Source organism: Aptenodytes patagonicus, chromosome 6 (genome assembly GCF_965638725.1).
Source record: "Aptenodytes patagonicus chromosome 6, bAptPat1.pri.cur, whole genome shotgun sequence".
Taxonomy (NCBI): Eukaryota; Metazoa; Chordata; class Aves; order Sphenisciformes; family Spheniscidae; genus Aptenodytes; species Aptenodytes patagonicus.
This window is the reverse complement of record NC_134954.1, coordinates 32,013,481-32,073,891: the sequence shown is the minus strand read 5'-3', so window position 1 is coordinate 32,073,891 and position 60,411 is coordinate 32,013,481. Positions and strand designations below refer to the sequence as shown.

At 52.4% G+C, this 60,411-nt stretch overlaps 1 protein-coding gene across 13 annotated transcripts; it reads left to right on the top strand.

The window, feature by feature from the left end:
- The first annotated feature begins 29,367 nt into the window (after nucleotides 1-29,367).
- PCBP3 (poly(rC) binding protein 3) lies at nucleotides 29,368-60,095 on the top strand. 13 transcript variants are annotated; one of them, XM_076340717.1, is made up of 13 exons: nucleotides 29,368-29,512; nucleotides 29,809-29,832; nucleotides 30,832-30,864; nucleotides 31,598-31,714; nucleotides 32,114-32,245; nucleotides 32,561-32,689; nucleotides 35,444-35,518; nucleotides 38,860-38,901; nucleotides 43,154-43,229; nucleotides 44,001-44,060; nucleotides 46,984-47,036; nucleotides 50,031-50,200; nucleotides 59,756-60,095. In XM_076340717.1, exons 1-13 carry the CDS (start codon nucleotides 29,444-29,446, stop codon nucleotides 59,799-59,801), a joined length of 1,026 nt encoding a protein of 341 aa, XP_076196832.1. In that variant the 5' UTR covers nucleotides 29,368-29,443; the 3' UTR covers nucleotides 59,802-60,095. The 13 variants fall into 13 exon arrangements, with proteins under 13 accessions (XP_076196832.1, XP_076196831.1, XP_076196829.1 ...); XM_076340716.1 differs by having other exon boundaries at nucleotides 43,151-43,229; XM_076340714.1 differs by lacking the exon at nucleotides 59,756-60,095 and adding an exon at nucleotides 51,972-52,277 and having other exon boundaries at nucleotides 35,444-35,587; nucleotides 43,151-43,229.
- Nucleotides 60,096-60,411: the final 316 nt, after the last annotated feature.

The following is a 60,411-nucleotide window of genomic DNA, read 5'->3' as shown; positions in this document are numbered from 1 at the left end:
CATTGGCATCATGTCCACCAGCCTGGTGGGCGCATGTGGTGGGGAAACCCAGGGTCAACCAGAGGAGGAGAAGGAGGGTCCACATGCAAGGGCAACCAGCCGGCATCTCCCAGGAAGGGGTTAATCCTGGAGCTCCAGATCTGGTATCCTATTGCTAGCTGCTTTGGGTAAAAGCTTTTTTGGCTCTGTTTCAAGGGCATCACTGGAGGATGACTCATGCATCCCTGCCACCAAGGAGTAAACCCTCTTGTCCAGACTTTCCCAGTGCAAGGTGATGGTTTCCTGAAAATCCAAGTGCCCTGGAGGGCCCCAGTCTGCTGGCCCAGGGTTTGGGAAAAGCTGCTTCCCAGCAGTGCTAGGACTGGATTGTCCTTAGGGAATTGGGGGGGTGGCAGCATCTCCGGCATGGGTGCTGAAGCGCCTGTGCCAGTCTCCCTGGGATGGGCACTTGCTGTGGCAGGTGCAGGGTGAGCGACCAGCACCAGCACAGCCTGCCCACACTTGGCTCGGGGTGGGAAGGGATCAGGGTCTTAAAAGCCACTAAATGATAATAACTTAAGCAACGCATTTGGAAACATAAGTGACGTGCTGCTGCAAGTGGAGGTAGCAAATGCTCTGCTTATTCCCGATGTTAGCGGCTGAGCTGCTGCTTGTGGAGGGGTTTCTCATCCGTGACATGCAGCTTTGCTATGTGCGTGGTTTGGAGCTCCCCCCAACGTGTTCGTAGTGAACACTGCATGAACACAGGACTCATGGAAACACCGAACCACAGCTGACATGGGGCTGGGGGTGCTGCTGCGGGTCTCTGCCTTGAAACCTTGAAACCTTCCCCCTTGTGCAAACACACCATGACATGGGCTTTGCCCCCCAGGTCCCCATGACATGATTGCACGTCTCTGGTTGCAACATCTTTGCTCCATCACCCTTGTGAGGATTTTGGAGGGGTTTGTCACTGGGCAGCCAACTGCCTTGCATTGCATCGGGGCGCATTGTTCGGAGGATTTTTTCACCCCGGCGCAGCCTGACTCTCAACCCTTTTGTCTGCAGGGCAAGAGCCGCCTGACCAGCTGCACCGTCACCTTCCCAACGCTGCCGGATGTGCCTCCGAGTCACACTGCACAGGAGACCGGCCCGGGGGGTAAGGAGGCAGGAACGGCCCCACAGCAGGTCCAGGGCTTCCCAGGGGACTCCAGGCATGACGGTGGCATGTCCCTCCCCAGCACAGGTCACGCTGGCTGGTGGCAAGGCCAGGCCAGACTGGCTCCGTGCTGCTGAGGGGTGGTGTGTGGCCGCTCCATCCCCTCTTACCAAGGTGATGTTAGGAAGCTGGATGGTCTATGGTGAGGTCCCCGCTGCCCGTTGTGCTCCTGAAATGATAAAAATGAGGACTTTTGGTGACGGCAGTGGATGAGGGCATCCAGGTTTCAGTGCCTGAAGCGAACATCTCCTCTTTTTTCTGTGTTTTGGGAAAGCCCACAGGAGAGCCCCTCCTGGCGTGCAGGCAAAAAATGGAGGGCTCAGAAAAAGTTTTGAGCTTTCAGGGTGAAATTATTTCGTGCCAGGCAGCCGAATCCATCTCTGGAGTGACCCTGCTCAGGGCAGGAGCTGGACCAGAGACCTCCAGAGCCTCAGGCTCACAGCCTGACTCGCTCTGTGTCTCTGGCCTTCCTTCTAATATGGAAATGATTCACTATTTAAAGGCTTTTATTTGACTGATAACATGAAGGCAATGTTTTGGGGAGCTGTAGAGAGGAGACCCCAGGGTATCTATAAAACGAAGCCCTTCCCTGTGATGGTGCGGCTCCATGGGGCAGGCGAGCCTCTCTGCTGTGGTTGCCTGTGGCCACTCCATGAAATGCACCTCGGGAATCTTGGGAAGCTGCAAAGCCCGAAGCCAGCGGGCAAAATCCATACGTTTCTGACATCTCATAGCTTTGGGGGAGATTCTCCTGATCTGGCTATGTTGGATGCCTTGTGTCAGGGGAGAAGGATGCATTGGGGATGCCCAGGGTGGGCTCCCTGAGCTTGCGCAGGGCAAGGGATCTTGCAGGACACACGAGGCCGTGATGGGGAGGACAGTGAGTACTTGGCATGGTGCAGAGAAGCAGCCCTGTAGCATCATTGGGGTTTTAGTGTCTGCTGAAAGATCTACATAGGGGGACCTCTTCAGGCACCTCGCTGGTCTGGACACCTCTGTCACTCAGTTTCCCCACCTGGAAAATGTGTTACCCCTCCAGGGGACTTTGGACACCAGCACATGGCAGGGGATGTGAGGGACCTGAAGTTGCCTGTTTTTACTGCATAGCTTGGGTGGCTGTGGTCCCCAGGGACACACACCGATAGCTCACCCTCTCTCTCCCGGGACATTTCCTTGCTTGTGGGCTCTGTGATGGGGGTCTGGCTCCCCAGGCAAGCGGCAGAAGTGATGCTGTGCCATGCTGATGTGTGTTACACCTCAGCTAGGGTTTCACCAGGCTCTGCTGGCCATCCATGCTGTCATGGTTTAATCTCAGACAGCAACTGAGCACCACGCAGCCGCTCGCTCACTCCCCCCCAGTGGGATGGGGGAGAGAATCAGAAGGGTAAAAGTGAGAAAAACTCGTGGGTTGAGATAAAGACAGTTTAATAGGTAAAGCAAAAGCCACGCATGCAAGCAAAGCAAAACAAGGAATTCATTCACTACTTCCCATCGGCAGGCAGGTGTTCAGCCATCTCCAGGAAAGCAGGGCTCCATCACGCGTAACGGTTACTTGGAAAGACAAACGCCATCACTCCAAACGTCCCCCCCTTCCTTCTTCTTCCCCCAGCTTTATATACTGAGCATGATGTCACATGGTATGGAATATCCCTTTGGCCAGTTTGGGTCAGCTGTCCTGGCTGTGCCCCCTCCCAGCTTCCCGTGCACCTCCAGCCCTCTCAGCCGGTAGAGCATGGGAAGCTGAAAAGTCCCTGACTAGTGTAAACACTACCTAGCAACAACCAAAACATCGGTGTGTTATCAACATTGTTCTCACCCTAAATCCAAAACACAGCACTGTACCAGCTACTAGGAAAGAAATTAACTCTATCCCTGCCGAAACCAGGACACATGCGCCTCCATCAGAGGACCAGGGTGCAAACCATGCCCAGATGCCACATGTCACGGCCTGTATGGTCTTGTCCTTGCCCTGGGTTGCAGCCTCCTCCTTTCAAGCGTTTATGAGAGCTAACATGCCTGTCGTCGACAGCTCTCCCTGCTGTGGCTAGAAAACACCCCAGAGTTTTGTGAGTAGAGCTGACAATATCTGGCAAGACATTTCTCCCTTGCAAGCACGCAGGAGTAGTTTTGCCAGCCTTTAAGCAAGGGAAGAGGGGCAATGATAAAGAAAGGATGGAAAGAAAACCAAACAACCCAGAAGACTGGAGGATGGCACCAAATTTGCTGACCTCCTCGCTCTCGGTTGCCTCTGGAGCAGAAAGAAAATGAATTGGAGGGGTTGGCTGTTCGCGAATGGCCCTGGGAGCAGGACCGGGCTGTGCAGACCCTGGAGTCTCCTTGGGCTGACCTCTGCTCTGGGGTCTTCTGGGCAGAAACACCCTTCTGAAAGGCATGGGGTGGGCTTGGCCATGGGTGATGTCCTGGAGAGCTGCTGGTGGCATCTGCTGCTGGGGCTTGGCTTCAGCTCGAATGCTTTGACATCAGCGTGTTACATCACTCCTAATCATTTTAGTGATGTCTAGGTTTTGGAGAGAGCATGTTTGGCTCTCCAAATCCCATCCTGAGGACCTAAACTAGCCCATTCCAATGGACCTAATCCCTGTCCTTCCCCAAAGGTGAGGAAGGACCAGGGATTCCACTGCGGATGGTCCATCTCATCCCGGTGGCTACTCCTAAGGCTTCCTAAGCCCACCAAGGACTTCTCATGTGCCTGAGCCCTTCGTGGCCGGGGAGTGCTCTGGAAGTTTTAAAAACTCACCAGATGTGTTTTTCCCCAAGGAGACACCAGCTGCCGTGTCTCCCTGGGTAGGGCACTTATGGCTTAGCTTGCTGTGACCTAAATGAAATGTCTGCTTGTCAGAAAACCAGGTCTCCACCGGGTATGCAGGAGCACGGCACTGCCGCCTCCACCCTCAGGGATGCTGGGGTCTTTCCGGGAATGCCGGCTGCTGCTGGCGTTTGCCGGAAGAGAGAAGAAAAGGCGAAACGCCGATCTTCCCCCCCTCGCCAACCGATTTGTCCTCTAGGAGATTAGTCCTCTTCCCTGGCTTACGGGGGGATTTGTGGCCACTCCATCTGCTCGAGCCCCGCAGGTCAGCGGGTGCTGGGGAGGAGTGGCCAGAGCCCAACTGCTGTCCCTGCTCCTGGGCATCCCGGGCAAAGCCACCCTTGGGTTTGCACCCCAGGTTGGGCATTTCTGGCTATATATGTCAGAAAGGAGCAAAAACGTGGTGAAAATCCTGCTTGCGATGTGGTTTAGACCCGAGGGTGTTTGTCGATGGAGCTGATGAAAACTGTGCGGAGCAATGGCAAGTTTTTTAAGCTGTTGTTGGCTGGTAGAAAGCCAACATGGTAGATGCTTGAGGACCTCCCCTTTCACCCAGGATGGTCCCAAGGAGATGATTGCCCTGCAAAACCCCCTTGGCCTTTGGGAAAGCAGGTGGGCGGGTGGGGAGGAAAGCATCTCGGCGCAGGCTTCCCAGGTGAACCCACGACATGCCTGCCAGGGCTTTGGGGGTAAATGGGAGGAGGCTTGCTGGCTCACAAGCGCTTTTAGAGCCAGGTTTTCTGGAGAGGAAAACTGGGAGGTGATAGGGGCGATACCGGGCTCGCCCCTCTCCCGCTCCGTCGCTCCCGTCTCATCACCAGGTGCCATTTGAAGGTGGTGGGTAGCAAAGAGGCTGGAGGTAGGTTAGGGAAGAGCTGATGACAAGTGGGCTTACAGACACTGGATTTATAGGGACTGACTGAACTAGGTTTGTCGAAGTGGCAGGGGGGGCTGCCGGGTGATGCTGGGGGCCGAGGCTTTGCTGAGTGCAGTCCTGCTCCCAGGCTGTGGGGACTGTGGGACATGGGAGCCTTTGCCCATGCCCAGATCGCAGCCAAGAGTAGGTCTGGCATGCTGCTGAACCCAGGAACGTGCTCTCCCCATGCCACTGCCTTTTTGGCAGGCGTGGGGCCGCATGGGACCCCGCTGGACACCCCCCCAGGGATGCTGCTGGTGGGGCAGCTCTCAGAAAGCACCCGTTTCTTTTCTAACATGGCAGAAGATCACACAGAGGGGTTTGTCGAAGTGGCAGGGGGGGCTGCCGGGTGATGCCAGGGGCCGAGGCTTTGCTGAGTGCAGTCCTGCTCCCAGGCTGTGGGGACTGCGGGACACGGGAGCCTTTGCCCCCCATCCCGCTCACCCACAGCTGCAGAGCCTGTGGCGGGACCAGTTTTGGCCCCCTGTCTCCATTCTCCTTCCCTTGCTGTTTCACCAGGAATACCGATGGAGGCTGCCAGGTGACAGCTCAGAAATCTTTTAACTTTACCTTGTCTCCCCAAATGGACAATGTCTCTGCTCATTAGGTACCCGCCCAGGGGGCAGATGTCAGTTCCGCTCATGGCTTTTCTCAGCTCATCTCTGCCAAGACTCTTGACGGCTTCAGAGTGCTCAGGTCCCATCACGTCATGCTGGCTCCTGCCCACGGGGCTGCCTGCTCTGCCTGTCCAGCGGACGTGCCGTCCTGGCAGCAGCTCACCTATGGCCCCCCCACCTTGGGCTCACCACCTCCCCCTATTGAGGAGTGGAGTTTTGAAGGATGTTTTGTTAAAAGGCTGGAAAATAACAGGCACCGGTGGCACCCACATGGCATGTTGTGTGTGTGTGTGTGCAGAGCTGGAATCGGTTTTCCTTGCCCAGGCAGTGCCTGGGAGGAGAAGCCATTGCTGAAGCCTGCCGTTTGAGGCTGATGCGTCCCGACAGCTTGTTCACTGGGACATTAAAATCATTGCCTTTTGTCTGCATAAAACACTCAGTAAGGCGGATGATGAGAACACAGGTCAGGGGAGGATCGTTCTCTCCCCTATGCGATGAATGGTGGCACTGAAAACCCCAAGCAGCAGAACAAAGCGGATCCCAGCAGTGCAGGGGCTGCTGCATCCTGGCTGAATGTAAGCGGGGTCCCCTCAGACACAAAGGGCACCGGCAGCCTGGGGGGACAATGCAGACAGAGCCATCATGCTGAGGTTCCCGTCTATAAGGTGTACTATAGTTCAGGGATTTGGTGATACGGTGGGAGAACATCCCCATCCCCATCCCCATCCCATCCCATTCGGTGCATCCCTCACCAGCTGCACAGCATGTTTTCCCAAAGAGCTTAAGTTTTCCCTGGGGGGTTGCAGCAAAGCAAGAGGACATCTGCAGGCTCTCCCTGCTCTCTGCAGACCTTGGACCCTACGCAGGTGCCCCATGGTCCCAAACACAGGGCCAAGCAAGATGCCCTGTGGGCACAAACAGCCAAGTACTCGCAGGTGAGGGGAAGCTGAAGTCCAGCTTGTCTGTCTGAGCTTGCAGGAGAGGCAGGCTGGGTTTTGGAGCAGGCTTTTTTTTCTTTGGGGTGGGTGGTGGTATGTAGTAGGGGATACGGGAGGACCTGCTGGTATTTGGGGTGGTGGGATAGGGCAGCATGCCAGAGTCCTGAGGGGGGCTGCTTCTGCATCTCTAGCCCAGAGTAGGTGCAGAGATGGGGAGATTCTGGACAGGGCTGCTAAAAATCTGGTTTTGCCTGAGAGACCCTTTAAAAATGATTCCCAGTGTGATCTGGTGGGTTGGGCTGGGCAGCAGGGCAGCATGTGAGCTGGGGTGCTCTCAACACCCACCAGTGCCAGCGGCAGCCCTCATGCCTAGGTGCCACTTTGGATGCCCGCAGATGTCCTCAAGAGCAGTGCTTACCAGCTTGCTCAGCCTGAGTGAAAGTGGAGGAGTTGTCACAGCCTTGCGGGACCGGGCACAGGACCTGCTCATACATGGTAGTACCCATCAGCTCACCTCCGAGGCTGGGCACAAGTGGGGAGCCGCACACAGTTTGTTCACCTTTGCATCCTATTGATGTCATGTGGTCAAACCATCTTCAGAGAAGGTTTGGCCACATCTCCATGATTCCTCCTTACCCACTCAAGAAGAGATGTGAAATTTCGAGCCCGCTGGAACAAGGTGGCTGAGTCCTCCAGCATGCACGGGTGGTGTCAAGCTGAGGATGCTGCCGAACCCCTAGGGAGTGCTGTCCTGCGTGGGGTCCATGCTGCTCGGGGTGCTTGGTGCCTCCCTGGGATGAGTTAAGGATGTTGAAATGTCATAGTCTACATAGGTTGACTTTTGGGGGGACTGGCTACATCAGTGCATTGGAATTCATTGCATCCTCAGGTGCTTTTATTTGGGAGCAATAGGTGTGATTTTGCTGGGATCTGGACACCTCTGCCTCTCTGCTGTTCACAAATGGCTCCTTCAGCATCCTGGGTGACCCCTCGTGAACATTGCTGGCCAAATTTGCTAATGGGACCTAGTCCGTGAGAGCAAGCGAGTGAGCTGGCCGTGCAGGGATGGAGCCATGCTCTCCACTGCCATGGATCAGGAGATAGAAAGCTTTTGGCGTGGTAAGCTTGCTGGTGTCTTTCTTGTGGCACCAATGTGTGTTTCACTAGAGAGGAACAACCAGGAAAAAAATAATTGATTCCTCTCTTGTACTGCCAGAGCAGACACAAGATGCAGGGGCTTTAGCTGTGCTGGAGAGAGGATTTGGGAGATGATGGCAAGGATGATAGTGTACCAGCAGACCAAAAAGTTGCTTGTCCATAAGCTTGTGGTGCTGCCTTTTAAGACAACTCCTGACTGCCTTGCATTGGTCACTGATGAGCAAGACCCCACTGTTGTGTGATGTGGGGACACAGGCAGCTGCCACAGCCAGCGCCTCTTCGGCAGTGGTGGTGCCGCTGGACGGCTGCGCCTGGCAGAAGTCTTCTGGAAACAGCCCTGCAGGAAGTGTTGGGAGATGCTTAAAATGGCTGTGGTCAAGACATGTTTTGCATTGCTGAGGTTTCTGCTTGGAGGCAGCTTTTGGATTACTTGAGGTGCACTCGTACCCATGCTGGAACTGAGGTTTGCCCCCAGCATGGCACCAGTCCTCTGGGAAATGCAGGCATGTCCACACCTGGAGATGACCTGCACCTTAATCGCAGAAAACATGAGTTAGGTGACTAGACAAGTGTGTGGTTTGACTGACCTGCTCCTGTGTATCTTGGGGCTGCAAGACATAGAAATAGCAGTTTTTGAGACTGGTTTACAATTCTACCTGCACCAAACATTTAGAGGAAAAAGCTGTGCTGCAAGCAGGAGTTTCTGTGCGTGGGTGTGCACATGGGGCACAGTGCAAGACCACGGGGTTATGATTGGGATCTTACCGTGCAGCATGTTAGTGTAAGAGCGGAAGGGTTGTAACATAACAAGAAGCAGAGCTGCTGGGAGATGGACCAATATTTGATTAAGAAAACTGCTGACAAATTCTTTAATGACGCATTTCCTGAGTGCTAAGCCTTGTCTTGGGATAAACTCAAACCTATGACCTGAAAGACAAATAAAAGTTTCTTTCCTCATGAATTCACGGGCTGCATTGCTGTGGGTCACTGCTCTGTGCCTGCGTGGGCAGCGGGGAGGCAGGATGCACCCGTGGGGCTGGGACGGAGGGTCTTGCGCCTGCACCAGCACTGGGGAGCAGGATGAGGAGTTTCCTTGCAACCCCTTGTCCTTCCAGCATCCTGAATCCTTGTCTGAGCCTCCTCGTTCACATGTATTTTGATGAAGCTGGTGCCATGGTCAGGGGTTTTCCTTCTTTTTCTCAATAGTGGAATCAGTGACCAGAAGTTTGTGCTAATCAGCATAAAAAGATTACCAAGGATTCCTCTGCTTGGAGCTGTTTTACCCATGTGCTTCCCCATCCCTCGAGTTGCCCTCAGCCATGGCAGCGGTGCTGGGAGGATGCTCTTGTGGGTTCTTGGGTGGGGGGCTGACCAGGCACCCCGGGGTGCTGAGATGTCGTGCTGCCTTCCAGGTCCTCCCCTGCCGCCTCCACGGCTGACCCCCAGCCCTCTGCCCCACGGCCTCCCCAACCTGCCCCCGCTGCTCCTCCAACGGTGAGTCACAGTTTGGGTTTTCCATCCTTTCCAATTTTTTTTGGCAATTTGTTTGGGACCTGTCCTGCTTGCTGGTGACACCATCTGGGGATGCAGTCGCTACCTTGGAGGACATGGCTGCCGTTCAGAGAGGCATATAAGATGTTGTGGGGGAAAAAACATTAATTCTGAGGATAGTTGGTTACTGAGAGGGGCTGTGCAGTCTCCATCCTGGGAGGTTTTCAAGCCCCAAAGGCATAAAGCCCTGGGCAACCTGGTCTGATCTTAGTGCTGACACTGCTGTGAGCAGCAGGCGGGACCGAAGACTGACCTCGGGGGTCCCATGGGCTCCCCTCCCACCGATGGGCTCCTTCCCACAGCAGCGGCACTAGCCCCTCGTGCCCAGGTCACTGGGGACGAGCACGGTGGCTGCTGAGTCACCAGGAAGAGGAAGGTTTCCCCTTATAACACACAAGCTGCCCTAGCACATCAAGAGTAGCACCAAGTCGGAGCAATGCGTGGGGCATGCAGCTCGCCCATCCCACTGCCCAAAGAATATTTTGGGTGATGGAGAGGTTTTTCTGCCCTCTGGCACTAGGCTTATTAACAGCTCAGGCTGCTCGATTGATTTTATTGACGAGTAATGCATGCCCCAGTTAACTTATTGGGAGCAGCAGCAAAAATAAAGCAATAAAAATAACCCTGCGCCCATGTCACAGAAACGTGCTGGATTATTTCCATTGCTGTGGTGGTGTGATTTCTGGATGAAGGAGACCCCTGGCTCACGCTCTCACCATGGAGGCAGTTCCCACAGCCAGACCTCTGGGCTGTGATCACCTGGGGGGTTTTGCTGGGGTCGTGTCCCAGGGACCCCCTCCTCCACAGCCTGGCTCTTTGGATGACTTCCCTTCGTCAGTAGATGCTGGGGCAAGACCTACCCAAACCTGCTCTGAACGTAGAGAAAAGTATAGACAGGGCTTTGCTGCCTGCCTCATAAACAACCTGGAGGTGATGCTCCTGATCGTTTGGTCCCCCCCAACCCAAACCATGTTTTATTTCTCTCTGAAATTTGCTTTTCCTGGACGGAGCAGCCGTTGGCTGTCCTTCCTCTGCACTGTGCCTAACCTCTGCCGTGTCCTGATCTGCAGGCTCGTGTCACGGACCCCCAGTTTCCGCCCTGCGCTCAGCATGTCCTTTTCTGGTGCAACCAGACCTTCCGAGGGATTGCTCTGGAGCTCAAGGCCAGCCTGCAGGGTAAGGTAAGGCAAGCTCAGTCCCTTTCCAAATCCTGGGGGGTCTTTGCAGCTGCACCACAGTCTCCCTTAGGCTATAAAGCGCCTGCAGGGAGAACGTGGTTGGGCTCTGCAGACAGAGGTACTGCTGCACCGCAGGGACCCAGCTCCGCGTGAGGGGCAATGCTGTGGCATGGGCAAAAAGGGGAAGGGGGTTTTGCTCCCTGCACAGTGCAATCCTGCTAACAGGGCTTCTATGAGAGGTGTGCTTTGCTGCTGGGGCCTCTCTCTGTGGAGGGGCTGGCATGGTCCTGTGTCCGTGCAGGTCTCCCGTCCTGCCACATCTGCCCTCCTTGCACTCGGCCTCCCACTTTCCGCCACGTTGGTCACAGGGGTCCATTAAAACCAGCTAAAGAGCTAAGCTGGGAAGCGCATAGATGGGGTCATTTTCATCAGCCACTCTGCTTTTGTTGCTAAAATAGATCTGCTTTGGCCTGGGGCCATCGTGTTGTCCCAGGCATTGACTATTGCAAATGGACGGGGGGGCAACATTTTCCATTAGCAAAGAGGAGGACACGCGTCTCCGAGTGAGAAGACAGCTCCATAAAGCAGAAATGTTGTAGCGACAGACAATACCACCTCTCTTCTCTCCCTTTCCTTTTAAAACTGTCTCCAATCCTTGTTTTCTGCACCTAAAACCCTGGGAGAGACCGGCCAGAGCAACACCCTATACCTGCGACAAGATGGTGCGTTTTGGATAAGGGGATGGAGGGTTTCTCAGAAGAGCTGCAGGTGACCCAGTAAGGGGCGGCAAGGGTAGAACTTGCCCAAAAACCTGTGAGGAGGCTTGTCCAAGCTCAGTGGCAACGTGGTGGGTACCAATTGTGCCTGGTCTTGAGCGCGCATCATCTGAGGTCTCTGCTGTCACCATCTGTGGCTCCTGTGTGCTATGGGCAGCCTCTTACAAGCACATCTATACAGGGGTTTCTGGGGGGCTGGAGGGTGGCTTTGGCTTTCCTGCTGGTAGCTTGGAGGCCACGAGCTGAAGGAAGGATGCACTTGAGAGTGCATCCCGGGAGGGCTCTGACTCTTCCCCACTTGCTGGCATCCACCTGAGCACAGCAGGTCTTGGGGAAGGGCTCCCCATAGATAACTCTGGGAAAACCGGGGCATGGCCTTGCTGGGGGCACTGAGTGTCCAGCCTGGGACCAAGTCCCCAGACTGTCCTCCCACAAGCGCTCATAACCCCAATCTGTCCAGCAAGTGTGTTTTATTCTCTGGCTTTAGTGAAGACACTTTTCTGCAATAAGTGGTTATTAAAGCATCATTTGGATGAACATCATGACATCCTGTAGCTCCCACCTCCCTCCAGGAAGGTCTCTGACCTCATTTTTCTGCCTTCCCACGCTCCCTGTCCAACATCCCATCCCTTCTCCCAGGCCTGTGCCCTGGCCCCTCTCCCACATCCGCAAGCAGGAAAGGAGCCTGGTGCCCAGCTCTTTGCAAGCCAGCAGCTTCTGGCTCAAAATGCAAAGCAAGGTGTGGTTTTCATTTTAAATGCTAAGCCCCCTTCAGGGCTGTGTCTTGGACCTCTTGCCTCATGGGGTTTCATCCTTTGAACTCAGAGCTGATCCTGTGTGTGTAGTACCATGACTATTTTATAGAAAAACTACAGATGCAGGGGACACCTGGAAGAGGACTTTGGTTTTGGAGACCTCTTGGCACTGGGAAGCTGCTGGTGCTCCATCTTGCATCCAGGCAATGCCATGAGTGGTCACTGCTGATGCTGGGGGCTGGAGATGCTGTGGGGCAAGCAAGGTGCTCGGGTGGGAAGTGTCCATGCCGGTAAGGGGAAAAGCTGGCCACGATGTGAGATGAGGCTGTGGGGTGGTGAGGGGGACGTGCTCGCCAGCGGCAAACGATTTCCCAGTTTGACCCTTCTGCTTAATCTGAACTTGAAGGTGAACGAGCAAAGCTATTGGCATCAATCCGGGATGTGGCTGATGAGCACTGTGCCCTGCGGAGAGCTCGGCTCCCAGCATTGGGTCCCTTTCTCACCATTTTTTTCCTGCCTCCCCTTCACGCCTTTCCAAAGCAATCAGTCAGAGCAGGGCCTGGCACAGCACCCCGCGCCACCGACCTTGCTGGGGGCCAGGGGGACACCATATAGGCACCTGCAGAGAGCTGCCCCACTGTCTGATGGGCTTCTCCCAGCCTCGGCTGCCTCTCTGCCACCGGTAAGCCTGGCATCTACCTGCCATCAGCTCGGGGGTGTGGGGAGGCACATGCTAAAGGCAAAGGCGTTGGTACCAATAAAACCCATGCTGTGTGCCAGGAGGCATGTTTCTCATAGGTAATGAAGTTGTCTGCCAAGCCACATGCCGATTCTCCTGACTCAAGGGGTCTGATGTCTTAACAAGCAGCGATGTGTTGATGGTGTTTAATTTGGACTCGGCTTGCAGAGCAAAATGTAACTTGAAGCATCTCCACGCTGCTCTTTCTTAAGTCTTTACATAAAATGCCATATGAACTGGCAAATTGTATTTCTTTGACCCATTGGGAAACAAAACCTGAGCATAGGTTGGAAACCTAGAACTTGCCTTGGCTAATACGTAGAAAGTTCTTTTTTGGGGAAAGAAAGATGATGCGCCTTCCCTCAACATCTCCCGTGCTTTAGCCACAGATTTTCTGCAGCTGAAAATAACAAACCATTTTAATCTAAGTATTGCTTGTTCTGATCTTTTAATCCAGCTTGCTTTCTATCGACAGAGCAGCCTAAAATTATTTCTCTGCCTGCCTCTCCATTATATAATTATTCAGAAAATTACTCAGGAGCCAGATTTAGCTGGGCATTGCTGGGGAAGGAGGAGGGGGCTGTGAACAGGGAGCTGTGGGCCTTGAAGGTGAGGGGGTTTCTTCTCTCCCTTTGCATGTTGGCCATTGCAAAATACAGGAGGGGAAAGCAGCAAGCTGAGCACTTTTGGCTGTGTACGTAGTTTGCATTTAAGTATGGCAAGTTTCTTCCTCAGCTTGTATTTGTTGGAATAAAATGTCCCATTGTCTGGCTGGTGGCTAGAGAAGTGTGACCCTCCAAGTCAGAGAGGGTTTCAGGTGAAACCCTGCACTTCTCTACACTGTTTGGGGCATTTTATGGCTGTACTTCAGTCTTTGATAACAGTGTGGTGAGACAGTCCAGCCTCAGAAAGGACCTGGAAATAGGGACTGTGCTCCTGATGCCTCCCATCCCTGTTCAGAGCCATGTGCGGGGGAACAGCCATGGCGAAGAACCAGCAGCCAGGCTGAGTGCCGGGTTGAGACGTGGTGGTGATGCCAAGAAGGCATGGAGGTGGCCAGAGCTGTGCTTTCTCACTAAAGCCCAAGCTCACCTGAGGAGTGTTAGGTGTTACCCTTAGATAAGAAGGGCTCGAGCCCCTGGATGATGGGATGGCTGGGGACAGCTACTCTGCAGAAGTAACATCACTGAAATTCAAGGGCAGATGCCAGAGGTAGATTCACCTGGGGCTTTCCATTGGTAGGGGTGATGAACAGGCGTATCGCTAGCACAAAATGTCACAGCCGAGGGATTTGCCAGGTGGAGACTCAGGTTGCCAGAAAATGCAGCTTCCGACTGGCGTGACCTATGGGCTTGAGCTTTGATGGGAAAAACAAGAGGATGTCTTGGGCTCCAAAAATTCCTTTTTCTTTCCCCAAACTGAGTGTTCTGACACTGATGGGCTGGTACCTGTGGTTACCGAGGCAAGGCCAGGAGCTGCTTGGCCTGTGGACCATGGCTGGCTGGGATGTGGTGGCTCAGAGCTGCTGTCCCCTGGGAAATACACAGCTGGGGCAAGGAGTGACCCCCAGCATCAAAGTCAGACACTGGGAGCTGTGGCTTGTCTTGCCTTGCTCCACGGGGCCTCAGGAACCCTTCTGGGGCAGAACATCCCCAGAATTGTGCTGCGTTTTAGGTTTGGCGAGTGTCTGTGGGGGGACACTTTGAAATGCCCTTTGAGCCTGGCGTGGCCATGCGGTGGTAGGAGCAGGCGATGCCCACCCAGAGCACTTGGTCCTTCTTCCAAGAAATCTGTTTCAGTGGACCCTCTGCCTCCAAAGGAGGAGACTTGTCATCTCTTGGAGCAGTTGGTTGGTGCAACCACTGTGCATTAGCCGGGAGGGCAGCAGAGGATGGGATCAGCTTGCAGGGGATCAGGAGCAATGTGGGGGCATGAGATAATCTTTTTTTAGTGATGGAGCAGTTGTAACACATCCCCTTCCTCCAAGGCTCAGGGAGCCAGCTGAGCTCTGGGGTCTGCAGTCAGGGCTTCAGCCTGGTCCTTCCCTCCGCTGCTGCCTGCCTCTGAGATGGATGGTTTAGCACAGCCCATCACCAGCATCCAAATGTGTGTTGCTGTATGCCCTCCTCTCTCTCCTGGAGGCTCTGTCCCCGGAGCGGGTAGGCAGGCATCGCTCTACTGGTACCCTGGTAAAACATCTCCAAATTTCCCCATGCACACAGGCAGCGCCTCAGTGCTTGTCTCGTACCCGAGCTTCTTTCTCCTTCATGTTGAAAGCATTGGCTGGTTCGCCCTCATCGCCTCGAGGCAACCTGATTTGCTCAGTGGCCTTTAAAAAAATAAAAAAAAAATCAAAGCCCACTGAAATGACAAGAACATCAGCAGTGGGTGCATCCCCCTTTCCAGCAAACTGAGGATTTGGGAGAAAATGGGTCACGTGCTCTTCATCCTGTGCCACGTGGTGGCTCTCCCAGGGCCAATGAGGTTCGGAGCCCTCTGCGCTGTACGGTGAAAAAAAATCACTGTGATTTTTTTTCCCCCGTAGCATTTTCATCCTTTCCAAACGTGAAAAGACTGGCCATCTGTCCGGACCCCCCTCACGCTAAATCGGCGCTGAAGCAGCTCTTTGGGGAAGGTAAGAAGATTTAAAAGATTGTGTTGGTGGAAGACCACCTGCTGCGTGCAACTTTTCCTACCGATGAAAATCAGGGAAGAATCATGAAATGAGCTGGGTCTGGGGTTCCAGTATGGGTTAAAAGAGCTTTGGATGCTTAAGAGCCGTCTTAAGTGAAACTCTTGTAGAGGAAATTTAAGTCTGTGTCGGAGGGAGGTGGGATTATGGGAGAAATAGGTGCGCGAGCAAGGGGCTTAGCTTAAGTTAATGGCTGCTCCTCAAGGCTGTCCTATAAAATATTTGCAAAAATATTTTTGCAAATTGTTCTGCAAAATATTTGCAAAATTGTCGTTCTCTGTTATAGTGTGTGCTTTATTTTGATAAAATTCAGTTTTACCTGCGTCTTGTGGCTAATGCCAAAGATCGTATCCCTGGGTAGGGAAGCGTCCATCTCTGCGTTAACCAGAATATTCAGCCATTCCTAATTTGTGTGATTTACAGTGCAGGCTTTGGACAGTGTCGTTTATGTATGCGCTCAGAGTGGGAATAGCACAAATCAAATTGCCTTAAAGAAATTGATACTAAAATAACATAGATGTTAATCGCGTCTTAGTCTGGAAACATAATAAAACCTGCAACTCTATTTGATTTAATTTTTACCTTTCGGTTTTATTTCCATTAATTTTTTTCCTTGCGCCGAGGATATTTGATTTGGAGAGAGGAATAACTTTTATTATGAGGCTCGCTTTGTTTTCTTTTCAGTTTGCCTTCAGATAACCATTTTACTCAGGGTGGCTAAATTCTTTCTGATACCGTCACGTTTCTGTTGCATTTATTTGGTTACCCTATTGCTTTATAAGTAGAAAAGTGAAATATTAGTTGCAAAGGTTATAGAGGACTTAAATGCTGTTGAAATCAATCCCAAAATATCATCTCCTTATTATAAGGGGAAAATGTTCTTGGACATATTTTTCTTGTAATCTGAGTTTTCTGGGATAATGTAATTTTAATGTGAACCATAGTAGAAAATCTTATTTTATTAGTCAGAAGTCACGTCCAGCTTAAAAATAAACCAGAAACAGTGGATCAAGGGCATTGTGTTTAAGTTTCCATAAAATGATTGACCTTTGTTTTGACAGATGCAAAGACAGATGCTAGCCTGCATTTTGATACAGAAACCAAACCCTGAAAAATGGCAGTTTTTCCTAATAGCTAGTGTTTTGCTTTTAATACAGAATTCCAAAACAAGTCAGTAATATTTCTGAAGGTCTTAATCTCAGACTTTCCCCCTCTTTTATGGATTAATTTATATAAACATATTTTGTATTCTCAGACACAAAAGCAAATTTGAAATTCTTTCTTCCTGAGAAATAACTGTAAAAAATGCTCTTTTAATCTTGCTGAATTAAGAGGACATTTCTTTCTGAAGAAAATTGATCATTTTGGGGTCAGGAAAAAAAGGCTACTGGGGAAAAAAGGGAAAAAAACCTCTTTAAGTCGTTTCAACATTATTTTAATGTTCATATTACAATAGGTGCAAATTCTGCCTTCAAAATGCATTAGAGAAGCTGTGGGATTTTAGTGCGTAGGATCAGAAAATACAAATGCTGTCAGAATCGGTGGCATGGGTTGTGCAGAGCCAACTGAGCAAACCGCCTCCGCAGTGGCCAGCACTGATTTGAGGTGGAAGCGGAGGGGCCCTGGGCGCCTGCACGGGGAGATGCTCGCCACCTTGCAGGATGCTCTTCTGGGTAGCTACCAATGATGCTTTTACCTTCCGTGGTTTGGTGGTCCCAGGACCACTTTTCTCAGGTGATGATTATTTTTTTTCCTCCAAGTCGCACACCTACTTGGGAAAAGGGCATTTGCTGTGTGGCAAGGGGAGCAGGCACCTTGCCGACGGCATGCTGCTGGCCAGCGTAGCTCCCTGCGGCAGGGGGGCTCATGCCCGGTGCACCAGGATGAGCCCATCCTACCGGCGGCGGAGCACTTGCAGCCCTGGCTCCGATCTGTAGCAAAGCAATGTGTCTGCTTTTGGCGAAGCAGAGGATGCTTTCCCGGCCCCAGGACATGCTGTGCGGGGTAGCACCTCTGGCATGGAGCCCCTGTTCCTGCAGCGCAAGGGTGGGCGGCAGCCTGCATGGCTTGAATTTGCCTCTGCAGGCCTCTGCAGCTGCTTTTTGGCCAGCTGAAATGGAAAGTGAATTTAACTGCTACCCTGATGGGTGAGGGCTGTCCCCATCCCTTCAGCGAGTTTCTTTCAGCCTCTCACTGGTCCTGGTGCTGCGATTAGCATACACACACACACATACCTGGTTTAGTTTCTTTATTTTATTGAGACTTTGCTAAATGAGCTGGTAGAGGGCAGCGGGTGCCAGTGCAGGGCACCCCGCTGACACCAGACCTGCTCCACCTCACAGATGCACCATCCGCCAGAGCTGCCGTGGTGCCACCCGTGGCAGAGGCAGGTCAGGGTGTCAGTGGTGCATCCTGCCCTGGATTTCAACAGAGACCCGCAGCCCCACAGGGATGGGACCACTGCAGCGGTCATGCCTTCGCAGCCAGCGCCAGGTTTGGGGATGGGGTGGTTGTGGCCCCTTCCCCTGCAGCCCCCATTCCCAGCCGAGCAAATTCACCAATTCCCTCGCCGGTGTGTTTTGCTCAGTGTTTAGACTCGAGGTTACAGGGGACCTACCATGGGGAGAAGGAGAGAGGAGAATGCAGCTCTCCTTGATTTTAATCAGGGTTGAGGTTTAGCTGAAGTGAAAACAGATCGGGAGTGACAGTTTTGGAGCCTGCTGTCAGGGTCTGAGCGCAGCATGGCGGCGATCCACCCCCGGCTGCCGAAGGCCCCCATCCTCCTCCTCGCCATCCAAACCCAGGGAGAACTGCCACCACTGAGCACAGGATGGGGGCCATGCAGCCCGGCTCCACCGCCGGCATGGCTGCCAGCTGGCTTTGTCACATGCCACCCCTGCATCCTCCTTCCTTCCGGTGCTTTTGGCTGGGGGCAGCGTCAGGCAGGACATGGCCTTGTGGTGGCCACCAAATGTGTACGCACCCCCCGCCTTCTCCAGCCCTGTGCAAATGGATGCTTGAAAAAGGAAGGATGGGGTTAGTGCTGCATCCCGACCGATCCGCTCGGTCCTGACTGAGTGATGCCAAGTTGCTTCTCTAGGGCAGGGAGAGACCCTAAGGATCTCCCTTCCCATGTCTCCCATCAGTCTCCCATTCCCAAAGAGCATCTATGGCCAGGGTGAAAGTCATGGGTTTAGGCTTGTGGAGAAATGGCACAGGCAGAGCACTGGATCCAGCCCTGAGCCCAGAGGATCTAGGCTTTATGGAGCCAGGCTGGTCATGGCTCCCCCGTCAGTCTCACTTGGTCCCCATGCATTTTCCTAAATGTGGAGGGGACCAGCAGAATGATGCTGTACCCAGTCTGTCCCTTATGTCCCCAGCCTGGGGGGCAGGAATGGGAAGACCTGCCTGTTCCCCCATCCGTGGATCAGGAGGGGCTAGGACCTACCCCAGGTGCTTTGAGAAATTCAGCAACATTCACGAGAGTAGCCCCCAACCCCCCCGTCTTTCATCCTGCACAGCCTGGCATTGGGCTGCCATCTACTTTTTTTAAAAAAAATAGATCAGCAGCTAAATCAGTTGTTTTTTGTAGAGATTGAGCATGGTCAAAATAACATGCTCCTTGCCCGTCTTGACCTGGTACCTCCTGTTTGCCCCCATGTGCTCCAGGTCAGTCCATCTGTCTGTCCACCAGCGCCTGGACAAGACCCCTCCAAGGGCAGCCCATGCACTGCAAGCCTCGTCCCTGTTTCCAGGGATTAGAGATAGAAATGGAGATGGGATGAGATGAGGCAGTAGATTGCTTCGCTCTCGGGATGAAGGGATTTGTGGACTGCCCCCAGATCAGTAGATTGAAAATGGAGGGAAATTATTGGGATGATGCTGCCTGCAGGATTAAAGCCAGGGCAGCCAGCAGGCTCTGGAGGAGGGGAATGAGGGGGGTTGTGGATGGGGGAGCCACAGGATGCCTGCTGCTCCAAGCTGTGGGGAGATGCTCCTGGTTGCATCCTCATCTGTTTTGGAGGACACACTGGAAGCGGATGCCTCCCGGCCCCAGCTCTCCAGGTTGCCTGAAAGGGCATGCAGCATGATGGACCAAGGTGGAGAGAGGGATAAGGGGCCAGGAGGCCACATCCCTGGTGGTTGGATCAAGAAAAATAGTGGTGGTGGGGGTTTGGTTCCTGCTCTGCAGGTGTTGCAGCCACGCAAGCATCCGTGCAGCAGTGGTGTAGAAACAGGACGGGCAAAAGTCTTGTGCTGGTTAGGTCCATTCAGCCCTTTTAGGTGAGGACTGAGTTACCTCCTCTAGGTTACGGTTAGGGCTGTGCAGTCTCTGGCACGGCAGCGGGATAAACATGCCCATTGCTTTCTGCTTTCCCAAGGCTCTGGAGATGCTCTCCTCTCAGCTGCACCCCCAGTTAAAAGGATGCCAGGAGTGTGCCTTAGAGCTCTTTGCAGAGCTGTGCCCTCTCATTTCCAGGCTGCTGGAGGACAAGCCACACAGCTTCCTGTGGTCTCTCCTTCTTTATGAGCAGCCGGCATGGACCTATGGCCACGAGCATCCTTTTTTGGGTGTCCTTTGGCCTTCCCCTGGCAAATGGCATGTAAAAACTGGCACATAGGGGACTGCTGATTGTCTTACCCCTCGATCTCTGGAGGGGTGCGTTTCCAACGCTGGCTGTGCTGGCATCCTTTGGGCAAGACGTGGGTCCTTCAGAGCTGGTCCATGGCCCCAGAAGAGCATCCCTGGGGCATCTGTCGAGGCATGCCCCAGTGCGAGGTGGTATCTCCTGGCTCCCATTCCTTAGCCTCTGGCAAGGGGAAAAAAGGTTAAACTGGGTGCATCCCTGAAGCATGACTGACCCTGGGCTTAGTTCAGTGTCAAGGTTATAAGTGCAGTTGTCCAACAGAGATGAGCTTTATTTGCAAATACGCAAATGTTTGTAAGATTTAAACAATGATGACTGGCAGAATGACATTGTCACCAACAGCACGTGGCTGTGGGGAAGCTCTTTTCCAGTACCTGACCTGGATCTTCTTCGCTGCAGTTTAAGCCCCTCACTCAAGACTGTTGCCCTGTCTCCCTCCACCCCGCTGTCCTGCAGAGCCTTGGTTCCTCCAGCCCTTCCCTGTGGGCCATGTTTGCTGGCCCCAGGGATCTGGGGTTGCTCTCTGCTGGCTGGATCTCCTGTGAAGACCCACCTCATCATTCTTGGTTTCCTTCTGCAGATCCTGAGCTTGCAAGTTGAGTTGTTGCTCCCAGCCCTTTTCAGGTGGATGGGGAGCTCTTCCTCTGTTTCTGTGCACTTAATTGCACACAGCCAAGCTCAGTGCTTTGCCTTGCTGAACTGTGTCTTATTCCCTCCCCTTTGCCAAGCTCGCTTTGGCTTCTTGCCCTGATCTCCAGTATATTGGCTTCCCCCACTTGGGTAGTCACCTGGCAGTTTAACAGGAGAGCCACTGATAAATGTTTTGGCAGGGTTTAGAGCATTTTCCAGCCATCTTCAAATGGTTTCTTCTGCCCCAGGCTTCCCCGGCTCTTTCAGGACAATGCCACGTAGGACAGTATGAACAGCATTGTTACTGCCACCCCGGTACTACCAGTTAGGGCATATCCCCCCTCTATGAAGACTCATCTCAGGGGGTGTTTATTGCTGGTGCTTGCAGACATGCTGGATGAGCTGCCCTGACTCCCTTCATATCACACGAGTTTCTCCATTCTCCAGTGGCTTGGTCCAGCCACCCTCTGCGGCACTGCTGGTGGTGTTACCCATGTCCCACCACACATTCAGGGGTGCAGATGTGGAGCATGGCACTGAAGTAGTTATCTTCCTGGCCTCCACAGTGTAAGGCGGTGCCGTTTCATCTAATTTGGGAAAGCTTTGGGATTTTTTTCTGTCTCTCGGTTGCTGCTGCAGAATTCGCCCCACTCTGCAGTGCTGAGCCCCGCGGCAGGGTCCAGGCTGGGGGTGCAATGCAGTGCTGCTGGCTCTGCCTTCCTGAGACAACCAGGGCACCTGCACTGAGCGGAGACTGAGCCAACACTTGGTCCTCACTGGTCCATTAGCAGCTCCTCTGGGGCCTTCGCTCCAGCCTCACCAAAAAGTTGGCTTGGGCATGGAAGAACAGCCAGTATTTCAGGAAAAACTGTAATGGATCATTTTTATCTGTTCTTTAATCTGCTGGCAGACCAAAAAGCTGTGATGGAGGAGACTGAGTGACCTTCCTTATCCCAGGAAATGTTATTTTCTCAGCGCACAGGGTCTTGAGTCCACCCAGCACTTGCTAAAGGCTCACAGACATCTGAGGATGCTCTTGGTCACTGAGTTTTAATGGACCCAACTGAGTAGTGCAAAGAGCATTGGCTCTCGTCACCTAATGGGTCAAAATCTCCAATCTACTTAAGCAGTTTGACATTCACTGAAAATACTATTTTTACTGGCAAATTGTTCCAAAAGTAACTAACAGGGTGACTTAGAAGTGGCTGAATTAAAGTGCATTGTTCCCACCCATCCACTCACCCCAGCCTTCCAAAAGCAGCTTTAATTCACTACAAAATTAAACAAATTCAATGAAGACCCATTGTTATTCCAAGCAGGGTTATCTCAGCTTGTCGAGACGGTGGTTTAACAGGTTCAAGTCACTGATTTTGCTCAGGGTCCCACAATCAATGAGCCCTGAAACCAGCCCAGACAGGATTTTCTGGGTTGCACAAGGGCATCTAATAGCCCGCTCCTGCTAAATTGAATTTCCCTCACTGTGTGTCCAACCTCTGCTTGCAACACAGCAGCAGCTCGTGTGAATGAATGGAAATTCTGCATCCTATAGATCTCTGCAGGTATATATCTCAGGTACAGCTACCTAAATTTTCCCTAAACTGGTAACTAACATAAGCCTCCAGGTTTTATGTCCTGCAGATGTATCAGGGCAAGAGGTAGGTGCTATCAACCTGCTGGCCTGTGGCATGGGATGAAGTTATTGGGTGCAAGACATCACTTCATCTTGGGGTGATTGGTAGGGAAAAGCTGCAGCTTCATTCGCTAGCCTTCAAGCAAAAGATTGTGATAATGGCACTGCCATTGCGACAAAACCAGTTGTTCTCCTTGGACCAGGCTTGCTGTAGAGACGGTGGAGACAAAAAACATCTGATGTGCGGGGCCCAATTCTGATTTCACACGTGATTGCACATCCGTGCACCAGCCATGCCAGGGTTGCACTTCTGTGGGTGGCTGCTGCTGTTCTTGGTTAACTGTTGAGGTGCAGGAGGCTGCGATAAACCACATGGTGCTCAGCGGATGAGCAGGGACTCTTACTGGACATCCCTCCCTCGGTTTCCAGTGTCCACAGGCTGGAGTCAGGGGTTTGTTCTACTCTTCGTTGTAGAGACTTGCCAGCTTTCCTTGCCTTCTGGGAAAAGTCTGTACTGGAGGTATGTGAAGCTGCGTTTCCATTCCTCTTGGTGTATCCATCAGGTCAGAAATTGCTCTGAAATGCGTGAAACCCCATTGAAAACCTACAAATGTAAGGTGGATTCAGCAGAGGTAAATGAGGCTGGTACAGTCGACACCCAAAGCAGGATGCACAGCCTGATATCGGCTTGTGGGTGCACCAGATGAAGTAGAAACCCAGGAAAGCAGCAGGGAATTTCCTGGAGGGGAGAGCAGGCTTAGCACAGCTTTGGGCTGGTCTGAGAGCAGAGGTGTGCATTTGGTTGGGATGTGGCTGAGCCTACCGCAGTGTGACAGGGCTGGAGCTATGGGTCGTCATACCAGTTGCTCCTGAACTCTAGCTAATGCCAATATCTAGAGCCAATATCTCTCCCTGGAGGGCCACCCAGTGTGGAAAACCAACCCTGCTCTCTAGAGGGCAAAGGATCTGGGGAGAAAGCCATGCTGACATGAAGAGTGATAGGAAATGATTGTTTAGAAATAGAGAAGAGCTCCCAAGAGTTGCAGCCAGCAAAGAGGTTGGTGTGAGAAGCAGCAGTTAGACCACCTGAAGCACGGAGGTAGCAAACAAGGCAGCAGGAGAGGTTGCTCTGATGGCCCTGGGACTGAATTTGTGGGCAGAGAAGCCAGCAGAGCAGAAAGGGAACAGAGGGAGCAGAGGGTCCATAGGAAGGCACATTTTCATCCCTGCAATAGTAATTGGGGTAATTGCTGTAGAGGTGAGTGAGACTGGAAGAGCCCCGTGATGCACACGAGCAAGGAGGAGAAGGCGGGTTATAATTGCTCGTCAGCAGCCAACAAGTGACACCCTGGGCCATGAGCAGAGACATCTCACCCAGAGGAGAGCAGGGAAATTGAGCAGCTGACTGAGGACAAAACCTCCAGAGATGCCTGCTGTGAGGGCAAGAGCAGGGACATTTGTCTCCCGTCATGCTTGGAAAGATCAAGGGCAAGTGAGAAGCAGGGATATACTGCTGGCTGATGTACCAAGGTAGCATGGGGCATATTTTTTTTCTTTTTTGGCTAGAGTTATCTAAAATATTTCCACTGAAGCTGGAGAGTAAGCGGAGGAAACGTCAACCAAAATGACTACAGTCTGTGGAAAATGGCAGCAGCTGGAAATGCAGCTTTATTGCAAAATGGCATTTGGTGTCACTCATGTAGATGGTGCTACTGTCCTCTCACAGCTTCATCTTCTGACAGCCAAAGCCTGCCGGTGGCTGATGTATTTCCATTTGGAGCCTGGGTTTAAGGGAATGCTTGGCTTTGATTTTCTGCCATAGCATTTTTTCTCCTTCCACCCCCATCCTGACCTGGCCAGACTGGGTTGTTGTCATAATCCTGAGCAGGCTGCATCGCGGTGCTTCCCAGCCGCTAAAATGCAATACTGAAAATCACCGGATTAGGTCTTAATGGCAGGATCAAGCCGCCGGGAGATGAGTGGGGAGAAAGCTCCTGCTTACGCAGTTGGACAGGCAGTGCTCCTCGGGAAAGCAAGCTAGAAAGCGTAAAATGTCGGAGAAGCAGCTTCTTACCTGTCTTCCCCTGCTTTTCTTTACATTTAGCACATCTTTCATTTTCCAAGGGTCAGAAAATGCTGGCCTGAATTTTGTGAAGAAGGGGGTATTGAGAGGTCAGAGGTGTTTAAACATTTCCTCCCTCGCAGTGGAAAATGTCTTGAGTGATGGACTTTCTAGCCAAGATATTAATTCCCAACGTGAAAGTCTGCCAACCACATTAGAAATCTGGGCCATGCCATAGCATACTGCGGTGTGCTGAAGGACACTGAAGCTTTGTGGTCGTCTTTAACACTTGGCTTTCTGCTGGTGGAGCTCCTGAAGCACCAAAGAGCCCGGGAGGCACATTGCATGTTTTTCAGGGTGGCATTGCCATTGAGCAACTGCCCAGATGCTCCAGGGTAGGGTCTCAGGGGTGGTACTCTGGGCAGTGGCACAGCATCCCCGTACAAACAGGTGCCCCAGCCACCCTGCACTTTACCTGCATGGGTTGGCAAGGGCTCTTGGTCAACAGGGCTCCAACGTGTTGGAGTTTATCAACCTGCCATAACCAAACCTGTCAAGAATGTGTGATTTTCTGGAGGCCGTGTGATAAGCAAGGCGGGTGATGGAGACTTTCTTCACTGAGTTTGCTTGGCAGTGCCTGTGAACTTTCCATCCAAACCCTTCAGGGAGGGAGTGGGTTATGCCTGTGGGATGTTTTTGCACCGAGTTGTCCCCCCTGTTTTCAGACAGTTGAACAAAGCATTGCTGTCCCCCAAAACAAATACCTAGATAAAGCAATGAAATTTGATCTCCCTAACGCTGATGAGAATATTCCATGAGAAGATCTACCAAATAAAGTCTACCTTGGGTGTCTGTCTTCTGGCAGGACCATCTGTCCCAGAGGCACTAAGGTGACTTTAGTGTAGATAAGAGAGACCCTTGCTTTGGAGTTGGGGTCTGCAATGTTAGTGCCAAGACAAGAAGAACAGTTTTGTGATGGAGCTCATTTATGAGAGCCTCAACCACCTTCTCCAAAACTCAGGCTGCTGCTGCCGCACCCCGGGGCAGTGGGGGCTGTCTCGAGGGAGCTGCCCCCCAGTACCGGCAGCAGATGCCTTGGCTCTCTGCTGGGCATTTGCAGAGGAGGTGTAGGCAGTGTTTGCTGGAGCTGCGCTGCAGGACTCGCTCACGCATGGCTAACGTGCCTGGGGAGCCCAAGTGGATGTATGGGAGATGGAAGAGGAGGAGGAGGAGGGCTGGCATCAGCAAGCGTGGAGCCAGCAATGTCTCCTGGCCCCTGCAGGGACACTGGCTCTGCCCGAGCTCAGCCGAGCCTCCTGCTATTGCCTGTACGGAGGGGGCTGCAGGCATCCCAGCATCCGCTTTTCCAGCTCCCATTTGGAAACCAGGCTGGAGAACAAAGTCCTGCCCAGAGCTCATCTCCCTCGCCCTATTCTGCTTCACATGCCATCTCCTGTCTGGGAGATGATCATGGTATTAAATTGATTTCATACATGGTGTTCAGAATTCCCCTAATTAGAAGGTTTTGCTCAAATTTTGGGAGAGTGTCAGTATTTGTGAGGTATCAGCAAGCATAAAGGCAAGAACGCCAGCTTAGGCAATTGCTCCAACCTCCAAAAAACTGGAAAGGAGAAAAATAGGAGTGTGTATATTTGCACGTGGGGAACAGGAGTCTTTCTGCTATTCTAGGTTTCCATTTTCCTTCCTCTTCTCCTTCTTCTCCTTGGTCACTGGTGCCTAAGCTGCTTTTTCAGACACGGAATTCCTGATAGATTAAGGTAATTTCCCGGAATTTAATATATTTAATCTCAAAACTAAGGGAGAGGGAAGAACCGAATTGCTCTGAGTACTGACGATGCCTCCACTGAGCACTCTCCCAAAAGGCAGCTGCATTTAAAAGGTCTATTTACTCTGCAATGGGATCATCCTTTGGAAAGACATTACCCAGCTGTTTTGGGGCAGATCAGCACCAGGCACCGTGCTCCCCTCGCTGAGGTGCAAAGACGTTTGGCTGCTCCCCGTGATGGCTGTGCGTGGGAGGATACTGCTCCGGTCCTCCGCCTGTGGTTGCCCAGGCATGATGCTCGGCAGAGCCTTGCTTGCCTTGCTCTGCAGCTTCCATTTCGGGGCCAAACTTGACACTTCTGTCTCCTAATGCTGCATCTTTGACCTCTGCGGGGCTGCACCTGCTTTGCACTGGGTCGGAGTTGGGCTCTGGATCTACTCTATCCGTTGGACTGGATGTAATGGTGTCCTCAGGGCTTTCAAGTAGATGGACAAAGAAGCCATTTCAAAGCTGCTGTGAACTAGGCAGAATACGACGATGAAGAGGAAGGGTCCGAGATGAGTCTCTCTCCAGGCAGGGAATGCTCCAAAATGCTCAAAATGGTGTTTGGAGGATGATTTTTCCCAGCCCTTTGTCCGTGAAGAATGAGGGCTGTGAGGGGAAGCACGCGCCCAGGGTAAATGCCTCGGCTCTATTGTTCCCATCATTTCCATTGAGTTTATGAACCCCCATATAAAAGACTTACCTTTTACTAGTATGATTAAGAAAAGGCCAATGTAGCTTTCCCGCTCACTGGAGCATGAAGCGTGTTTAATTTAATAATGCTGATAAATCTTAAAGCCAAGAGCATTTGGCTAACACATGACCCACTTTTTCAATCAATTGGAAACATTTACATAACGGCCTGATGCAGGGTTCCTCCTGTGAGGGATGTGGAGCAGGGAATGGCAGACACCCCTGCGGTAAGCACTGCCACTGTAGGACATTTGGTGAAAGCAAAACGGCGAATTTGGCCGGTCCTTAGCGGGCAAGTTGTGACCCACCTCACTGGGACTGTCAGCTCTCCCACTACCGCAAGGATGTGCCCGGGTTTAGAGCACCTCAGCCCCCCAGCTGGGCTTTTGGGGTCCATCACCCTGGTGGCAAAGCCCAGACTGCTCCAGGGTCCCACCCTCACCCGCCAGCTCCCAGCCATGGGGCTGGCACCCTGGGCTGTAGCTTCCCGGGCCACTGCAGTTGGGCAGCTTACAAAAGAAAGCTCTGGGAGTGGTGTGCGGGGCGGGACAGCTTTGTGAGTACTGCCTCTGCAAGTCACGAAAGCCACTGCCTGAGGATATGCCTTGACCATCAGCTGTGAACAGCCTCTACCTTCCTCTGGCTCTGCTGTCAGAGGATGTTCATCAGCTGGGAAGGGGAGCTGCGCCTTTGTATTGGCATGCACCAGCCTCGTGGGTGGCTGCAGTGGTGTTATGGCTTTGTTTCTTTCCCTGCAGCAGGGCTAGATTGCTCCTGGGACAAGACATCCTTGGGGGTGGCTGTCCTCCTGTGCGACGGGGGCACCTCTTCCATGCAGGCACTTTATCTCCTGTCACATCAGGAGCACCAGCAACGCTGACCTCCACAAATCAGCAAGTTCATCCTTTTCAGCATTGCTTCCCATGCACAGAAATCAGCACGGGGTTAACCAACACAAACAGTTATTTATTTTTCTTTATTGTTTGCCTGCAGTGGGCTCAGTCTTGAAAGAGAGTGTTCCCGATCTTGCACATTGTGCTATTGTGTGTCAGCCTGTTCCCATTACTCTGGTCCCCAACGTCGTCACCTTCTTCCTTTGAAATATTCTCCTCCTCCACACCCTTAACAGTGCCTTTTGGCTCGACATCTTCAACACATTTCATTTCTTATCCTTCTTGTGAGGATTTTACTTTTTTTCATCTGTAACGTCCAGCGGCCTCAAGATCAGCATTTGCAAGTAGGTTACAAGCAACCTCATTCCCAGTGAGCCAGTCTCCTGTTAGCTCAGTGGGAACGCCATCTCCCTGCTAACCACATAGGTTTTATCCATTTTGGGTTTCATAAGAACCTCATGGAGGAGGAAGTTTTACATCAAACCCATCTCCCAGACATGATTTGTGCCTTGCTGCCTGTTTATTCATCCCGACTGCCTCTTTGCATTAAAGTAATACTTGAGAACTGGTTTACCTCCCATTTTTTGGTCATATAAGTCCCTATCTGAGGAAGGGAAAATGCCAGATACTCATGACCAGGATGAAAAATCTCCCATTTGATATATACTGAGGGATTAAATAACAAGGGGGAGAATTGCTGCAAATCTCTCGGCATTGCACGTAGAAGGATGCTGGCACCTCCCTGTGAAACAGGACCGATCTCCCCATGCAGTAGGCTGCAGAGACATTTCACATGCCTGGTCTGCACACAGAGATGCTACTAAGAAGGCATCAGGAAAGAAAAGGAAGGATTTGTTGCCATTCTGAGATTTTTCCCCCTGCCTTCAGAATATCAGTGGCATTTTTCCCTCTAGAGGGCAGAGGAGGAAAGAGAGAGAATGGGAAGGGAAAGCACTGGGAAAACTCGCAGAGGTTTTGTTAGATACACGCAAAGCATGAATAGCTGGAAATGGCGTGGTCCTGAGACACAGTGCCCAGCTAGGGTGCTCACAGGTCGGGGTGAAAATGCAGAAGTGTAGTAATCGGGACACCAGCTCCATCCTTTCCGCTCCATGCTCCTGGGATCAGATAAGTATTTCCTGGTTACTGAAAAACTAGCTTTTCGTTTTCTGAGTGCCATATTCACACTTGAAATGGTGAATTTTGGTTTGCTAGGTAGGTGCCCTGGGTCTTTTAAAATCCCAGTTCAGCCATCGGTCTTTGGCCAGGCTGCTCTGCCGACTCCCTGCTCCTGTGTCCACGTGCTTAGCTGCTTTTCAGCTCGTGCAGGTGTGGGCTAGCAGTCTGGCTGTGCCACCTCGGACACTTGAGTCTTTGCTCCCACAATGGCTTTTGCATGAAGCCGGTGGCAAAGCCACGGCAGAGCTGCGGGCTGTTCCCGGGCTTGTGCCCTCATGGTCCCTGCGGTGAGTGGGCAGCCCCATCTGCATCCATGAAGGTGCTCGGCCCGTGACATCTCCCTGCAGCTCCTCCAGCTGTGGCTTTCCCATGCCCTGCTGCTCTGCAGGGTCCATCCCACGTTGAGGAACCTGCATGTTTTGAGAGAAAACCTTTCCCCCTCTCTGTCCCCAGGTGATAGAGCTGTGGTGCTGTCTCCTTCTGTGCCGAGGCTGCCCTCCCAGCTAACACACGTCTCCCGTGCCCCGGTAGGAAATGGAGTCAAAGGTCTCCGAAGGTGGCCTGAACGTCACTCTCACCATCCGGCTGCTGATGCATGGCAAGGTAAGGGGCTCCCGGTGAGGGGGTTTCCTCGCAGCTCCCTCTCCTGCCCCTGCTCCAGCTATGCCCGGGTCCAGCCAGCCTCTGCAGCCCGGGGCTGCTGGGAGCACGTTTTCTCCTGCTGATGGGGGAGGGTGGTGTGGTGGCATGGTGCTCCTGGCCCCTCTCATGCCTGCCCCCTGCCCTGTCCTTCTGCTGGGGACAGTGTGCACCAGGTCTTTGCTTCATTATGGGGTTGGGCTGGATTGTCTTCATGTCTTCTGATGTCTTTTCCTTTGTGTTTGGCTTTTCTTTGGCAGGAAGTCGGAAGCATCATTGGAAAGGTAACAACATCTTTTAAGTGTGTGCTTAATGCTATTGCCTGCCCCATTTGCTGCTTGTGGTGTGGTAGATGCCAGTCACCTCCTCCCTGTAATGTCCCTTAAATGTTCGGTGTGCATGAGCATGTCACTGGGTTTGTGAGACAGAAATGATGGGAGACCCACAGAGGGATCAAAGACCATTCCCCTAAAAAAAAAAACCCAACCACCAAACTTATCTAGTGCTGTTTCCAGCTGCTTCACTGTGGTGGTGAATAGGTGTTTATGATCATGTTGTCCTGACACATTAATTAAATAGATTCATTAAGAGAGATTAAGAAATTTCATGCCAGTCCATCTAAATTCTGCAGCACTTCCCTCTGAGGACACAGGATGCCATTTAGCTCATGCAGAAAAGCTGCATGAGGTGCTCTGCTCCCTGGTGCTTGCCGTGGTGGTTTGGAAAGTCCTGGCTACACAGGATTAGTTTTTTGGTGTTTTTAAAAGGCAGGTTTGTGGTAGCGAAGATTTGCAGCACGACCACCTTCTCCTATATGCTTGCACCTTATTTTTCCATCAGCCTGTCCAGCCCTGGAAAGCTTCACAGTTGTACCTGCTTTATATCTGGATATAAAGATATTAAATCTCTCTATAGGTAATAGATAACTGCCCTTCAAAGACATTCTGAAATGCCAGCTTTTCTCAACATATGATAAGTTTCTGAGCTTTTTCCTTGCAGTTTTCCTCCTAATGGGGAACGTAGAAATGGAGGTGGAAGCTGCAGTTGTGTAGCTGGTTTGTCTATCGTGTCTTACAGACATGGGGAACAGGGCTACGATGGCTTACACCCTCAGCTCCTCAGCCTGCCCATCACGTGGGGATGGAGGGCCAGGCAGCACAGAGCTGCCCAAATGTTTGGCTATGTATTGCCACATATTAGAGAGATGCATGTTTGGAAGGGCTGTTTTGAAGGTGGAAGTCTTGATTTTTTACAGTAGCCTGTGTTTCTGATTCTTATTTCAGAAAGGAGAGACTGTGAAGAAGATGCGTGAGGAGGTGAGCAACCCTGCTCTTTAAAACGATTTGGAGGAGGAGGAAAGAGGAGTGGGAAGGGCCATCGGGCTGTCCCGCCTGGCAGTGTGCAGTATAATGGCCAGAGCAGCACATTGCCCTGTGCGATACTGGCAGTAACTCCCAGGGTCAGGACATGCAAGCCGGCTGTGCCCAGAGCTTTTTGGTCCAGTTTTCTCACTCCGTACTCAAACAAACTCCTATCACATTTAATGGGAATTTTCCAGAGCCAAGAATTTGCTCTAATGAAACAGTGAAATTAAGTCACTTGTAAGACGCTTGAGTTTGCCCAAGGTCTTTGTGCCTGCAGCTACCAAGGAGTTATCAGATCAGTAAGCAACACTCCTCTTACAAGCAATGACCCCACGAGCTGGTCTTGCCTTGATCGCATGGGTTTGCACTGCAGTAAAAGACCCGAGGTGGATGCTTGGAAACCCTTTCTGAGGGTTGGGGTAAGGCAGCACTGGAAGCACCACAGGGTGAAGGGGTGGGAGTTTTTAAGGTTAGATGGGATGTTGAGAGGCTGGCAGAGGTGATGACCAGGGACCAAGCGAGCAATGTACTTGCTGGTCATCTGGGGCTCTCTGAGCTTCTGCTGTTGGGTGCTGAACCTTCCCAGGCTGGGACAGCATCCAACCTGGAGGAAGGTCTGCACCTCCAGTGCATCCCCGCCAGTTGCTTGGCTGTGGTTATTCCAGGGCTGCCCTTCTCTTTCCAGAGCGGGGCAAGGATCAACATCTCGGAGGGGAACTGCCCCGAGCGAATCGTGACCATCACTGGCCCCACTGATGCTATCTTCAAGGCTTTTGCCATGATTGCCTACAAATTTGAGGAGGTGAGCAATGTGATCCCTTTGCCCCAGGAGGGCAGAGTAAAACGGTCTGCATCCAGACTCTTGGGTGGCCCATCAGCCAAGCAGAGCTCCAGCGTGCCCACTGCTGGAGCCAGCAGAGCAGATAGGCCTGGGTACCTGGTTGGACTTGCTTAACTGGTACACAGCATCAGCACAAAACCTTCCAGACACCTCTAATTAGGCAAGAACTGAGCTTCAGTCAAGTGTCCCAGAGGTCTCGCAGTTAATTAACTGCAGGGATGCGCAGTGATGCAGTTGCAGACCAGCCAGGGTCTGGGGGACATGACCCCTCTTTTCTGGCCCAGGGCATTTGGGTTGGCCTGGATGGCAGGCATCTGGTTGGGTACCAAGGGCTGATGCATTGCATTCTTCCTTCCCAAGGACATAACCAACTCAATGAGCAACAGCACTGCTACCAGCAAACCTCCGGTGACACTGAGACTGGTTGTGCCGGCTAGTCAGTGCGGCTCGCTGATTGGCAAGGGAGGCTCCAAGATCAAGGAAATCAGGGAGGTAAGGCAGACCTGGTTTTGTTATTGCATGTAATCGCAGCTCCGACCAAGGGGGAGCAGGAGCTGCCTTGGAAAGGGGGATCCTTATGCTGCAAGCATCATGCATCACGTTGCTTCCCAGGACAGTCCTGCTGGTGTAGGAGCAGCATCCCGTGGACCTTGCCGGCATGCTCCTGCAGGTGCAGGCAGGGTGCTGCATCTGAGCTCACACGGGGCAGTGCAGCTCTTGGGAGGCGTGTGACATCGGAGCTGGAGCTGGCTTCAAGGAAAGGCATTCAGCTGTGGGATTTCTCCTCCTCTCTCTTTCTGTCTCCAGTCAACAGGTGCTCAGGTTCAAGTGGCGGGGGACATGCTGCCCAACTCCACGGAGCGGGCGGTGACAATCTCGGGGACACCCGACGCAATTATCCAATGTGTCAAACAGATCTGTGTGGTGATGCTGGAGGTACAGTCTGTAACAAAGGGGGTAAAGTACATAGGAAAAAAACCCAGCTGGCACCACAACAGTGCTGGGAGCTGTGGAGCGTTTCTCTCATAGCCTTCACCACGCGTTGTCGGACCACTCATTTCCTGGTACCTCTGTTTGAAACCCACCCAGTGTGTTTTCCCAGCCATCTTCATACGGTGTTTCTAGAGTCCCACACTGGAAACCTGCCTGGTCGGGTGCCCCAAAGGAGATGGTTTGTGTTGTAGCACAGGGTGGCTTCAGGAGAGAGGGGTGCCAGAGGAGGCCAGGTGGGCTGGGACAGCCATAACCTGGTGTCCCAGCAGTGCCAAGGGTGCCATGGGAAGGAGACGGGGGCTGCAAACTCTCCATCAAGCACCTGGTCTCCTCTGCATGGGGCTCACAGTGCCCCGTGAGGACCACGGCTGGGAGGAGGAGGCCAGTGCATCCCCTACACTGGGGAAGCTGGGGCTGGGAGTGCAAACCCGTGCTCCTGTAAGGCACAGCGGGAAAGGTAGTGAGGAAGGCTGGTGGAGAGCAGGGCCCGTAGGGTGCATGGACGTGTGTCCAGGGTGCTGTTTTCTGGGAGAAATGCTGACGAGCAGTGCTTGAAGATCTCTGCCATGGAGAGATGCTGCTGTTCCAATGGCTTATTGCCAGGGATAACCACAGCCACATGCCCCACATCCGCACCTGCCACCTCAGATGGGAGAAGCTCCAGGAGGAAACTCCTCGGGACACGGCACGGTGGGACCCTCCGCTCCTGGTGCCTTCCAGAGGTGGATGGGCACAGACCCACGTCAGGCCCCACTGCCTTACTGCACAGCCCGCACACTGCTGCCCTTTCACGGCAGGGAGGAGCGCGTTTGCCGCTGCAAGAGCTTCAGATGAGGATGCCAAGGCTTAGTGGAGGTGAAGCAAAACCAAACGTAAGCAACTTCAGTTTGGCAGCAGCACAGCTAAGGAGGAATTGCCATGAGCCACGTTACCCACCGCTGCTGGTAGTGATGCTCAGGTGGGTACACTCTGCTGCCAGAGGAGTGCGATTTTAGCCGCACAGTGACTCCAGGTTATGCTCTGGACTGCAGCAGAGGTGGGCCCCAGCTGATGCTTGCAGGTGTGTTGTAAAGTCTTTGGTGGCTGCTGTTCTCACCAACCAAAGCAAGGGTTGCTGCTCCTCTGTATGGCTCAGCAATGGTAAAGAGAAAAACCCATGAGTTTTCTTGGAGTCTGAACTCTGGGAAGTCCCCTGACTTTTACAGTTTGCAGAGATGCTCCTTATAACGTTTCAGTCTTAAATTATCTTACTGCAGAAATTCTCGCTCATCCCCTCCAAGATTTGTAACGCAATAAAAGAAAAAGCAGGTTTGTGATTATAGAGGCTGTGCTTTGATCGTACAGCTTTCCTGCAGACCTGTGCTTAGCAGGAAGATTTGGATATGCCACTTGGCTACAAGTGGACATCTAGAAGAATGTACAGAAAAAATGAAGAATTCTCCATGAGATAGCGTAATTTATATTGCTTATCTTTACATAGCAGTAACTGAGTCATTTCACTTCGGGTAGAACCAGAAGGCTTTTATCTGAAATCTCTCCTGATCCCTAGAAACCTCCAAAATCTCTTCTATGGCCTGTTAGTTATGTTCAAGAGAAAACCAACAGAGATAACTTGGGTGAGAAGATCCCATGCACGGTACAGTGGGATGCATCACTACAGCTTGATGTGCATCACTACAGCTTCTGCTCAGACCTACCCAGGTACCACTCAGGCCACAGCAGGGAGGAGTGAGATGTCCTGGCCAGCTGGAGTGGGGCTGCCCTGGGTCACGCTGCTGCAGGAGGAGGGCTGGGAGTGCATATGGGTCGGTGCCTCTGCTGCTGGCATCTGTCTGGCTGCTCACACAGACTGCTACCGCCATGCAGCTCTAGGAAACACTGGTGTTGCCATCTGAGAGGGGTTTCCAGCCTCTGGCTCCTCCAGAGCTCAGCACCCTGGCCAAAGTGATCACTGCCATTTGTCCCACCAGGGCATGGGAGATCTTGACCACATCCACATCCCAGCTTGGATGGCAGTAGACCAAACCAAGTCCTGAAGGTGACCCTGTTCTGGTGGTGAGGAAGATGAGAGGGGTCAAAGAGCTTGAGCATCATGCCGGGTCACTCAGACGGGCTGCTCACTCCTTCTGATGCCCGTGCTCACGATGCCATGCCACAGCTCCTGGTGCTCGGTGGGGCTGGTATGACTCCGGGACGGGCTGTTGACGTGCAAGAGCTCTCAGGCTGCAAAGCAAGCTACTGCATGAGGAGGCTCCTGGCAGCCAGGGATGAAAAGCCTGGTCTGTGGGTGTACCTCCCCATCTTGCTGCACCTTGAGGGTGTCCTTGGGGTGTTTTGAGGAGGGCGCTGCGTTCCAGCTGCGTTCCAGCGTCTAGTCAGTCAGCTCGAGTCTAGACCAGGCAACACAGTTTGCGGAGGGCAGAGCGAAGGTGAGGGAGGCAGTGGAGGTCTGGGAAGCAATTTAGGGTCCCATGCCTTGGCAGGGGATCTCCTGTACCCCAGGTTGTCCTCGTTGTCCATTAAACACTTACTTCCCCTGTGTCCTCCTGTCCAGAAACGCGGTTTGCCTGCTGCGGGTGTTGCTGTCAGCGGCCCCGGGGGCCGTGCTCTGTCGGGTGCTTTCTAACACTCTTTTTGCCGCCGTTTCAGGAAAGCTGTTCTAATGTTCTCTCTCCCTCTCCTTGTCCCTTTTCCTAGTCCCCACCAAAAGGTGCCACCATTCCCTACCGCCCAAAGCCCGCCTCCACCCCTGTCATTTTTGCAGGTGGTCAGGTAAGAGCCGACCCGCTTGCAGCCTCCACTGCCAACCTCAGCCTTTTACTGCAGCACCAGCCGCTGCCCGTTAGTGCACTCAGGTTTCTTGCCTTCTGACTTGCATGGTGTCATCCCATCTGTTGCATCCCACAGCAGGTGGACTGAAAGCTCTTTGCAGAACCGCTGGCAGTTTGCAAGCCCGGGCAGATGGCTTAGCTCCTGTGATGGCTGCTGGAGGATAAGGAAAGGGCCAGCCCAGGGAAACAAGGTGTTAGCTCTGCCGGGCATTCATGCACCGAGAAAAGGCTGGAGATAGCATGGAGGTGTTCATGTGGCCTGGGGAATCATAGAACCATTTAGGTTGGAAAAGACCCTTAAGATCATCGAGTCCAACCATTAACCTAACACTGCCAAGTCCACCACTAAACCATGTCCCTAAGTGCCACGCCAAACTTGCTCTGTTTGACATGGGCTCACGTGCTCAAAATACTGATTTTTGCAGGTACTCACGCCTTGGCGAGTCCTGCGTCTAAATTGCTCCTGGCTCAAAATCCAGCTTGAGTTCGCTTTATTATACCCAAATTTAGTATTTGCCAGCAGTTACCTGTTTGAAGGAGAAAATGAGAAAAGCCTCGTTGAACAAGAGGCCATGACCATGCTCTCACAGTGGCTGCGAGTGTTTATTTTCTGGCATCTCTAGTCCAATTAAAAATAACTTTGCATAGTTGTAATTGATCCGAGATAGGAAGGGCTCATCCCAGCCACGCCAGGACCGTGCTTAGCCTCTGTTCAGGGCAGCCTGAACCTGAGCCTCCATGAAAGGGTCATCCCCATCACTGGTGCTTAGCTGGTTCAGGGTGCTGCTTCCCCCAAAAATGCCATAAGCTCTGCTGCAAAGCTGGGTCTCAGCTCTGCCCACAGGAGCGCCTGCATTGTATTGCCTTCAGTGACAATGCACAGTGCTCGGTCTGCAGGCTTGCAGTCATGATGTGGTATGACCCTTCTAGCGACGCTTGGGAAGCGATGACAGATTTTATCTTTGCAGGATAACCATCACACGCATGTGCCACAGGAGCTGGTGGTTGTTCTGCAAACAAAAATCAGCTCCCACAGCATGTGATTTATGAAACAAGAGCAGTTGAGCAGGTGGCTGCTTTTAAAGAGGGGACTTGAACCATTGCTTTTTCCCCCTCACCTACTCGCCTTGCCTGGTGACCTGCCTGTAGATGCCACCATGCCATGGTGCACCAGTATCTAGCAGGAGAGGTACTTTCCCAGGAGCTCCAGGAGCCAGGTAGAGCCAGCACCACAAAGCTACAGCTAATGCCATCTAGAGCAGCTCCACACAAATTATTTCATTTCTCCCCAACCATAATAAATAGCAGAAGGACAAACTATGGCTGGGAGCAAATCCCAAAGCACAGGCTATTTCAGGCAGCATGCTGAATTAGCATCATTGCCAGCATCAGAAGGAGTGTGTCATTTGGTCTGAGCAGCTGTCCTGGCAAAGAGCTTTGAGTCCAGTTGCTTGGTGAACTTATCTTCTCAAAAGGGAGAGTAAGATGGAGGTAGCATTTCTCCTGCTGGTGAACAGTTGGTGTCTTGCACAGAAGTGACATAATGTGAAGAAGCAACCGTCTCTGAAATGAGAGCTCTTCCCTCCCGCCCCTGAGGGAGCGCTGGTGAGCCCCTTGGCTCTGCCTGAGGGGTGGCATGGGGTGGGTGGGCAGAGGACAGCAGGTGACAGTCAGTGGTGCTGTGAGATGCTTTGGGGTGGGTTGAACCTGCAGGAACTCAGCAGGCTGAGGGACGCAGTGGCAGATGGCAACTGCCAAAGGCATCAGCCCTGTTGTCCGTGTGCAATGTCAGCCTCTGCAGAAAGCCAGGGGTCACACAGGTGGGTGCTGTCAGAGTTGAGTTGCATCTGTCCAAGACACCTTCCTGCCTTTAATTAGCTTTTTCTAATCAATTGTTCTAATCAAAAAACAACGACCAAATTAAACTGCCAGGAAAGAGTGAACTTTTTAGAGCAGCCTCTGCCACATCCCCATGGGCACACCGGTCCCTATGGCACTGGGATGCTGGCAGGCCCTGGGACTGCTGTTTCTGTGCGCGGGGCTTTGCTTCCTTCCTCCTCCAGGATTTTGGGGGTTTTCCTCACACAAAGCTATTTGCAAAGGATGTGGCAAATTTGCAGGAGGTTCAGAGTGGTTTTTTTTCTTTTTCTTGGCTATCTTTACTCTCCCTTTTTAAAGTGTTATCCATCTCTCTTGTAATTTCTTTTAGAATCATCTGAATAATGTGTCAACCAGTGAGATACATTTTGCTAGCTGGTTAAGTCCGAAATATTGGGCGCTCTAGTGTCTGGCTCTTTACCCACAGTGGTGCTTATTTTCAGGTTATTTACAAAAGAGAAAGGATTGCTACAAATTATGGGAAAAACACTAAACAATTTGCCTAGCAGACATTTGCATGGATTTGTCAATTATTGCTGGTGAAAGGCATTGCAGTGCAGGCAGCCTGTCCCTGAGCCATCTCCATGCTTGGTGAGACATCAGCACCAGCTGGCTTTCTGCACGACAATGCCCTTTCCCCCAGCACAGCACTGGAATATACTGGGTAGATGTAAAGCGTATTGAGAGTTGTGCACCTGAAAATATGGAGAGACTCGCTGCACTGGCTTGCTGTCTAGGATCACGTTTAGGTGCAAAGGGCAGCGGTGATGTTACTGTGCATCCGCTACACAGATAATTCTAGTTTGATGAATATCTTTTGTGCAGCGAAGCCCAGTCTTCCCGCTCCATGCAATTCTGGCACCTTTAAAGAGCTCTTTCCTTCCTTTTGGAAAAGCCAAACTGAGCCCAAGCCCTTCAAGTTAGGTAGCTCAGAGTGCTCCGGCTTTGATCGGAGTGGTGGGTCTCCCTCCCATGCCAAGGACTCGCTGCCCCAGCAAATTTAATGCAGCACAGGGGGGCTTTTCCCCTGAACTAGCCAGGGGGGTGAGCGGGGCAACTGCTCGCTGCATGGGAAGTGCTTCCCTCATCCCCTCCAGCCTCAAAATTAAGCCAGTTAAGTAAAAATTTAAGATCCCGCACGCTGCTTTCACCAGCAGCGGAGTGAGGGGAGAGGCATGCCAGAGTCACAGCGCTCAGCTCCCCGTACTTGGTTATTTGGGGGTAGTACGGGTTCCCGGGCAGAGCAGGGTGGGGGCTGAGCTCCTTTTTAGCCTCTGCATTCACAGCATTTACCCCACGTCAGGCAGAAAGGAGCAAAGCCCACGGACAGCAGTCCCTGTGGATGCATGGGGCTTTGCCGTCGTCTCCTGCCAGCCCTAATAACATCTGTTTTTTCTTTTGCAGGCCTATACAATTCAGGGACAATATGCTATTCCACACCCGGATGTGAGTTTTACCCTAATTTTTCTTATACCCTTTTATGTCACCTGCATGCTACTGTTAATTCACATAATATTAATATTAGACAATAATATTAATAGCATATTTTCAAAGTAACTGGCCGTGTGTAGTATCTGTAATACCTTGAATAGCCTTTTAACCTGTTAGCACTAAATTTTATTAATCCTGAGGACTTGGCCTGATGCTAAATTGTTTGCATTGTTCAGTGCTATCCCTTTGTTCTGAGACAAACCATACTCTATGCATTTTGTGCCTCAAAATGATCAAAACGCGCAAAGAAAGGGGAAAAAAAATACTTTCTCCTGTATTTCCCCCCTTATCCTTAAAATACTGGTAAGCCCAGGGCTTATTTAGGTGCTGAGTGCCTTGGTGGGGTGAGGAGAAGCCAGACCTCCAGTGGTGCATGGTTTCTTGCTTGAAGCCTGGGCAGGGGGATGTGCCTTTTTGGGGGTCCTCCTCTGGGTGACTCAGAAGCAGGTGTTGAGGCTGGGCAAAATGCTACCCATGTTCCCTGGAGGGATGGAGAGGATGGCCACCCACCACACTGCTGGGTCTCACCTTGCCGATGGCTCTGCACCTCCCCGCGGGAGCTGGACCCCAGACCGAAGCGGTCACCCTGGGTTTGATGGCTGTCTCACTTGGTTCGGCTCTCTGTCACCCGGGGAGGGCATCACGGGTACAGTCCCCGCTTCGTCTCGTGCTTCTTGGTGTGGAGACAGGCGCCGCTCAGGCTTGCAGTGTGGATGGGTTTTGCTGATGCTCGGATCCCCCTGCTCGCGCCAGGCTCCTGTGCCTGGGGTGGGTCAGGGAGTCAGAGCACATTTGCGAGGGGACATGTAGGGAACATCTGCTGGCATGTCTGCACATAAAAGTACCAACAGAAATAGAAAATGAGTCTATTTTAAAGGATATCTCTATTAAAAGCAGCAGTGAAGCACTGCAATGCCAGCGGCTCCTTGTCGGCAGCAGACAGCTATTCGGCTTCTGGGGTCGTCACAGCTGACACATGCCGGGGAGCTCTTGGAAGAAGCTGGGATTTTCTAAATGTATTTCAGTGGGGATAAAACACCCAGCGAGTCCCGTTGCAGAGGCCCCTTCTTGCTGGCATGACTGTGAGTCAGGGCTCCGCAGTGGGGGCTGAGCACAATGTGCCGCTCTGGGGATGCGGCTTAATTGTAAGTGGCATGGTCTGGGTGGAAAGCCCTCTCCAGCCATTCCACACATGGGAAGAGTTTGATGTGGCTCAGTATTCCTCTTTCTGATGGGTGTGTTGGGTATTAAATCATGGGATTATTTTTTGCATGATTGAGAATGGAGCAAGGTTGTTCGATACCTTGAATGCATGCTCCCTATGGGAATGATGAGGAGCTGTAGGCTGGATTTTGATCTTGGGAGCTGTGATTTCACACAATTTAGTGGGGGCCAGGCTTTGGCTTTCCATGCAACACCAGTATGCATGTACTTTGAATAGCCTGCTGTGATGGTTGCTCAGAAATGTTCATAATTGTGTGCGCTTCGCTTTGGCTCCCTAATCGGAATATAAATGAATACACCTGCATATTTAGAAAGCATAGATCAATATATTCTTTGTCCCAGTTTTTCTTTGCAAGCGTCAACAACTTAGAGTGTTTTCCTTGTTGTTATACTGCTCTGTTTGACAGGAATACATTTGCTGGCTGCGCTCTGCCCTACTCCCAGCAGATGTGCTGAGACCAGGAAAAAGTTGTTTGTGCAGGGGCCACACGCTCCATCCTTACTCTTGTAGCTCTCTCGCAAGGATCAGTCATTTTAAACACTGCTTGGTGCAGAAACCAGTCTTGAACGTGATTTTAGCGCATTGCCCTCGCTCTTGCAGGTGTCTGTGTTTAGTGGATGCCTTTTGCAGGCCCATGGCTGCAGAGTGGTGAGAATTTTGAATGCCAAAGCTAAAATGCAAGCTCCTGCCTTGATTTTCTCCCCTGGGAAAAACCCCCAAGTCAGCATGAGTTTTGGCTCACGAAGGGCTTCAGCATTGCCTGGGTACTCATAAGCTGTTTGGGATGTAATATGCAGCTACCTGCCTTCACAAAATTTGCGGTGGGAGATGAAAGGACAGCCGTGGCAGCTGGGAGTCAGGGGCGTTATTGAAATAAATGTCGAGCACAGGAAAGCTCCCCAACCAGGGCATCGCTCCTGGGTATGCACCAGGCTGGCAGCCGATGAGATGTAACGAGGCATTGCTGTGGGTGCCTGGTGATGCTCAGCATGGCTGTACGTTGGTCCCAGCGCCGCTGTACTGCCCTCTCCTTTCCCTCCCAGCAGTGCCTGTGGGGAAACTCCCCTCTGGTCTGCAGGAGAAACCAGAGTTTGAAGAAGTGGTCTCAGGTTTTTGCTTTCAGCTTTCAGGAAACGGGAGAGGAGGTGTTTCATGGACTGCAAGCATTCACGTAGCAACTTTCACTTTAACACCTAGGTGTAGCCATCCTCTCCTTTTGTAGGCTTTTTTCATTGCTGTTATTATGGGTCTTTGCTAAATACCATTATCCAAACTATAACTTAAAAATATGCTAGATCAGTATTAGAAAGGATTTTGGTGTTTCCCCCGTTGGACAAAGCAGGACCCCTGCCCCAGGGCACGGTTGGAGCCCGAGGGGCTCTGCCTCCACGGTGCTCCTTGGCAGTGCCGGCAAAGAGGTAGGAGGTTTCATCTGGAGTCCTGCCAGTGGGACTGGTTGTAACAAGGAGTTCTGCAAACAGGGTGTGCCTGGGTTTAATTTGGTAGAAAACAGGAAAATTCTTAAATTAAAAAGCGGCGGATGCTGATGTCCCTGCTACCTCCAGGAGCGGTGGCGTGCCTGGTCCTATCCAGAGCTGACTGTGTTTCAGCAGGAACCCGCCGTAGGGCATCTTCAGCTTATTTTCTGTGCTGCACAGGGAGAGATGTGCATGCACCTCTTCTCGTGGGGCGGCGAGACCTCTCCCCCAAGCCAGCGGAAGCTGGAAGTCCTCACGCCTCTGATGGCCAGGGCTCCCTCGGGTATCTCTCCAGGAACTTGCAGGCGTATCCCCTCCCCGCTGCCTCCCTCCAGTCTCTCCCCCAGTGTGCTCAGGCCCCCGGGTCTGCTCTCTCCAGCGCTTCCCCCTCACCGCTGCTGGCCAGACCTCCCCACGCTCCCTCCCCAGCCATGCTGCAAGGAGGTTTTTGAGTATTGTTTCCCCCCAAACGTGGAAATCATAACTCCTGCCTTTCCCTCCCCAGGGAGGGGATGGGTGCAAAGAGCGGTTTGTGTTTGGGGGATGATGCGATCCTGGCAGCCCTCTGAGTACCTGTGAAATCACCGAGCAGGAGGTGATAAAGACCCTCCCTCTCTCCTGCTCACTGCTAGACTTCAGCCCAGTTTGTTTTGGGGTTTTTTTGTTGTTTTGTTTTTTGTCTTTTTTTTTAATTTGGAGCAGTAAAACAGAGCACAAAATGTATTCCAAACAAAATCCTCTCTATGCAACCGCTTCCTGACGGGGCACGAAAACCTACCCGGCACAACAAGGGATACAAGGATCTGAAATACCTACTGGTCATGGCTGAAGCCCATATTTTCCTGTACTGCTAAGGGGCTTGCACTCGTAACGAGCTGACGTTAAGAGTCGCAGTTTGTCAGTCTCCCAGAGGCATTTCGCATCAGATGTGCAGCACGAGAACGTTTGCTGCAGGGACAAGCGGTCACGATGCGGCTCCAGCAGCACAAAGAGGGTCTTCTGGCTGCTGGCACGTGATGGCCACCAGCCTGGCAGTGCCTTTGAGATGGCTCCTGTGCTCTAAAGCTACCCTGAAGCGAGCAACAGCTTCTGGTTGCAGGTTGCGAAGCCCAGGAGGGGAAGGCAGCGGCTGGAAGCGCCACAGGCAGCAGCCCTGCCACTGCTGCAGCAGCCAGCCACATGCCAAGGCGGCCACTTGCTCATGGCGAAGGAGCTGAACCGTTTGACGAGAGGCGGAAACTAAGAACGGGCTTCTTGCTGGTATCGTACTTCAGACCCTGACCAAGCACTTCTGCAAAAGATTTGGGCTTTATTGCATTTTACCCAGGCCAAGTCCTTCTGCTAATGTTTTTGCCATGTCTCACCATGGCTTCCTGGTTTGGTTTTTTTTGTTTTGTTTTCTTTTTTTTCTTCCATTATAATTTTGTTCTTGGTTTTCGGTGTGACTTGTTTACTCTATGACAATAACCTTCTTAGCTCTAATGTCCCTCCTACCCCTCAGCAGTTGACCAAGCTCCACCAGTTGGCTATGCAGCAAACCCCCTTTACTCCCCTTGGACAGACCACCCCCGCTTTCCCTGGTACGTACCCACACGCCCTTTCTAGATCCTTCTCTTCTTACCTGTAGAGTTTCTCTCTCTTTCTAAACTCATGCTTTTTAATGGAAACAGGCAGGGCAAGTAAAACTGAAGTTGCAATGTCCACGGGGAAAGGTTAACAGGGAGACAGGACAGATGTTTGGGGGTTACAGTCCTCACGGGCAAGCTCTCAGCCATTAACTGTGCACGCCTGGACTGCTCCTGTGAAGCCACACTTACCTTGCTCCCAGTTTTGCTGGCTTTCCCAGCAGAAGCAATGAGCGCCAGTCTCACATCCTTCCCTGCCCAGAGTAGGTAGCATCCCCTGCTGTGCACTGATCCAGACCCCAGTGGGACATCCCTGCTTTCCCGGGGGGAATGGCTTGGTGCTGGCCGGGGATGCTGCCCCAGTGCCTGCGGGGATTGATGCCGAGCCAGGCAGGATGGCACCCCTGTGCTGGGGAGAGCAATGGGAAGGAGCCGTGGCTATAGGGAGCCACGTTGACGGGAGGACAGGCAGCCCCGGCGTGGCTCAGCAGCCTCATCCCCAAGGCTGGCATTGCAGTTAACGCATTTCACGATGACCTGGGAAGCAGATAGAGTGCAGGGGATGGAGATACTTAAAGTACCTTTGTTTACTCGGTGGTCAAAGTGCCAGCTGGAAATGCCTTTTCTGACAGTATGTTCATCATATTTTGAGCTTCCTAGATGAAGTGACATTGCTTATCTCCTCGAAGGCAAAAGCATTAAACCTGTTTCTTCTTTGCTCTTCAGGAGAAAAGCTGCCCTTACATTCCTCCGAAGAAGCTCAAAATCTGATGGGCCAATCATCAGGTAAAACACAAAGCTACAGGGAAATAAGCAGGCTTCTGTTGAAATATATTTCTTAAATAGGACTGTGCCATTGTTGTGCTCCTAGATAAATTGTGGTATTTGTGGAGAAGAAGGCAGGTTTTCGTGGTTGGCAGGGAGAGGCTGGGCAGCACTGTGCTTGCCATTCTCAGCACGTCAAAAGAAAAGTGCTTGGAGTTTATTGCCTAGGTTTTTGATGTTTGCGTATAACTGCCATCCGTGTAAGAGAAAGACATCAGAGTCATCACCCTTATTCTTTCATTTAAATTTGCATAAACTTTGCTCAGAAACAGTAGAAAAATGCCTGTGGGAATGGAAACAAGACACAGTTTTAGCCATCTCTAAGCCATTCAGGGTGAGCTGCATTTTTAGTGGGACAGGACCCATGCCAAAGCATGGCTGTAATCTTGGAGAAATTTTGATGTCAAATTTCCCGCACGTTCATCAATATGTGCCGAACATGCTTATCTTTTATAACCTACCATTGCTTAGAGGCGTTATCCTGAGACCTGGAGGCTCATAGGCAATGTGAGCCAGACCTCCCCTGGATATACCTGAGGCACACGCGTGCTCTGCGGCCAGCCAAGGTGAATCACATGCATGCCTCAAAAGAATCTGCGGACATCGCCTAACTATGAAAGCAAATGTAGCCCAGGTGAATAGACCCCACAAGACTATAGCAAAAATAGATTTCATGATACCAACCTCCACAGCCTTGTTTTCTGTGTGCCCTGCTTTGCCCTTTGCAATCACCCATGGCACTAATCCTGCTCTGACCCCACACATTACAGCTGCATGTGCATATCAGAGAGGGAGGATCTGGTATGCTAAAATAAACTATCTCCAGGTAATGGAGAAGGACGTGGCCATTCCTCGATGGCTGTTGTGATGCAGGGGGTGATGCAGTACCATGGCACCGCGTGCCCCAAGGGCTTTAAGCAGCACCCATGGCATCTGAGCGTGGGGTGGGGGGCCCTATCTATGAATCTGAGGAGCCCAGCCTGCATTTCCAAAGACCCCTGGGTGCCTCAGCATTGCTCTGAGCCCATTCCCAGTGTTCTGCTCCCTTCAGAAGACATTTTCTGCCATACCCAGGCTGCTACTGAGCTGAGCCTTGTAATGCATGGCAGAGAGGCGGGGACATCTCCATCCTGGGGGACATGTCTTTGCATTAGGTGCAGTCCATCTTGCCCTAGACTGCGAGGAGGCTTGGCGTGAAAGACGGTCCAGGGCTGGTGAAATGTGTCTTCCAATGCAGTGTGCTATAAAGTCAGTGTTAAGCATTGCCCGCTGAGTAAAACCTTGGCAGGAGCTGTTTTGTGCAGGCTTTGGCATTAGTACCCCCGGCAGGGGTGGAGGAGGGCATAGGGCTGCTGAGTGGAGGATTTACATCCCCATTCCCTGCCTTTCTGTGTGCTCCCAAGTGAAAAATGTGGTAGAGAGACCTCCTGCAAGTGGGTGCCTGGGTGATGTACCCAGGCGTTGCGTCTCTGTAAGGGAGGTGCATGTGGGAAAGCGCAAGAATCATGCAGGAGTGAATCAAGGATACTTGATATTCTCATTTCTAGGGGTGATGCTCAAATGGGATTGCAACCTAAGGCTTCCTTTTAGCATTTTAGAAATCTTGCTTTGACAGTGCCGGTACCCAGACAGACATCAGTTCAGACCTGCTGGGTTTTAAAACCTGGGCGGCTGTTGCTGGCAAAACTGGACGGGAGGTCCTCTTCCGCAGTGCAGAGGGCCTCAATGGAAATGCAGGGCATCAAAACTTGGCCATTGCTTGGAGGAGTTACTCAGCGTGGTTAAGGCAGCGGCATAGTGCTGTGCAGCATGAGGAAGCCCTGCTGGACTGGGTGACTAGGAATTTGGTGCTGCTGCTGTCTTGTGTTGTAGCAGCCCAGCACTTCCAGTCTCCCTGTGCTTCTTTTCTCTGCACCCCCTTACTCTGCACAAGTGTCTTGGACTCTTGCACACACTGCTCTTAAAAGCCTTCCTTGGTAGTTCATATGGATAAGGGGTTTTTTGAGATTACTGCAAATTCCTGTTAGCCACTAGACAGCTTCTCTCTTGCAGATTTGCAATAGGACATCCCTGCTTCAGCACTGAGGTGATTTAATATGGAAACCTGTGGGAGAAGCAGGCTTCAGCCTGGCCTAGGAACGTTATGGCATTGCTGTCCTCTTGCCTCTGGAGCTGCACACACAGGGTAGCCTGCTGGCTACGTACCATTTGCCATGCTTTCCCTTGGGAGTAAGAGGGACCATCAGTCCAGCTAGCGTGCATGTCTTAGCAGTCTGGCTTAAATTCAGCATGCAAGTCTGTGGGGCTTTAACTTGCAAAGTGCTTTGCAGGCTGCCCTGTGCTAGCACCGCCAGATCCCCCAAGGAAACCGGTTTTGGGGCGCCAAGCTGCTGTTGTAACCAAGCAGCTCTGTGCTACTGTGTCCAGAGAGGGCTGGAGGGTACGTGGACAACCCTCCCACCGGCAGGCTGTCTGCCTCTAGGGTTGGGTTTCCCAGCCAGCAGGCTGTCTGCTCCTGTGTGGAGGAGGGAAGGTGCTTTTCCCACCTCTGTCAGACCCTCCCCAGCGATGCTGCAACCTTGCACTGTAACGCACCCTCCTCTGAAGCCATTCCCAGTAGGAGGATGGAGGGTGGGAAGCGAGGCACTCATGGGGCAGCGCCTGCGAGGCCAGCTCAAGGGATGCAGGGGAAGGTGGCACCCAGCTCCAGAAGAGTCAGGTAGCAACTGTCTTCCTCCTCCTTGTACCAGAGTGTGTGATCCCCTTCCCCTCCCGGCCCCGGAGCAGGACGCAGCCTTTGCAGTGTTGACTGTTGCGGGAAAGCAGCGGAGCTCCACCACACTGCCTCTGCAAGCTATAACCATTTTCCCTTGCATATGCCCAGGTTTGGATGCCAGTCCCCCGGCCAGTACTCATGAACTCACCATTCCCAATGATGTAAGTAAATCCAAGTGCTTCCTCGGAGTGTGTGTGTGTGTACACACATATAAGTGTGTGTGTAAGCTGCAGGCATATGACTTTGTTAAATATGTTTAGAGATGCCCCTTCACCAGGTTCACTCATGCCATGTGCAGTCTGTTGGAGATCAGCCTGCAGCATACCCTGACTTTACCCCGTCGGTAGCTTTCCTAGGTACAATCCTCTTTAATGCTCCTTTTGCCTTTCCAGGTGAACTCAGTGCTCATGAAACATGCCTAGTTGACAGCATTGGGAAGGGAAGAGAGCTCCTGAGCCAGCCCTCATTAAACTATAATTGCTTAATCTAACATTGGCAGATCTGAGATGATGTTTCAGCTCAAGTGTAGTTACTGGGTGGGTCGTTGAAAAGGAGGTAAGGAAATAGAGTTTCTGATGCCACAAAGTGCCACACAAGCATCTGAAGGACAGTGCATCTCATCTTAGTACTGGTGGCAGGCAGCTTTTGGGTCTTACAGATGGAGGCATTGTGGTAAAGTGGATGTTGGACTGGGATATTCACTGGTAGGAGGCTGGAGTCACGCTGGGCACCGAGCGGTACGAGGAGGGTGCTTGGGGATGCTCAGGTGGGAGGAGGTGGGATGGAGAGCCCAACACAGCCAGCACCCGGATCCAAGGGTCTCACTTGCTTCTGGACTGGCCTACCAGTTTCCCTGGGTTGATAACCAGCGGGCGCTCAAATCAGGATCAGGGCAAGTGGGGGGATGACTTGAAGTCTCTGTCTCCATCTCCATCACCTACAAGCACCTTCAGCCCATCCTCATCAGGAGTTTCTGGATTGGGCCTGGCAGCTGTTGCCACTTCTTCCTGCTGTTCACCAATGCACAGCAGTGCAAGGGAAGGGCAGCGAGCCTGGCTGCAGCTGCTGGGCACCTCTGCTCCTCTGGGACACTTGCAAGGTCTCCTTCCACCCGAGAGATGTGGCAGTGAAATGGCTTCTGAGCATCTGCTGGCTGAAACCCTCGGAGATGCTTCACCCCAGGGCCAACAGCTGTGGGAGGGCTCTGCAGAGGAGCCTGTAGGAGATGGTGGCAGGGCTGATCCCGGGTCTGCTTCTGTCCATCCTAGCGAGGACCCTCCTCCAGCAGGCTGCGGGGAGCTCTGTAAGCGCTCCTGAGGTTGCAACAGCCACGTCTGTCAAGCGTGGGGGACCATGGCCCTGGCAGCAATGATAACATTTTCAGGAACATCAAGTGACCCCTTGCAAAGGGGCCTTTCCTCCCCTTTAACATGCTGAGGAACCTGCCACAGGACCCAGGAGCACTCAGAGCATTCGCTCACTAAAAAGCCCGGCTCTCATCAGATCCACACAGCGTTAAATGTCATTGCCTGCGTCTTTCTGCCTGCTGAAAAATGCCTCCTTAGCTCTGCCTCCTGTTGTTTTGAAAGCTCTTAAATTCCCATTGCCACCTTCCCAGGAAGCAGAGGACAGGTTTGGGTTTCTTAAAGCAAAGAGTCTACAGGCGTGTTTTAGTGGTGTAGATCAGCTTGCAGTTGTGCTGCAGAGAGAGGAGAGTTGAAGGAAAGCTGGTGATGAAATTCATCTTGTCACTCCTCTGACCGTCAGGAGAAACTTGAATACTGTGCAGAGATGCTTGGATGTTGCTGAACATCTCTCCAAGTAGGTTTGGCTCCTCAGGTCTCTCCAGCAGGTTCCAGCTGTAAGGGATTTTCATTTGCTGAAGCATCTCTGAGTTATTTCTGTGCCGTGAAGACCAGGATGGGCGGCTGTTAGGCTGAACATCACGCTGCAGCCCCTGAGATAGTCGATACCCTTCCAGCACTGCAGTGGGGTGTATATTCAGGTTTGTATGGGACAAACCACTAAGGTAGCCCGATGGTCTGACAACAGGACCACTGAACATTTGGAGGAGTAGTTGTCTCCACTTCTACAGTGACAGAAATCCAGCAGCTGCCAAGATGAATGTCCCACATATAAAATTCCCAGGTGCAACCTTGGAAAGGAGCTCAAATGCTGATGTCCAAGAAAGGCATACAGAAACACCTCATGCCTGTGTTGGTAAAGCTGGATATCCCAGTATGTGTTACCAAGGTGTGGAGGTGCTTGAGGGAACCATTTTTTGATGCACAAATGAGCGAGAGCAAAGATGAAGACCATTGAGGAAATTCAAGCCATTGAGAACGATTGAGGAAATTCAAGGGGTGGGCAACTGAGGAAATTCAAGCCTCCAGCTGGCTCTAATTTTTTCATGAGAGTGTGAAAGATATTTTTAAGTAGGATTCTCCTCTTCTGCTGGTGCTGCAGCCACGTGGTGCTCTCCTGTCAATGGTGTGAACGCCGGCAAGCCCTTGCATTGCACCAAAAGAACTGAAAGGGGTAACAGAGGCAGCAAGGGTGTCCCAGCAGGGTAGAAGTATGGGATGGGGTGAGCAATGTGAAGCTATCAATGGTGTGTGGCTGCACCGGCTGATGAGGGGGCACTTGGGGTTGGGCTGTCCCCAGGGAAGCCATCTGGCTTGTTTTCTTTTAGTAACACGTCCTGTATAACTGTCTTCAGGTTCACTGTGATTAGTGAGGGGTAAGTGCATAGCACAGTCTGAAATATGACTTATTCCCATCCTTAGACCCTTGCAAAACATGGACCAATTATTAGACCATGAAAATTATTATTACTGAAATGAGCCTGGTATAATGCCTCGCCCTTCCTGGAGCCCTCTGAGATGCCAGACGTCGTGTGTGGATAACTGAAATTTGCTCCCCGAGGAGCAGAGCAGGGCAGGCTGCTGGACGTGTCCTGGGAGAACCATGCCTGCGTGCAGGTGGGATTCACCCCTGGGCTGTCCCTCTCCTGTTTTCATGAGCATTAAGGTCACTTGCACCCCAGGGCAGAGGGAAGAGGGCTTCTGGCCAGCGCCATGCAGTTGTGCTCATGTCCTGCCAGTGGCTGCCAGAGCTGCCGCTTCTCAGATGTTCCCTCCGTGCTTTTTTTCTAGCTAATAGGCTGCATAATTGGACGCCAAGGGACCAAAATCAATGAAATTCGGCAGATGTCAGGAGCGCAGATCAAAATCGCCAATGCCACAGAAGGGTCATCGGAGCGCCAAATTACCATCACAGGAACCCCTGCAAACATCAGCCTTGCGCAGTACCTCATCAACGCCAGGTGAGACCCCCCCACCAAACTCCACCGCCTCCCACCACGGCCAAACCCATCCCGCCGGCGCGGTGGGAGCAGCACTCGCTCCCGGCACCATGGGCCAGGAGGGGCTTCCTGAGGCCAGCTGGGACGGATAGTGGCTTGCTGAGACCTCTGAGCAGGGACCAGACATCACCAGTGGGACCTCTCACCCTGCTGGTGCTTTGGCTGGGGACCAGGAGATGCTTCGCTGCCAATGGAGCAGCTGCGGGTTGCGCCGGTTGCCTGCCCACCCGCCACCCTCGCTTGAGGATTTTGCTCGTGGGTGAGCAAAACTGGTGCTGCCTTTCCCTGCGGACGAGGCAGGGGACAGGGACGGGGATGGAGCTGAGCCAGTGGTGGGGAGGCATCACTTAGGACCTGCTCGCTGGGATCCCAGCATCGCTTACCGCCGCCTCAGAGCCTCTTCCACGGCCTCCCGAAGAGGCCTCCATCCAATGAAAATAATCGGTCCAATACACGCAAGACATGGGAACGGCCTGATTGCTTCCTTTTCATGCTAAAAAGCTTGGCGCAGCAGGACTTTGCAGGGGCTGAGTGCTCCTGATGCCGCCTCCAGCTGGGGGGCGATGCTGCCTGTGCTGTTGGGGACCAGGGGTCTGGCAAGGGACTGCAAGGGGAGCATATAAGGGAGGCGTAGCTGGAGAGGGGTTGGGGACCAGGTCCATGCTGGTGGTGAGCCATGTCCGGGTGCTCACACAGTCCTGATTGCCTGTGTCTACAGACTCGTGGATGGGGAGCTTAAGGGGAGACAGAGCCTTTCACTGGCTTTGCACCTGCCTGATACAGCCATGTAACCTGAGGCAGTCCACCTATCCATGCTCTCCGCCGTGGGCAGAGTTGGTGCCATGCCAACCCGCCACCAGCCCAGGATGTGTGCGGCTGCTGGAGGCTGCCGGCAGGGTCCCGAGGACGGGGGGCTGTTGGCGGCAACTCTGACGTTCATTGGGGTGTGGGCTGGGAGCACCAGTGAGGTCTGTACGTGCTTTCTCCTCCTTGCACCCAACCCACCTCAGCCCTGACCTGCAACAGATCTCCACTATCCCATCCTGCCCTGCTGTCCCGCTGCCCACACCCATGGCACCTCTTCAGCCGCTCAGGAGAGGGACGGGGCCGGCCCCACGCCTGCAGGCATGGCCGAGCGGCTTTCCCTGCAGCTCCTTGCAAATCCTCCCCACCTCTCAAGACAAGAGAAAGAAAAGAAAAACGAGTGGCTCTTTGTTACTGGGAAGGGCTAGCTGAGCTGCAGCCTGTGCTGTGGCGGAGGCAGAGATGACCTGGTGGTGGCAGGATGTGGCATAGCTCAGCCTCTCCCATCGTTTCAAAAACCAGAGCAAAACGAAGAAGCCAGGGAGCTGGGACAGCTGCCTGTCCTCCGTAGGAGGGATGCTGGTAAAAGTGAAGCCATGTGCTGGGATGTCTCCTGCCAGCACCCCTGGTAGGTGACACCTCTGCCACAGCGCAGTGCCAGGAACGGGCATTACCTGGCAGCAGCGATGAGAGCGGAAGATAACCAGCCACTGAGCTGGCTCTATGCTCCAGCCCCCCGTGCCCTCCATGGGGACCCCCAAGCCCCATGCGCTCAAGCCACCCAGTGATGCTCTGCTCCCCATCTGAGCAGGGCATAGGCAAGAGGAGGACCGCTGCCCCACAGGGTCTTCATTTTCTTTTCTACTCCGGATATTAAGCGCTTGTTTTTGTCTCCCCCCACCCCTCTCTCTGCCCCTGTCTATTCTAGGCTGACGTCTGAGGTCACTGGAATGGGCGCACTCTAATTTCCACCCACCATCCTCCACTCCGCACCACCTGACCCTCTCCAGCCACCGGCACTCCACCCAGCCTGTACTGCCTGTACATTTACCATCTTCCCTTTGCCTCCACAGATACTCTTTTCTTTACTAACAAATACATATATATATATAAATACACATGCATATGCACACGCTGGAACGTTTCTTTACGAGCTCCTTACTGTGCTCCTGAGGCTGCTCCCGAACTTTTTGGTTATGGTCCTTGTTTTCAGCGTACGGTGTATTACTTCATCTGCTTTTCAGGGGGCGGGGAGGGGGGTTGTTTTTTTTCCACTGGTGAGACTTCAGAAGATGACGGGGACTCTAGTGTCAGTCTAGCGTAGCTACTTACACGTTTGATTTGACGTTGGTGGTACTTGCTGTAGCCTATGGACGTGTGACGCCACTCAGAGCTGTGCGTGCTTCAGAGTACTTACTTTTCTCACCCTTCTTCCTTTGATGCTCCCGCTTCGTTCGCTTTGCTTGTCCTGGCTCATCTTTGCAACCTCGCATCCCTGCCGTCAGGGTAAGGCATAGTTTTCACCCCGTGTTATTTGGGAAGCAGAATGTGCAGGAGCCAAGCTGATGTGCGCGCATGGGTTCACCCACAGACTTCTCTCTTTGCAACATGGCAGGGTCCAGACAAGCCATTTTTCATACTAAACGAAGGGAATCACACACACATACACGCAAATGGTCCTCTTTTTTAACTAATGAGCAATTGGAAGTGGGAAGAATTCAGCTGTACGGGATTCACACCCCCAGGGGCCTTTGAAAGCACTCTTTTGACAATCCCCACAAGCAAAACCTTTGGACGATAGCTCAGGAAGCTCTGTGAGCCAGCTGTGTTTGTCATTGTTTGTGTTCAATAAATGTCTGTGCAGCTCTGCTACCGATGGGCTCCGACTGTTCTTATCCTGGGTCGCCCCGCCATCTCCAGCCCTATCCTTACCTCTGCATCCTTCCGCACCTTTTTAGCTGCTTGGAGGGAAGGTGGGGTTGTATACAAAACCTTCATTATTATTATAATTATAATTATTATTATTGCTATTGTTATTGTTATCATCATCATCATCATCATCATATGTTATTTTATTTAGAGAAGGTCCCCATGAGCAATGCACTTCCTGAGTGATTCCAGGCTTTCTTTTTGTTTGAAGGGGAGAGTGCTTGGCTTGCATAATGCTTTGTTTTTCCCTAAGATTAATTTACAAGTTACAGTATGACAACAAACATCTCTCACTGCTCTCTTGTCTGGACAGATCTGCCATGTCTGTGCCCCACGCCCTTTCCCAGGACCCTCTATGCCCAGCCCTGCCTTCTGCTTCCAGGCTTTACATCTCTCTCCTACCTCTCAAGTGGGTAAACAAATATATTTTCCATCAGTTAATTTCCTACTGTACAAAATGTATGGTACACATTTTTCCCATATTGCAAATGAGGGGAATATGATACACCATGTCCCCAGGCAGCTAAAGCAGCCACGCAATACATTTTTGCACTGTACCACATGGGAAATATATTGTTTTTCCAGGTGAGCCCCAAGACTTCATGGCCTTTCCCTCTCCTCTTCCCTTAGTGCCGGCAGGCATCACTGGCAGCTCCCCTCCCTTCTCCTGCCAGGATGCTGGACCACTTTTCTTCTGGCTTTAAGTGCTGACTGCCTGGCACTCGTGCAGGGTGCTTGGAGCTCCCCTGGGCTGCAGTGGGGACCCTGGGTGATGCCACCGCATCAGTGGAGCCAGGGATGGGCAGTGGGTTATGGGCTGCAGCCCCAGTGCAGGGGCTAGTGCAGCTGCTCGGCAGCTGGCAGGGATGACAGCACGGCTCAGAGAGGGCGAAGGGAGTGATTTTGCTTGAGCAAGACAGCACGTGCCAGCCAGCAAAAGCTCCACATCCCACTGCCGCCACCCCCAAGCAAAGTGATGGCAGCCAGTGGCCTGGGGTGATGCCCCCCTTGGAGAGAGATGGTGCATGGAGGGAGCCAGTTCATCCCGCCGTGGCTCGGCTCTCCCATGGGGTTGTGGGACAAGCCAGAGCATGAGCAGATCTTGCAGGTGATGCAGGCACATGGAAAGCAACCAAGGTGCTTTGCAGGAGCAGCCTGCCTCTTCTTGCGCTGCTTTCTTGGCATGAGGGAGAACTTTAAAGTGCTGGCACACAGGGCGCAGTCAGAAATCAGCAGCAGCATCATGTCGACCAAGACTGAGAAATCCATCACAAGCCAACGTGTTTGTGGGGTTCGTACATCTGTTGAGTGCTTATGCCCTGAGGAAGGCGGGGGACCTTAATAGCGTGCTAATTGCAATTAATGTGGAAATGGCTTTGCACGGGGACCTGCAGTTTCTGCAGATAGGAGCTGCCCTGAATTTCTTTGCTGTGTGTGTGCTGTGCTCCCCGTGCTATTCCCCACCTCCACTGAGACAGCGCTGCCCAAAATAGCAAATGCCAGATTGGGTCTGCCAGATGCAACCAAGCTCAGAGGCTACTAGAGAGGAGGAGCAGACTGCAGCAATACCTCTACACCCATCCCCATGCCAGTGAACCCGCAGATAACATCCCCCCTCTGGGTACCATCCCCATCCCAGCCCGCTGTGATATGTCCATCACCCAGTGAGACTGTGCCTGCTGGTAAAGCCACCGCAGGAATCAATGGTGAAGGGGGGGAGATCAGATACAAGCATCGCTCTGGCATCAGATGGGTATCTGAGCTGTTGTGTCAAGCTGCAGGCTGAAGCAAGGACCTGGGCTCATGGGAGCGCTCTGGGCAATGGTGCATGGGGCCGCGGTGGGGGCAAGGGACGGTCCCAGTGGTAGCGGCCACCTTACAGGAGCGCCACGTCCTTGCAGCCTTGGCTCGGTGTGGAGCAGCAGGAGAGTCTCACAAATCTTCCAGCACCTAGATAAAAAGCAATGCTGCTTGGGACGTGGTTTTTAAGGACTGTTGTTGAAATATGCCGTCCTGGAGGTCAGAGCATGGGGATGGGTTTTGCCTTCTCCCTGTGGCATTTCAGCTTGGTTTATCCAAATGATGTCTGCTTGATTGATTGATAAATCTCGAGGTATTTCCAAGGGACTTGAGCAGGCAAAGGAGCCTCGATGTACCAAACAGATCACAATTCTGCTTTTTGCTCTAGTACAGGATGTTTTTTGTTTTAGCTATCTGGAGACCATTTATAATAGAAAAAGCCACTTGAGCAACTCTATAGCTGGGAAATGCCAGCCCTCCTGCAAATGAAGCCAGGGTTTCTCAAACTGGGCATGCAAAACATGATAAATCTATGCTGGGCCCCTACAAAGCAAATGCTTATTCGCCTCCCATTGCTCAGGAATCCCCTCCTTGGTGGAGGGAGAGATAGAGCCCGGCCTGCTGCCTCTCCCCCCTGTGCGTTTAGGTTTTAGAGGGAGTGGGAAGGAATTGAGCCCTTCGCTGTAGGGCTGGGGAGAGGGGAGCCTGTGGAAACCATCAGGTAGGATCCTGCAGGAGAGGGCACAGTGAAGGATGCTGTTGCACTGGTGTGGCTGAGGCATCCCTCCTTCTGACATTACCTTTGACTTTGCAACTTCTCTTTGGCATCACATTTCCCAGGTTATTCTGCAAATTAAAAAAAAAAAAAAAAGAAACGAAACTCCAGCGTTATGTGGGAATCTAGCAGCTTATCCATCATCATCTGGGCTTAAGGGAGGCCTGGAGAAAGAGGTGTTTAAACAATTGCAGCATCTCCTAGGAATATATTGATGACAACAACGATAACAACAAAATCACAAGGAATGTATCAAACTCGTCTTTGATTTCTTTGGCATGGCTCAAAAGGAGATTTGCTGTTTTCTTTGGAAGGACCCTCAATGTTTTGCTTTTACTTGTGATGTGTCTTGGGTTTGCATTTTATATGAACTTAAAATGCTCCAGTGATGCATCCACAGCCATGCCACTGGGAAAATATATGCACATCTCTAATATTGGAGTGAATATTCAATACTAGGTGAACATCCCAGTTGACCAACAGAATAGCTTTAGTGCATTGCTTTTCTCTCTCAAAGCAATGCATTTTATCCAGACAGAATGATTCAGCATTTCTGGAAGTAACCAACTCAGTATTACTCAGTCAAACTCTTTGGGAATGCATTATTTTGTGGGAAATTGTTACTTTGGCAGGAAAGTATTGGTCCAATGCCTCCCCCTGCCCCCAGAGCACGGTGGCTCTCCATCAGAGAGGGGCTGGCTGAAGACCATGCTCGGCCCCTTGGGCTTCAGCTGAAGGTCTCCACTCCCCTTCATACCCTTCCCAGGCCATGATCCCAAAAATAAGTGTTTGGAGTATTGTTATGTGCATTTTTTTCCTAGACTGTATTTGCAAATCTAGTAGGTAATGGGGTTGAAAAAAGTAGGTTGTTTCCCCTAAGGGAAAGTGACTTTCACCAGGGAGACTCTTTAAATTTAATACTCTCTTTTAGTTGTAATTCAGGTATTTTTATGTATTCATGCTAGTCACTTTTAATTATGCTAATTTCGAGCTCATGGACCATTAGCAAGGGTAATTTCCCCCCTCCAGTGCCAGCAGAGGTAGGGTTTCTGGGGGATCGCTCTGTGCTGTGGGAGGGATGAATCCTTAATCTCATTTTCTCCTTGGCACAGGGGTAGAAGGATGGTGTAGGCTCAGTGCAAACCCTTTCTGACACCTTTCTCACACTGTTTGCAGAAGCTGAGAGCCCCACAGCCCATCTCCTCTAACCCTGTGTGCCTGCAGCCCCCAGCCCCAGGGAGGTACCCCTGCTGCCCAGCCCTGGGCCCCCCCAGGCTTGTCACTAGATGTCCCCCTTGACCAGCTTTTTGCAGCCATCCTGTTCCAGACTGGGCGTGGGCAGTGTTTGGGTGTGGGGTGCTCCCAGCCTCTGCTCCATCCGCCTGCAGAAGCCGTGCCACACTGCTGGACTTGAGAAGGGAGTGGGTATTTGTGTCCCCCCACCGGTGACCCCCAGTGACATCCACCTAGCAGGTGGCTGGCACTGTGTCCTACTGCGGGAAGGGTCCCATCAGTGCTGGGACCTTCATGGAGACACCCTAGCCCATCTGGGCAAGCACCATGGCTAGCAGCTCCCTTGGCCATGGGTGTCCCCACGCTCTCCAGTTATACTGGTGGCACCAAGGAATGAGGTTGGTGGCACAAACCCCCACCTTACGCTGGCCCAAGCCCATTCGGTCTCCCTGATCTGCCGTTTCGCAACAGGACAAGGTTTTGCCGGAGACCTCCCAACGGTCTCCAGCCCTCGCTGTCCCCGGGGAGGTCAGTGTGCATAGGCGGGGAGCGCCGTGCCTCCGCTTGCGGCAGGAGCATCTGCAGCTGGCATGAGCACAGAGCTTGGGGTGGAACGACTTGTAGAAAGGTCACAGTCTTGGTGCAATTCTCCTGCTCCCAAGTCGGACATCACAGGGAGCTGGGGCTCTGCTGAGAGGGTTATTTTTGCTTTCCCTTAAAAAAAAATGCAGCTGCGGATCTTAGTCCACTGTGCTATGCATCAAGCCCCAGGCCTCCTTCCAAAGGGTAACGTGGCAGTGACTTTTAGGAAGTACTGAATGTACCAGATGTGCAACTCCTTCAACTCCAGATGTGCAACCCCCACCTCCTGCTCCGCCTCAGCACAGTTGTCCTGCAAAGAGGAACAAGAGACACCAGATTGCTCAGAAAGCATCCCGCAGACTAAATCTAGCCAAGTGTGAAACCAGACTGGCTCTGGATTCCCACACCCGTGTTTAGGCAGTTTAACCACAGGGATGTCTCTTCCCAGAAACGATGCTCACGCCGGCTCCACACATGGGGAACAAAACCAGCTAAGAGATGAGTGAGATAAAAATGGAGCAGCAGGATGAGGCTTCGTTGCTGAGCCCCATGCTGAACCATGGCCTGTTGCTGATTTAAAACACGCATGCTGTTTCTAGAAGGGATTGCTTTGATCCCGAAAGGGAAAGCCAGGATGTACATGAGGACTCAAGTATTTGAAGCACTCCCGGAGCGCTGTATTCTCATTCCCTACGGGCAGTGTCTCGGCGGCATTATTTAGTCCTGGAGGAAAGCCTGTGTCTAAGAGCATTTGCATCTGGACCAAAAAGGGGATGAGCGACGCTTGGCTCTGGAGCCTCTCTGGGTTTTGATGCTTCAGATGAGACTTCGGGGCGTGGGATGCTCTGGGGAAGCACTGGCACAGTGGTGCAGCGGCGGCAGGCCACCAGCCAGCTGGCAGCACAGCCAAGCACGAAGAGCTCAGGGAGAGCGGGCTGGAGGGATGGAGCTGCATTACTCCTGAATTCAGGGTTGCATGCATGGCTTAGGGTCGAACCACAATGGAAATCCAACAGGATTTCCCAGTGCAAAGGAGAGTAAGACAGCTTCATGACATGCTCACCCAAAAGCTCTCATTTAGTGGTGTAGGGGATTTTTTGGTGGGGTCCTTCAGGGATGAGCTCCCACCCAGACATTGCAAGGATGTAACCTGAGGCTACTGCTGCAGCCGGTGCTGTGGTTTTCCCAAGGGACGTTGCTGTGTGCTACTCAGCATGCAGCCATGCTCCAAAATCTCTTACGGGAACGCTGCAGAGGAACAGTGCAGTCCTTCTCACTGCCTATAAAAAGCCAGTTAAAGATGCAAACCTGACACCCCAGAGAAACCGCCACCTCTGTGTTTAAAACAAATTTTCAGTTGCATACTAATATTTCTTTTCTTGCCTCAAGTAGATTTTCCCTCCAAATATTTCAGACTGAAATGCAATGATTTCAAGATGCACAGGATTGTGCAGCACATCTTTAAATGCAGCAATGCTCAGAGGGTTTTTTTGTACTGAAAAAAATATTTGCTTATGTGCATGTGCTCGTGTACCTGGGATGCAAGATTCAGCCTGTGATGCTCATCCCTGCTGTGCTGGGGCAGCCTAGGGCTGTGTGACCATGGCTCCTTGTTGGCTAGAACACGGGTAGGGTGTGGTTTTTTTCCCTTAGCGCAACACTAAGCACAAAACCTACTCACAGGCTTTCTGCTGTTCACAGGCAGAGGTGGGGCAGGGGTGTGCACCCTTCCCCAGTGCTCCTCTCCCATCTGCTGGCTCCTGCCCATCACCCCCAGCCCCTCGATGCACTCACTCTTGACCATCACCCCCAAACCTCACTGCCTGGACTGATAGGGGACAGCAGCACCGGCTCTCCTCAGTCACCATCCTTGCAGCCACATTTGTGGGGCAGAAAGAGGCAGGCAGAGAGAGGCAGGCAGGCAGGCAGGGGCCATGCTCAGCCCGGGGACAGCCCACAGCATGCGGCATGGGGTCAAGGCATTTTCCCTGCACAAAGCCTGTGTCCTCGATATGTTCAGATGGCTCCTCTGGAGCTCCCAAAAAGCCACTCTCAGCACCCAGTGAAATCCCGCAAGGCAAACCCACGGCACGCCAGGTGACCACCTCGGCTCACCCGTCAGCCCAGGGTGCTCACGTAGGATGTGTTTGGGTGCGAGCTCCAGTGGCAAAGGGAGGTTTGTGTTGGTGTAGCAGAGCTCAGCCTGGGCACAGATCACCCAGGCTTGGCCTTCGGGGTGCAGGTGATTTCAGCATCATGCTGGAGAGTTGCTCAGGGCATTGTGTGGAGTCACGTGTCTGCATAGCCCACGGCATGGCTGGGGCTGGGAGGGGGAGGCACTGGTGTTGGAGCCTCGGCTGAGCCCTGACCACCTCCCTTGGTTGACCCCCTAGCTCTCCAGACCCTGATCCCCATGGGAGGAACACCTTCACTGCCTGACTGGAGCGCCGCAGCGGACGTGGTGCCAGTGGCTGATGCTTGAGCCCCCCCCGAAGATGCTGCCAGCTTCCCGTGAGCTTCTCCCTCTCCTCCGTGGCACCCGTTGGGCCGGCTGCCCAAAGCCCCCTGCCCATGGCTGCACAGACCCTGCTCCCTCGGCTGTGGTATGAGGCAGCGGTGGGACTGGGGATCTTGAGCAGCAGCTCGCAGGAGGAGAGCAGGTTGCAGCCAGTGTGCAGCAGTACCTGCTTCTGCAAGCAAGCATTTCCCCATTGCCCCTCTCTGCGCTTCTTTATCACCCCACACTCCCCTGCCGCTTTGCAATGTATTTTGTGGCTTATTTGTGTAATTGCAATAAAGCTTTTGTTGCTTGAGGTACCCTCCATGGTTAGCAGAAGAAGGTTGGGGTGAGGGCAAAAAGGGGGTCCCCAGTGGGTGCACATACTGCTCAGCCGGCACAGCCGCGGTTTGGGCAGCGGGGCATCCACAGGGAGGGTGGTGGGATGCTGTGGGGCGGCCCAGCAGCGCAGAAGCCTCTGTCTCCCTGGAACGGTTAATGGGGAAACTCAGCCCACGCAGCCCGCAAAGTAAACCATGACCGGCTGGAAAA

What these genes read in the sequence shown, in the direction of transcription:
- PCBP3 (XM_076340714.1), top strand. Translation starts at nt 29,444, where the DNA reads ATGGAGTCAAAGGTCTCCGAAGGTGGCCTGAACGTCACTCTCACCATC. An exon ending in TGAAGAAGATGCGTGAGGAG is followed by an intron (nt 30,865 to 31,597) that starts GTGAGCAACCCT and finishes TTCTCTTTCCAG; the next exon opens with AGCGGGGCAAGGATCAACAT. An exon ending in TTGCCTACAAATTTGAGGAG is followed by an intron (nt 31,715 to 32,113) that starts GTGAGCAATGTG and finishes TTCCTTCCCAAG; the next exon opens with GACATAACCAACTCAATGAG.